The sequence below is a fragment of the Notolepis coatsorum genome (assembly GCF_963971535.1).
Source record: "Notolepis coatsorum genome assembly, chromosome: 6".
In the NCBI taxonomy this organism is placed as follows: Eukaryota; Metazoa; Chordata; class Actinopteri; order Aulopiformes; family Paralepididae; genus Notolepis; species Notolepis coatsorum.
Genome location: NC_140170.1, coordinates 114,353,890 through 114,425,978, shown reverse-complemented (window position 1 = coordinate 114,425,978; position 72,089 = coordinate 114,353,890). Strand labels below are relative to the sequence as shown.

Below are 72,089 nucleotides of genomic sequence, written 5' to 3'. Positions count from 1 at the left end.
GTTGCCTCCATGTGGAAGCAGCTTGAAGTGCATCCAACCAAACTAACACATCCAACTGTGTATTATTGGAATGATTGAGAGAAGTTGCCTCATGTGGAAGCAGCTTGAAGTGCATCCAACCAACTAACACATCCAACTGTGTATTATTGGAATGATTGATTGAAAATTGTATTACCAGATGCAGAATGGGTACAATACAGTACGGCTCAATACACACAATTGTTAAGGGAATGCAGACCTACTTTCCATAGAACTTCATTCTTAGATGCTTCTATATAAAGTAGGTAAAACAAATTAAAACGTTTTCTTTGCCCTATAGGAAAAAAACGTTTTCTTCGCCCTATTTTTTTATTTATTTCTTTTAGCCTAAACTTAACCAGTTGGAAACCAGGGGTACAGTAATAAAATTAGCAATCAACCAATCAATCAATTCAATAGACCATGCTCACTTAAAACAGCGCTGCTTCTCTCTCAGTCTGACTCCCCCGCTGTTGCAGACAGGAGTGTGTGTTTGTGTGTGTGTGTGTGTGTGTGCGTGTGTGTGTGTGTGTGTGTGTGTGTGTGTGTCACAGTGTGTGTGTGTGTGTGCGTGCGTGTGTGTGTGTATGTGTGTGTGTGTGTGTGTGTGTGTGTGTGTGTGTGTATGTGTGTGTTTGTGGGTACGCCAGCGTCGGACAGTGTGAGAGAGAACGCTGCAGTCAGTAGAAAGTAGGAAGGAAGAAATTTAAATCAATCAATTAATCAATCAATCAATCCGCGATTTTTCTTTTGTTCTAGATTGACTCAAGACCCATCAATTACATCATCCAACATTGTTTAAAGGACTAACACATTCCCCTTGACAGAATCGCTTCATATTTAGTCGTTATGGTGCTTTCAACATAACCATTTGTTGTCCGCGATCTTGTTTTCTCCCGGAGTGAGCCGGGGAGTGATATGTGATTCGGTTGTGGGCGGGTCCTGAGCCCAGGACCGTGGATTGTTGCCAATAAAGACGTGTAAATGGCCAATCAGAATCGAGAAATTTGCATGCCGTTGTATAATTTGCAAGAAGGCCCCACTAAGATACTTTTACATCTACTGTACATGTGACAATGATTGACACACTTCAAGTTTCAAGTTTTGTACTGCAGGTTTTGTACACATATAAGATACATGTACATTACAGTGAAATGCTTGGTTCTGTATGAGCCTCCTGAGATTGTGCTTCATACTGTAAAATAGAGTAAAAAGAATAAAGACCAAACACTATACAAAATATACAATATACAAAAAACCTATATATATAACAAAATGCTAAAATGCAAAAAACCAGACCATGTATGTACAGATATACCTATGTATTATGGATGTTTCTGCTGTGAAACTATAGGAAAAGTGGATACAGTCCTGTGATGCTGCCTAGAAAGCCTGTCTCAAACAAGTTTATTTTTTTTATCCACTTTTTTTTCCTTTTTGTATTTTTCTCCCATCCCAATTTAGCCGTGCCAATTCTCCCCTCCCCTGTCTTGAACGTTGCTCGCATGTGCCCCCCACTGGCCCGTTGTAGGGAGGATAGAAGCCCATCGCATGTCCCCTCCGATACATGTGTAGGCAGCCAGTCGCATGTTTTCACCTGCCAGCGCGGACTCTCATTTGGCGAGGAGTAACGTGTAGGAGGCTCACACTGCCCCAGCCATTTTCCTGTCTCTGCTGTGCAGGCGCCCCAACCGACCTGTAGGAGTCGCTGTTTACAACATCCAGATTACCACCCATCGACTTCCCACCCGCTAACCTGCGGCACGGTGGTGTAGTGGTTAACACTGTCGCCTCACAGCAAGAAGGTCCAGGGTTCGATTCCCGCTTGGGGACCAGGTTTCCATGATGCCAGGTACTCAGGTGGGGTATCTCCCAGGCCTTTCTGTGTGGAGTTTGCATGTTCTCCCTGTGCTCGCAAGGGTTTCCCCCCGATAAGATAAACCCATTGGAAAAACATTCACAACAGATCGCTAACGCTGTGGCGTCCTTGACGAAGACGGACAGGAGCACTTGGATTGGTCCCCGGGGTGCGGCTCACGTTGACGCCCTATCTGCTCCCGGCTGCCCATGGGGGGAAGGACAACGGGATGGGAAAAGTGCAGAGAGACATTTCATCGGCGACTCAGTGCATGTGTGTGTGTGTTCCTGTGGGTCGCCCATCTCGCGTGTGTGTTAAAACTGCATGACAAATAAAGATAAGCTAAGATATTCCTTTATTGATCCCCTTGGGGAAATTCAGGCATCATAGCAGCATGGGGGAAGGGGCGGGGGGGGGTACAGGTAGTAACAACAACACAAGCAGTGTAAACAAATAGGTCAATATAATTTACTATCTAACTAGCTGAAAAATATATTCACAGTGTCACATAAGGTGCAGTATGCCTAAGGTAGTGTTGTAATTTACTATCTACTGAAATATACATTATTCACAGTATCACAGTATCCACTGAAATATACATTATTCACAGTATCACAGTATCCACATAGGGTGCAGTATGCCTAAGGTAGTGTAAATTGTCCTCCTTGGGTTCCTATTAGTCCCAGGTCAATGTCTGGCAGCAGTCGCTGCCCTCTGTTGTGGAGCCTGGAGGCCGCTAGTCGCTGCCCACTGTTGTGGAGCCTGATGGCCGCTGGTATGAAGGACTGTCCGAGGCGGTTTGTTGAGTGTCGGGGGGGTATGAGTCTGTGGCTGAACGAGCTTCTCATCTTGACTAGCTCGTCGTAGAGGGGGTGGTAGGGGTTCTCCATGATGGCAGCCAGCTTCCTTCTCATCCCCCTCTCTGCCATCACCTCTAGTCTAGGTAGCTCGACTCCCACCACGGAGCTAGCCTTCCTCACCAGCTTGTTGAGCTTGTTGGTGTCCCTTGAGTTGACTTCTAGTCTAACAATTATTAACTCTGCCAATTGAGTTAGTATGACGGCCGGCCCAAGCCGGAGGCAACGCCGACAGCCGGATTCGATACCGGTGTCTCTTCCGTTGGTGACGAGCGCAATGTTCGCTGCGCCACCCAGCCGCCTCAAACTAGTTATTTTTGTATATTTTATATTTATGTTTCTATGTATCAATTTGAATCCAAGTACCGGTAGCACAGTAGTACTGTTGTCAGTCTAATGTGATGACACTGACATCATGGCAGTGGTGACAGTGCCCTGTACGGCTACCTACAATATTATATATCAGTGTTATTTGGGGGCCTAGAAATATCAAAATATGTCAATCAAACTTTGTGCATGTTTAGCAATCAGCCCATGATTGAAAATGTTTTGACATTTAATGCTATTTGACCCAACTTATTCAAATAACATTTTCAGAATAATAGACATGCCCTGATAATTAGATGATGTGGACCCTATGATGGTACATTTACATGTCAATTAAAAAAATATTCTGTATGTCAAGCCTGCAGCATGCAACTAATATGTTAGATACAAATACAATACAAGTTTTCCTCCACTCCAAGCCTTCTCATTTGATTACTAAAGACATGTAACATGTACAATATACCGTACTTTTCGCACTATAAGCCGCACCTGAATATAAGCTGCAGCAGCTAAATTGAATGATGTGTACATATATAAGCCGCACTGGACTATAAGCCGCAGGTGTTTTAATGTTTAATTACCATATGTAATTAGCATTGGGATACAATACTGTCGGACAAATAACAAGAATTAACTCATTTACAAGTTGTATTAAGTTTAGCAAATAAGGGAACAGATAAATAACATTTCAATGCAGTCAAAAAAGCAATATTTCGATTTTTACATTTTCGAGTTTGGTCACGTCGAGTCGCATAATACACCGCACCGTTATATAAGCCGCAGGGTCGAAAAATGGGGGGGAAAGGTGCGGCTTATAGTCCGAAAATTACGGTAGTTGCTTGTGGCAATGTTTAATATTGAGTCAATGTAAGCCTTGACTACAAATACATTTTCGGGCACTGTACCAAATATGTGCAGTGTTAAAAAACCAAGTACAGGAAAGAAAAATACTTATTATAAAATAATTCTGTGATTTGTTGTGCAGTGACTACCCCTGAGCAGGTGATACACATGTACAGGTATGTCCTGAGAATCAGTGTCCGAGGCCTTAAAACACCACCATGTGGACAAAACAATGATGGCTCTGAGGAACATCATCGCAGGAACAGTATGTGAGAGAGACAGAAAGAGGGAGAGAGAGACAGAGAGAGAGCGAGAGAGAGACAGAGGGAGAGAGAGACAGAGGGAGAGAGACAGAGAGAGAGACAGAGAGACACAGAGAGACAGAGGGAGAGAGACAGAGAGAAAGACAGAGCAAGAGAGGGAGAGAGACAGAGAGAAAAAGAGAGAGACACAGAGAGAGAGAGAGAGGAACGGGAGCTCCGCACCACACCCGCTGCCCTCCACTTCACCATGCATCATGTGATCACAGCACCAGGAATCCCCCCGGCATGACAAGACACCAATACATCACAATGACTTTGTTGACAACCATTTCCGCTGGGGAGCCTTTTTTTTTTTATTTCTCAATGTGCAGCTTTCAGACCCTATAGATAGAGCTATCATGAGTAGTTCCATGGGTCTGACGTGTCAGGCTAACCTCCAAAAAGTTATCTTCAGGAACAGAGAAAAACCTGCTAACACTGTATTTCTGATATTTTACAATGCATCATCAATGGCTTGGTTAAAGCCAAAAGATTTATAATAATAATAATAATAATAATAATAATAATAATAATAATAATAATAATAATAATAATAATAATAATAATAATAATAATAACATTTAAAGATTCCTCTTTTCAGGCATTGTAACCACCTCTTGCTCTAATTATAAAGCCCCGACCGCCACCACAGATCCTTAAACAGCTTTCATTTCAATGTTTTAAAATTTACGGTGCACATTTCTGACCCCTATGTTGAACCCTGAACCCTATTGATTTTGGTGACCTCATGACCTTTCCTCTAGCGCCACCATCAGTCCAAACTTTCAATTTTAGAATTAATGTATCTCAGGGGCGGCTGGGTGGCGCAGCGGAGATTGCGCTCATCACCAATGCAAGAGACTCCGGTCTCGAATCCGGGTGTCAGCATTGCCTCCGGCTTGGGCCGGCCGTCATACTGGCTCAATTGGCAGAGGCAGCGGGTGGAAGTCGATGGGTGGTAATCTGGACGTTGTGGACAGCGACTCCTACAGGTCGGTTGGGGGACGCCTGCACAGCAGAGACAGGAAATAGCGGGGGTAGTGTGAGCCTCCCATACATTACACCTCACCAATGAGAGGCCACGCTGGCAGGTGAAAAGATGTGACAGGCTGCCTCCTCGTGTACCGGAGGGGACACGTGATGCAAGGCTTCTATCCTCCCTACAACCGACCAGTGGGGGGCATATGCGAGCAACGTTCAAGACAGGGGAGGGGAGAATTGGGAACACGAAATTGGAATGGGAGAAAAATTTAAAAATAAGGAGAAAAAGTGGATACAAAAAGAATTAATGTATCTCGAATACCTTTCGTTAGAATCTTTGCAAATCTGCGGTGCAAAAATCGGGCTAACTATTGGCCAGACAGGTCTAACAAAAAGAGGCTGGCTATGTAATTCCTACTATTGCTTTACAGTTGAATGGAAACACAGTTACTGCAGAGTGCAGACCACAAGAGACTAATGAATGTACACATTCGTTACACTGTTAATAGACTACAAGAGACTATGAATGTACAAATTAATTACATTGTGTTAATAGGTCACATGAGGCTACTGAATGGTGGCTATAATCCTGTTTCTTGTGCTAATGTCACAGGTCGAGGACATTTTATCTGGCCTAGACAATAACAGGTTCCTACACAGTAACACAACAGCACAGTCGATGAAGGTATAACGGAGGTAAATCTTTATTTGGAATGCATTTCTAATACAAAAGGTGAAAAAAGGAAGGATTTGGGAAATCTATTGGATAGCAATAGTCCACTTAGGCGGCCTATAGGGGCTGAGGGCGGTACCCTGACCTACTAACACTGAGCGAGTTACTGATGCCAAAATGGCGGAACGTATACACACAATTATAAATGCTAAATGGCAAAACGTACAATATGGGTGGAGAGCATCATCCATAAAAGTGGATTCTATATCTACAATCATACTCACTTTTTATGCTCACTATGAGCCATACAATATATGAAACAGGTTTTACACACTGTATTACTTTGAGCAATAGGCTAAAAATGCACTCCAATAAATGCCCATGCTTACACAATGACATGCAAAATGGAGCACTGCTTGGTGACTGATTAGTGAGTACAGGGTACAGCTGCTACAGTCAGGAGGTGTCCCTCCACCCTACAGACCACCATGTGGACCGTGCTGCTACAGTCAGGAGGTGTCCCTCCACCCTACAGACCACCATGTGGACCGTGCTGCTACAGTCAGGAGGTGTCCCTCCACCCTACAGACCACCATGTGGACCGTGCTGCTACAGTCACGTAGGTGACCCTCCACCCTACAGACCACCATGTGGACCGTGCTGCTACAGTCAGGAGGTGTCCCTCCACCCTACAGACCACCATGTGGACCGTGCTGCTACAGTCAGGAGGTGTCCCTCCACCCTACAGACCACCATGTGGACCGTGCTGCTACAGTCACGTAGGTGACCCTCCACCCTACAGACCACCATGTGGACTGTGCTGCTACAGTCACGTAGGTGTCCCTCCACCCTACAGACCACCATGTGGACCGTGCTGCTACAGTCACGTAGGTGTCCCTCCACCCTACAGACCACCATGTGGACCGTGCTGCTACAGTCAGGAGGTGTCCCTCCACCCTACAGACCACCATGTGGACCGTGCTGTAGGGGGTGTCCCTCCACCCTACAGATCACCATGTGGACCGTGCTGCTACAGTCAGATTACATCATCACGCACATATGGGAGGCTGGGGGAGGTGTCTAGAGATTGTCTTTCGGTCAATCTCCAGGTTATCTCCCAATGAGGTTAAATGCCCACAGCCGTACCTAATCATGTACCAATAGTCAATAATGTCCAGCTTTCTAGGGCACGGCTGTGAGGAACAGTCTTTCATACCATTCATATACAGTATAACCACACCTTTCATGCTGTGTTCAGTATACACAAGTAATCCACAGTTTATATTCACTGGTTATATTCCACACAGTATATTCAAGGCACACAGGTACAACTTTATTATTATGCAAGTATTCGTCTGGGGAGTACTTGATGGAATATACGTTTATTGAAACAATTTAAAGACAACACGGTATACAGTACAACATGTGTATATATGGAGTATATGTGAAATATGACAAAAAAATCTTCTTTGATTTCTGTTCTTTTTGCTTGATTAATTGTTAAGTGTTACGAATTTTGAGCATCATCTGCAAAAGCATAATCTGCTAAACTTCCAAGGACCTTCACATTTATACTTTATACCTTACTACTCATTCATGCCTTACTACTCATTCATACCTTACTACTCATTCATACATTACTACTCATTCATGCCTTACTACTCATTCATGCCTTACTACTCATTCATAACTTACTACTCATTCATAACTTACTACTCATTCATAACTTATTATTCATTCATACCTTACTACTCATTCTTACCTTACTACTCATTCATAACTTACTACTCATTCATAACTTATTATTCATTCATACCTTACTACTCATTCTTACCTTACTACTCATTCATAACTTACTACTCATTCATAACTTACTACTCATTCATAACTTATTATTCATTCATACCTTACTACTCATTCTTACCTTACTACTCATTAATAACTTACTACTCATTCATAACTTATTATTCATTCATACCTTACTACTCATTCTTACCTTACTACTCATTCTTACCTTACTACTCAATTGGTATTTCCAGGAAATGTGCTTCTTTTGTTGCCCCTCCCCTTTTATGTCAGATAGTGCAAAGTTTAGTTTTATGTCATCTTGACTATTGCTCTGCGATGTGGTCATCTGCTGCCAGTGGTGACCTGAGGAAGCTCCAGGTGGTCCAGAACAGGGCAGCACGGTTGGTACTGGGCTGCTCACTAAGGTCTAATGTGAGCCGTATGCATGCCCGCCTCTCTTGGCTTAACGTTGAAAATAGATTGTCTTTTAATATACTTGTGCTGTTCAAATTGGTCATGAGCAGTAAGACTCCTGTTTTTATACATAATCAGATTGTTTTTAGTAATACTGTGCACGAGCATTACACTAGAGGTTCCAGTAGTGGGCAGCTTGAATTGCCAGGTCCTAGAACCAGCGCTCTGAGGAGATCTTTTATTTTTAGAGCATTAACTCTGTGGAATGGCCTGCCTCGGAACCTCTGCTGCATTTACAGTAGATTCACTTTTAAAAAGAATCTTAAATTGTTTTTAAATTGTTTTTAACACTGTAAAGTAATTTTTTGTTTTTGTTTTACACTAATGTAATTTTAGCTATATTAATTGTTACAGTAGGTTCATTATGCATTGTGTGTACTGACTTTTAATAATTTAGTTTTTTGCAATAGTGATTGTTTTTGTGTGTTTTTTTGTGTGTGGACCCCAGGAAGACTAGCTGGTTGCTATCGCACCAGCTAATGGGGATCCCTAATAAAATCAAATCAAATCAAATACTCATTCATAACTTACTACTTGTAACTGAGGGGTACAATTCCCTGACTGTATTAATCAAGTATTAGTATCATTAAACTACTACCGTCTTGTACATTACTGGCCAATACCGTACAAAGGTATATTAGATTAGAACACTTCCACAATAACACGGTTTCCACACAAATACTCGTTTAGAATATTTATTACATAAAAGAATATGATATTACATTACTTTGGTCACTTTAGATGCGCTTATAAGGCAAATAATGTGCAGGCAAATCAATAATGAATATTAAGTAATTAGATCTAGGGATATTCTGGGAAGGGGTGTACTACCGGTTGTAAGCCAGCAGGGGGGGGGCAATGCTCTATGAAAGTCAATGGTCCACGGAGGCGATCTTACTCCCTGGAGCAGCGGGGAGAGGCAGCCTGGTCCCAGGGTGCGCGCCGCGTAGGTGAAAGCCGTGGAGCCTCTGGTACGACAGAGACGGGCTCGAGTGATGGTCTCACGGGCAGGTGTAGATCCCACAGTAGCAGCGGGGTAAGCGGTTCTCTGCTCCAGCAGCTTGGTGAAGAATGAAGAATAATAATCCTGCCGAAAAGGCTCTGCTGGCGGGGTAAATCCTCCGGTTGGTCCGGTGTAGGTATCCTCCGGTGCGTGGTAGTGCACGGTTGAACTTGACGTTACTATCCTATTAGTACGCGGCAATAAATGCTCTATGTAGACGCACAATTACCCACTTCACGTGGTCTTTGACTCGTAATGAAGGTTTACTAATAAATAGCGAACGATACGTTAAACAAACGTATTAGGATAACACGAGACTCTATCTTGGGGCGATGCGAGCCCTACTCTGCCCACGTTGCGTAGTGGGGAGAGACGTCACTTGGATAACTGGAACTGAACGAGACTGAACGGGACAAGGGACTAAGAGGAGTTCTACATTTCTTGCGCCCTATTTATGTGCACGGTGAACAAATAGTACCATTCGTATTTCGGTAGCCGTATTCCTACGCGGAACCGGGGCTAGTTGGGGCATGTTCGTCGGCACCTTTCAAGTCGGGTCTAGGGGGTAAGTCATTGGCGCCAGGGGATCGCTTCCAATAGGAGAACGAATATTATGGTCTGTCCTGTAGACTAAAGGGATATTCAGTGTATATGTACAAAGAATACACAAGGGATATCAAACGATATACAAATATTATACATGGGATCTCAGGCAATAAATATATATATTCGGTTTAATCTGACCCTTTGTAACAGCCGCCCCCTAATTAGTCCCACCTAATTAGCTAAGCAGAGACAGATTAAGCCGCACTGTCCACTACTCAATGTCTGTGAGGGGTCGGGCAGTTCACAAAGTCAGGGGTCATGGTCGTCATTAGGCGAGTCGGGGAGCCTTGGCGACTCTATCAGCCTCGCCACGGGTCGGTTGTAGATCCGCCCTTGGCCGAGCACTTCTGCCACTCTGACCTTTCCGTCGGCACCAGTGGTCACTTTGCTTACGCGGCCGGCCGGCCACGCAGCTCGGGGTGGTGACTGGTCTATGGTCATGACGACTGGACGGGATGAAGGGGGGCTTAGGAGGAAGCGGGCCTGAGACTGCTTTGATCTGTGCTTGGCTGTGCTTTCTCCTCCTCCGTCTGTTTCTCTTGTTCGCTCTGTACCCCGTGTGAGGAGGGGCCGGTCCCGGCCGCCCCGTCAAGGAGTCGCTTGGGGTGCTGGGTTCGAGGTCAGCTACGTCTGAAGCGCAGCTGAGGGGGGTGGAGTTCCGAACTCCCTCTGGTACCCACGGTTCTCTCACGGGCCTCTCGCTTAATGTCAATAGCCTCTGCTGTACGGGGGAGAGGCCGGTGTCGCTCGCCTCTGTGTGTAGGCAGCTTGTAGACGTGGGTTGACTGTCAAGTCCGTAGAGGGGGCCTTGGAGCGTCCATCCCAGTTGGGTCTGAACCGCGGCCGGGCATCCTTTGGGTCCGACGTGGGCCGCCTCAATTGGGAGAATGAGGTCCGCGTGGTCGGAGCCGATGAGCAGGGTCGGTGTGGCGCCGTCGATAAGCGGTATAGGTAGTTGACGTAGGTGCCCATACTTAGCCATCAGCTGTGGGATGGGGTAGGTGTACTGCGACAGGCCTATGTCGTGGCTGGTGAAGACGTTACTTATACTATACTGCTTCTCGGGCTTGTCCACCGCTGCTATCTCGAAGGAGACCTTTTCACCCTTTATGGTCTTCTGGTCCCTTCTGATGGTGCGTATGGTCATCGTATCTTTGACACCTCGCAGGCCCAACTGGGCTGCTGCGGAAGCGAGGAGGAGAGTCTTTTCGGACCCATCGTCCAGGACGGCGTAAGTGTCCAGGACCTTGTCCTCGTGGCTCAGGAGCACTCTGAGCACTTTGAGGAGCACACGGGGGGTCCCGCTGTGCTGGTCAATGTGGAGCACTCCTGTGGGTGGTGACGTAGACTCTATATGGTGCGAGTCGCACCGTGACTCCCAGTGTCTGCCGTGGCAGTCGGGACACCAGGGAGCGGTCTGGTGGAACTTTGGTTCTGGTGCCACCGCCTCGGCATGGTACATTACCGCGACGGGCCCACTCTGTTGTCCTGGCTGACGCCTGTTGATGTCATGCAGGACCTCCAAGTGGGTGCCACCGCACCTGCTGCACTTCTTTTTCAAGCGGCACTCAGCTGCTAGGTGGCTGCGCGCGCAGCGGAAGCAGCGGCGGTGGTCCTTGACCCACTGGCTCACATCATCCGTGGTCAGCTTCTTGAAATCTTCGCACTGATACAGCCGATGTTCTCCCTCACAGTACTGGCACTCAATCTTCCACTGGTCCTCTTTCGTCGAGGGGGTGTTGTGGTTCTGGTGCTGCGGTACTGATTCGGCTTGGTGCATAACAGTCACCGATCTTCGGCCATCGTTTACTCTCCTAGGTCCCTCTCTGGAGCTTGGTGTGCTCCGCACGAACGTATCCAATCGTAGGCTGCTGACTTCTCTCGCCAGGAAGTCGGCCAAGTCTAGGAGGGATGGTTCTGGACCGTTAGGATCACGGTGGTCTCTTTGCCGCCTGAAGCGCTCCTGTCTGGCGGGCGGCAGCTTCTCTAAAATCCTCTCGACGTTAGAGTTGGCGTATAGCTCGTGCATACCCTTTTCTCGTTGCGCTCCCAGCATCCCTACCAGGGACTGTACTTTTATAGACAGGTCGTCTAGTGAGCGATTGTCTGTTGCTGGGGGTAAGCGGTCAATATGCCTTATCTCTTCTATTACGTAATCCCATATACGTCCATATCTCTGGTCCAGCGCTGCTAGAGCCGCGGTGTATGGGGTCGTAGAGGTGGCATAGGCTAGCGCTATGTTGTGCGCTCGGGGCACTTTCAGGTGCTGCAGTAATATTGCATACTTGTGGCGTTCATCAGCGACATCCACCATCATTGTCTCTAAGCACATCCGGAGCTCCGTATACTGTGCTCGATTCTCATGGGTGAAGTCTTGAAACGTCGGTGTGCCAATGTATGATGTCATGGATGACTGGCACATCGGTGAGTGTTGGGGGAGAGGCCTCCTAGGCGAGTCTCCTCTTGCGTGTCGTCTTGGGCTGGTACTTGGTGGGTACCGAAGGTCGGGTACCCAGGTGCTGTTCCTCGGGGCTGACGGTGCGTCAAACTCACCCGTGAGTTGAGTCGGGGGTTTGTAGCGCAGGGCCTCGGGGCTGACTTCTGGGCTGTACTGGACCTCCTGGTCCTGAGTACGTTGCTGCTGGTCGGGGCTGTACTGGGCCTCCTGGGCCAGAGCACGTTGCTGCTGGTCGGCTTGACACTCCTCCTCCTCCTCCTCCTCTCCCTCTGCTAGGACCTGGAGTCTTCTGTTCAGTCTCTCGGCGTGGTCCGATTCTTCCCGGTTGCTGGGTCTCGTATGGACCGGCTGGGGAGGGGGTTCGGAGACGTGGACAGGATCCTCCTGTTGGCGGGGTCCCGGGTCGCTTCGTCGGGTAGGGGAATGTGTCCTAGACCCATGTCTTGACGATCTCTGAGAGCTCCGTGTGGAGTGAGGGGGTGTCGCCATGGCAACCAGTTTGTCCATCAGCTCCGCCTGCAGCCGGTCGCGCTCTGCCTCGCGCCGGGCATGGGCTGCGTCGCGCGCTGCTTCGCGCTGGGCATTGGCGATGTCGCGCTGCGCATTGGCGCTGGCCTGGGCAGCGTCGCGCTGTGCGTTGGCGACGTCGCGCTGGGCATTGGCGCTGGCATGGGCAGCGTGGAGCTGTGCATTTGCGACGTCGGCGCGGCTTCTCTCAATGTTCTCTTCTGTCTGGAGGCGTCTGGTCTCCAGTCTTATTCGGTCGTCTTCACTCCTTTGTTGCGCCTGGAAGCGCTCTCGCTCGCCTGCAAAATGTTCGCGCTCGCACGTCTGTTGCGCTTGAAGTCGATCGCGTTCGGTGGAGGCTGCCAGGGTGGCGATGAGTGCCTGCGCCAGCATCTTGTCCGCCTCGCTGGGGGAAGACGCCGTTCGGGGCGATCGGCTCCCGGCAGTACTTGTTGGAGATCCGTTCTCCTGTTGCGTACCGAGGAGATCTCCTGGGTGCGCGTCTCTTTAGGGTTGTCTTCCTCCCGGAGCTGATCGGGGACTATTTCTTCGGTATTGTCTGGGGGTAAAGTCGTGTCAGTTCCCTCCTGGTCCCCACCGTGAGCTTGGTCAGTTACATTAGAACCCACTAGGGCCTCTGTTGGCGGGGTAGCCTGGTTGTTAGGGTCGGACATAATTTTACTTTCTACTTTTTCCGCGTTTAACTTCCCTTTAAAGCTAGGTATTGGACTGACAGAGTATGCCTCTAGATAGGGAGGTGGCTGCCGTCTGCGCTGCGGGCGATCTAGCTTAGGAGAACCGTTTGTGGAGTGTTCGTCATCGGCCAAGTCAATATTAATATTATATTAATATTACGCTAATTATTATCTCCGGCTCGAAGGACCAATTGTAACTGAGGGGTACAATTCCCTGACTGTATTAATCAAGTATTAGTATCATTAAACTACTACCGTCTTGTACATTACTGGCCAATACCGTACAAAGGTATATTAGATTAGAACACTTCCACAATAACACGGTTTCCACACAAATACTTGTTTAGAATATTTATTACATAAAAGAATATGATATTACATTACTTTGGTCACTTTAGATGCGCTTATAAGGCAAAGAATGTGCAGGCAAATCAATAATGAATATTAAGTAATTAGATCTAGGGATATTCTGGGAAGGGGTGTACTACCGGTTGTAAGCCAGCAGGGGGGGGCAATGCTCTATGAAAGTCAATGGTCCACGGAGGCGATCTTACTCCCTGGAGCAGCGGGGAGAGGCAGCCTGGTCCCAGGGTGCGCGCCGCGTAGGTGAAAGCCGTGGAGCCTCTGGTACGACAGAGACAGGCTCGAGTGATGGTCTCACGGGCAGGTGTAGATCCCACAGTAGCAGCGGGGTAAGCGGTTCTCTGCTCCAGCAGCTTGGTGAAGAATGAAGAATAATAATCCTGCCGAAAAGGCTCTGCTGGCGGGGTAAATCCTCCGGTTGGTCCGGTGTAGGTATCCTCCGGTGCGTGGTAGTGCACGGTTGAACTTGACGTTACTATCCTATTAGTACGCGGCAATAAATGCTCTATGTAGACGCACAATTACCCACTTCACGTGGTCTTTGACTCGTAATGAAGGTTTACTAATAAATAGCGAACGATACGTTAAACAAACGTATTAGGATAACACGAGACTCTATCTTGGGGCGATGCGAGCCCTACTCTGCCCACGTTGCGTAGTGGGGAGAGACGTCACTTGGATAACTGGAACTGAACGAGACTGAACAGGACAAGGGACTAAGAGGAGTTCTACATTTCTTGCGCCCTATTTATGTGCACGGTGAACAAATAGTACCATTCGTATTTCGGTAGCCGTATTCCTACGCGGAACCGGGGCTAGTTGGGGCATGTTCGTTGGCACCTTTCAAGTCGGGTCTAGGGGGTAAGTCATTGGCGCCAGGGGATCGCTTCCAATAGGAGAACGAATATTATGGTCTGTCCTGTAGACTAAAGGGATATTCAGTGTATATGTACAAAGAATACACAAGGGATATCAAACGATATACAAATATTATACATGGGATCTCAGGCAATAAATATATATATTCGGTTTAATCTGACCCTTTGTAACACTACTCATTCATAACTTATTATTCATTCATACCTTACTACTCATTCATATCTTCATGGTATAATGAAAGTATGTATGAGTACAGTGTAAGAGAGATGTAGGCAGTAGATTTGAGTATAGACAACAGATCTGGAGTAGGTTGATTAGGGGATGGGGTTGGTGCAGAGTTCTTCAAAGTGACAGCTGAGGGGAAGAAGCCTGCAGACGACACAACAGTGAATTCCTGTAGTGCCTCCAACAGTCTGTGGTTGGGGTGAGAGGTATCCTTGATGATACTGCGTGCCTCTCTCAGACATACCAGTGTTAATTTCATCCACAAAACGACCTTTTTTCCATACAATGCGAGACCTAAAAATTACCATTTGGTAACAAAATCGGACTAAATGTATTATCAATTTCATTAACAAATTAAATGAAATGAGAATGACAAAGACTTAACGAACAAATTATTTGGGTGATATATCTTTTATCCAATGATCTGCCTTCACTCAAAATCTGCACATCCATAAACATGCTTATGATTGGGTGAACCAGGTTGATCTAATGAGCTGTCATTCAAGCTGTGTGAGCATGAGGAAACGAGAGGAGAGTTCCAGCTCTGTGATGCATAGTGCACACATGGTTTTGCGTCAGGACTTGTCAATTGGGTTAAGGTGATCTATACAGATCCAGTCCTCACCAATGGACAAATGTCCCCCTTTTTTCAGCTTTCAAGCCAATTGAAATCGAAGCAAGATCCACGTTCGCCTTTATTGTTCTCTTTATACTGTATATAGAGCAGAAGAGGGAATTAAAGCGTGAATGTAGGGGACAGAGAACATAAATAGATTTTGTATGTGGATGATTACAGTATTTGGCTAGCCTCAGACCCAATTCTAGTCCTCAGCTCCTATTTTTCCGGAAACAAATGAAAAAGATCTCACGGATATCTGCCCATGAAAGTACTTTACGATTAATGAATTAATGAAGTGTGATGCTGCTGGTATCCAAGGTGTGTCATCCAGCAGCATTGCATTCCAATTCAAAAGGATACCATCAGGGATGAAGTACAGTAGCTTGGGATAAGACTGTGTGTTGCTGACAATATGAACAATATAATACAATTGAATGTGTCTCCACTGCTTCAGAAAACAAAGAATAACATGGAAATCAATCAATCTCACTCTTTGGGGGAAAATGTATACCATTAAAATGGTAGTTTCCCCTCAGTTTAACTAAATATCAATGATGATATCAGTGACAATTTCAACACTCAATAGATATTTTCAAGCAGAAACTCTGATAATTAAGGACTATTTATGGAATGGGAAGACACCTAGAATCAGTATGCAACAGCTTTATGACCCAAGAAGTAAAGGAGGCCTAGCCTTGCCCAGCGTAGAACTTTATAACATTGCATTTGAAATGGCAAAGCTAGCCAAACATGGGCCCAGCTATGGTTTACACCTTGGATGGACACAAAATAGAAAAATAAATCGCAGCCCCATTCAATCCAATTGAGATTTTGTCACAAAATCCTGGGGGTGGTATGATTGGTGAGAAGAGTCATCCAATCTTGCAGCATTCCAGAGAAGTGTGGGTGGAGTTACATAAGCTACCCAATACACACAAGAGTACTCCTCTATTTGGAATAATCCATCTATTAAAACAGGAAAGAAACCTTGTTCAGACAATGCAGAGATATGGTTTAGGATTCCCAAAGCATACACTGTAATTAAATACTGTTTTGCTCTTACTGTACATGTTGTGGGCTCATTATGATGCCCACATCTGCCTAATCATCAAATGACAATGTTCAGTGTGCTTCAATGGAAATCCATTGAACAGCATATGGATTACCTTTCTGCCAGGGTACATACAATAGAACGGTTAATGCGATACAGGAGGGCAGAGGAGCTCTTGACAATGTTCAAGATTAACACCTCCTGTAAATAAACCAGCAGCACATTCAGCTCTTTATTGTGCCAACAAGTTTGTCTGTAGTATGCATGTTTATGAGCTAGTATTACAGAGGCAAATTTACAAAGCTATTTCATAGCATGAATTATACAGTATATATATCCAATGCTAACACTGAGACCATTCTCAAAGCATTCCACATAATACAATGGATAATTGGCATTGGAGTAAGACCCATAAAAGAATAGCCCACAACTGACATCATGACCCAAAGAGATCTTCTTAACGCAGAGAACAATGTCTATACAACGTCACTATGTATAGTGCTAAAGATATACAGTGACTTTCAGTCATTCCTTCCTTCTTTCTGTCCATTTATCATTCTTGCTCCAAAGCACTGGGCTTGAATCTTGAGTGTAAAGTAAAAGACACCATCTGAGGTTCAGTCCGTCACGACCTCGTAGCTCCCTCCCTCCACACGTCCTCCATCCCCTTCAGTCCCTGATCCAGGGAGGGAGAAGTGCAGTTCCAGGATCGTGGCGTCACCAGCTCCCAGAAGTCATTCTGTCAGGAGACATCACACAACACCTCTAAATATGAGTGCACTTCTCCCCATGCTGTTGGCACCATTTCATCCAACTTATTTCATACTTTTTTTTATCTTCACAATCTTAACTGTGTCAGTGTGTGTGTGTGTGTGTGTGTGTGTGTGTGTGTGTGTGTGTGTGTGTGTGTGTGTGTGTGTGTGTGTGTGTGTGTGTGTGTGTGTGTGTGTGTGTGTGTGTGTGTGTGTGTGTGTGTGTGTGTGTGTGTGTGTGTGTGTGTGTGTGTGTGTGTGTGTGTGTGTGTGTGTGTGTGTGTGTGTGTGTGTGTGTGTGTGTGTTAAAGCTCCCGTGTCAGTGACACCAGTGGCTTTGGGGGACGCCTTAGCCAGGTCGAGGTTCAGCTGGATGAAGTGGAGTAAGTACTACAGTACAACCCGGCTCCATCTGTCATGTCATCCAAGGTCTCTACATCTGGGGCTTTATCAGATGCTTGGGGGAGGGGGACGTGTGTGTGGGGGAGTCGACATCACCAGGATGTAGCCTAATCCTGGCCAGATCTTCACACACTGACAGCATTCAACCTGTGACTGGTGTGTGTGTGTCTGTTTGTCTGTCTGCGTGCAGACATCTGGATGTGTTCGGTGTGCATGTGTACAAGGCTTATTGGTGTTGACTGTGTATGACTGAGGCCAAACATAGCGGAAGGTGGAATAATGAAAGACCACTGGTATTTGCTAGACAGTCAGATTAATGACGTCACGAGTGTCTGAATGACGTGGGGACACGGCGCACGCAGTGAGTGGGTAGGGAAGCGTCCTGTGGTGTAATCAAGGGTTTATACTGCAGGGTTGGGCTCGGTTCAGTGTTAATCCCACCAGTTCAGGAAAGGTTGAAAGTCTTTATTAAACGTCATATCGAGCCTATTCATAATAATGACCAAAGAAAACCTTCATATTTGAAAACCAAAAAACAATTGGAAGTGTTGGCTTCCTTTAATACACAAAATATATTATAGTATATAGGATGCTGTGGTCTAAATATAGCCTACCTAGTTCCCCTCGGCAGAGCACACACACAAACACACACCAGTGGGAGGTACTTACCCCTGTCCGAGGACAGTGTATCTGGGCGTACCACTCCAGGCAGTACAGGCACACCTGGACGCCCTGGCCAAGGATCAGACTGGTCCAAATGACGATGTTGCAGAGAGCACTCTGGCGCTTGTCGTTCAAGGCAAAGTTGAACCCCACTGAGATGGGGAGACAAGTATGGCAGAGAGAGTTGTTGTGAGTTAAGGATAAGGCCAGTGTAATTTATTTTTGTATTCTATTTTTATTTGCCTATGAAAAGACCAAAACCTACAATGCACTCTTTTATTAAAAGTATGGTCCTTCGAGCCAACACCAGAACTCAATTGCTTCACAAAAGAAGGGTTCAAATAAGTCAGAGCCGCAGTTTGTTTGGTTGCTTGGGGACTATGTTGTTCTTATATTGTACTGCAATTGTACTGCAATAGATCAATAGATCAATATAACTTGATGCTTTTTGAAGTACATTTAGTAATAACTGCAATGCCCATGTTTTTCAGGATAATACATTACAGTATTTAGAACTGGAAATAATGTGTTTGTAATGATTTTAGCATACAATGGTATGCTATGTCTTCCTGGTTGAGGGGACAGTAGGAAGAGTATTGAGAGTAGAAGTGTCATGTCCCCTGTGTCCTAGTGCCGTTGTCTCTGTGTGGGTGTGGGTATGTGGGAAGTGATTGGAACCTGGTGTAGAGGCAGTCCCAGAGGCATGTTGTAGCCTGTTTATTCCTGTATCTGTCCTGCCGTGTCTAACCTGGCTGTCCTCCCTTGTCTCTAGTCCACTACGTGGCTCCCCTCCCACCGTGCATCTTGTATCCCATGTATGACCCTCGCTCGTCTGACTACCCTGCTCCTGGATCTCCCCGTGAACTGTCTGTGTTGCCCGCCTTGTCTACGAACCTCCGCCTGTCCGACTACGATTCTCCCGGATCATCCCACGCACCGTCTGAGAACCCGGCCTCGTCTTTGGACCTCACGCTTGTCCAACTACTCTCCCTTTTAATTTTTAATTAAAAAAAAAAATTAAACGCCCCTGGAACCTGTCCAGTTGTCTGCTCTCTCTCTCTGCGCTAGAGTCTCACGGTCAAACCATAACAAGAAGAAATCCATTGTTTTGGTCTTTTCATAGACTATATTGACTTATCCTTAAGCTTACTTAAGTTTAGGGTTTGTTTAATATAGTTTAGTGGACACATTTTCAAACTTGAAAACATCTTATTTATATTGTAGTTTCTGGTCTTAAAACAGACAATGAGACATAGATAATACCAATAATTATAATGAATTATTCAGTAACACTTTACTTAATGGGGCAGTTCACCCAAAAACATTTTCCTCCTTACTGGAGCGCTATCTATCCATCCAGAACGTTTTGGTGTGATTTGATTTGCCTAGTTTTGGAGATATCTGCCATTCATTATCATGGGGGGTGTAGTTCGGTAGAAAATAGTTCCTACATGAAACTGCTCACAACAAAGTCTGTGGATTATCAAGCCGACTTGACTACTGTAATGCACTCCTCACCGGCCTCCCAAAAAAATACTCATTCAAAATGCGGCAGCTAGGCTACTAACTAGAACCAAGAGGAGAGACCACATCAGTCCAGTATTAGCTAACCTACACTGGCTTCCGGTAACATTTAGAATTGATTATATACAAAGCACTAAATGGAACAGGATTAAGCTACATTGCAAATTCTCTAGTCAACTATGTGCCTCCTAGAACATTGCGATCATCTACTCTGGTCTATTGAAGGTTCCAAGCCACAGTCTAAGGAAAATCGGCGATGCAGCCTTTGCAAACTATGCACCAAAGTTATGGAACACACTACCTATGGACATTAGGGAAGCTAGATCTCTTAATATTTTCTAAAATAAGCTAAAAACGTACCTCTTCACCATAGCCTTCTAATACACTCCGCTGTTGATTGTACTGTAGCACTATTTTACTCTGTCCATTCTATTGCACAATTTTACTATCTATTCTATTCTACTAATATTTTACTCTGTCTATAACTTTTTATTACAGGTTCAAAACTGTCAGGTATTAAACTGTGTGGGTATCAAACAAGAGACTGTCAGACTTTAAAACTGTGTAGGACCAGTGGCGGCTGGCCACTAGGGGCGCTCGGGCGCCGCCCCCCCCCCCCCTGGTTAACCCTGGTTAAAAGAGAGCAGAACAAGAAATATTTTTTGTTTTGTTTTTTGTTTTATAGCCCTATAAATAATATAAACATGTTTAAAATGAATAATATTTACTCATTTTAAGTATGTTTGTGTTTCCAATGCACAATATAACGTTAATATATCAAATATAAATAATCGTTTTCCTGAACAGGAAGTGACTCACTGTCTGATAGAGAATACGTTCCGTTACCGTAGCCGCATTCTCCTCGCCGCATTTCTCTCGGGCTAGACGCAATAGCCCTCTGAGTGCGCGTGCACGCCGTGCACTGTTTCATCGCTGTATCCATCGCAGCCAATCAGTGCGTAACGCGCTGTGCGTTGAAATATGATGTATTATGATGGAAGCCGGGCGCGATTTGAAGCGGTCTAAGCAGCAGCGTCTATAATTTCCGTAGCCGCATTTCTCGGAGACGCTCTCTGATTGGCCGACGTCAGTTTTTTCCGTAGCCGCATTTCGCGGAGACGCTCTCTCTGATTGGCCAACGCCTGTTTCTGGTTAGGAAGTTAGTAAGTTAGTTACTCGATGCTGTGTTGTGTTGTGATGCAGTCACTCTGGACAGTGGGGATATACATCGACAACAACAGTCTGGGAGACTGGGACTTTGGGACAGTGGACATTATACACTTTATCAAGCCCTCCGGACCACGTTTCAACTAACTACAGTGAGTTAATGAGTTAATGCGGTCTGTCTCTCTGTCTCTCTCTCGCTCTCTCTCTCTCTCTCTCTCTCTCTCTCTCTCTCTCTCTCTCTCTCTCTCTCTCTCTCGCTCTCTCAACACAGCGTGTTAATTTCGCTGTGGCCGGGTATTGCATAATGGCTGAATGAATGAATGTTAACTTGTTTAAAATAGACCTATATATATGTGTTCATTATTGATTTGATGATCATACGTGTACTAATGTAGTATGAATCAATTAACTCGACTTAATGTTGGTAACGTTATGAGTCAGAATACGCTTGGCCAGCTTGGTCAGATGATTGCGACCACCCAAGTGTAGTTCATACCGGCCGCCACTGTGTAGGACCCAGGCCGCATGTATGCCTTCTACGACGGAACTGCGTTTCCGCGTTCGAGTTTTGCGCTCTGATTGGCCAGGTCATGTGACATGTGCGCCAATCGTGGGACAGCAAGTTCTGCGCCTATTTCCGGGTCTAACAGCCTGCAAACTACCTGGCGTTCTATCGCCATGCTCTAAGACAAACTCTCACCTTAACCAACTTCGAAAGAGTGCCTAAGCTTAACCGTCGGAATCAGGGCAGGCGTTCTATCGCCATGCTCTAAGACAAACTCTAACCTTAACCAACTTCGAACGAGCGCCTAAGCTTAACCAGTGTAGAAACTTGCGGTCCCACGATTGGGCGTACATGTCACATGACCAGAAATGACCTGGCCAATCAGAGACGCGGAAACGCAGTTCTGTTGTAGAAGGCATTCAGGCACCCAGGCCTAGAACTGCACCCTGAGAGAGGGAACTGTGCCCTGAGAGGGAGGTCTGCCCTGAGTGGGAGGTTCATTGGGTCAAAGTGGGTATAAAACAGGAGGGAAGACCATCAAGTTTTAAACTGTGGATACCAAACAGAGAAGGTAAAGACAACTTTGAACTGTTGAACAGTAATCCAGAACTGTTTTATTGCACTGTAAAAATAATATATTTTTTTTTATCCACTTTTTCTCCTTATTTTTCTATTTTTCTCCCATCCCAATTTCGTATCACCAATTCTCCCCTTCAATTCTCCCCTCCCCTGTCTTGAACGTTGCTAGACTATGCCTCCCACTGGTCGGCTGTAGTGAGGATATAGAAGCCTTGCATCACGTGTCCCCTCCGGTACACGAGGAGGCAGCCTGTCGCATCTTTTCACCAGACAGCGCGGACTCTCAGTGGCGAGGAGTAACGAGTGGGAGGCTCACGATGCCCCTGATACTTCCTGTCTCTGCTGTACAGGCGTCACCCAACCGACCTGTAGGAGTCGCTGTCCACACGTCCAATCCCCACCCATCGACTTTCCACCCGCTACCTCTGCCAATTGAGATAGTATGACGACTGGCCCAAGCCGCAAGCAACGCTGACTCAGGGAGTCGAGACCGGAGTCTCTTGCATTGGTGACGAGCGCAATCTCCGCTACGCCACCCAGCCGCCCTTGTAAAAATAATATTTGATCTATTCTATTCTACTATTTTATTGCACTGCACTATTGCACTATTTTACTCTGTCTATTTTATCTTACTCTTTTTATTATTGTCTATTTAAAACTGAATCAAACCATAAACAAGGTGGCCTGTTGGGATGTTAAAAAACCATAATGTGAAAAACTGTGATTTTATATCTGCACTTTATGTGCTAATTTTATGCCTGTCTCTTTTCTGTTGTGAAGCACTTTGAGCTGCAGTTTCTGTATGAAAGGTGCTATACAAATAAAGTTTATTATTATTATTATTATTATTATTATTATTATTATTATTATTATTATTATTATTATTATTATTATTATTATTATTATTATTATTATTATCTTGAGTAACCGGGTAATGATTCCCGAATTGTTTCAAATGTATATTTTTGCTGCACACACTGAGTGCCATTCAGCTCCATTGTATTGAAGTGGCGGCATATATCTCTATGGCAGATACCTCTACAGCCAATATCTCTACAGCAGATATCTCCTAAACTAGACAAAATCACAACAAAACTATCTGGACAGATCGATAGCAAAAGAAATAAGAGAGAGAGAGAGAGAGAGAGAGAGAGAGAGAGAGAGAGAGAGAGAGAGAGAGAGAGAGAGAGAGAGAGAGAGAGAGAGAGAGAGAGAGAGAGAGAGAGAGAGAGAGAGAGAGGAGAGGGAAAAGTAAAGATTGTATGTGTCAGAATCAGATGACTACAGACTGAGACACCAGAGGGGGAAAGAAAACAGGAGAGTATTGTACTTCCTGTAAATACCCTCAAAACAACCACTGACTGTTACAGTGAGGAATAACAGGTTCCTATCTCGAGAGCTCGACAGCAGCCCAGAGCGATCATTCGTTTTAGCTTAACAACAAGCTACAGATAAACAAAACAACCCTCACCAACAACAATCTATACAACAGCTAGTCAGTGGATGGTTTGCTGAATGGGACAGTAGAGTAGTCCACATTTCCATGAGGTTTATATTCCAGCATCGCTGGAAGGCCTGAGCCAGAACAAACATTTGATAGAAATTCACAGTCTCATTCATTGTCTATGGAGCAGCCCCAGATTTTACATCCCAGTGACATCACTGATTGGAGGGTGTATGTTCACAAATACTGACTGAACTGTCCTACTGGGGTTACAGGAAAAACATGTGCACAATTAAAATGGGTAGCATTCCCATTTAACAAACATGTTCCACAGATTATGAACCCTTTCACTACTACACTACAGATGGTTAACTGTGACATCCTGAGACACCATGGAACTATGAGATCCCTCACCTCCAAAGACAGAGAAGAGGCAGAACAAGACTGGATAGAAGAAGCCGAACCCCATGGTGAAGGCGTACTCATGGACCAAGGCGGACACCATGAACACAGAGAGCATGCCAACTGTCCGGAACTTCTGCTTGGACAGCTGCAGGGATCAGAGAGAGAGAGAGAGAGAGAGAGAGAGAGAGAGAGAGAGAGAGAGAGAGAGAGAGAGAGAGAGAGAGATAGAATAATATATGTCACAGGGGGAGAAGGGAGTTCACTACTAGGTTCAAAGGTCAGTGTGTTCTAGTGTGGTGGATATGTTTCAACTACTGCATGTTAAAAATGTATCATGTATTTGCATGAAAGCACACTATTGTGTGTTGATTATTGTTATGGTGCCTGGCTGTCTTGCCTTTGCATTTTTAGAGAGACAAAGCCAAATATGGACCAGCCTTGAACAGTGAGTGCTATTCAGCGAGTTGACGCTATGAGTAAAATGCATGGTGGAAGGACCCGTGGTGGCATACCAGTGGGGACCACACCTGAGCACCGGACTATAGTTAGGGTTATCTCAGAGCTCATCAACCTCATTATGTCAGCAGACCCCAGATTGAGGTCAGAAAACTCCTGTGACCTCAGCGTTTGAAATTGAAATGGCGCATTCACCTTGGACAGATGACATACTATAAAGATTGCATAAATAATTAATTCTTCAGGTGCACAGGGATTTATCTGCTTGGCAACAGCATTTGAATTTGAATTGATAGGAATAGGAATCGTATTATAAAATCGTGAGCTGAACTCAAATGCCCAATTCTCTACAACAAACACACACACACACACACACACACACACACACACACACACACACACACACACACACACACACACACACACAACAACAACAACAACAACACAAAAAACAATGTCAAACAAGAAAACAAAAAAGAAAGGGGGGGGGGGGTGCAAGGGTGACACTCAAAACACGCAAAAACAGCAAACGACAACCTCATCACAGGCAAATAGTCGATACCGCTTACATCTTGTTATTAACAGTACATCATGGCCTCTCAAGGAGCTTGTAGACAGTGTCCCAGTGGACATCCTGGCCCTTAGCAACATATTTTAATAGGCAGGCTGCCCATTCTATGTTCAGAAAATCCATGTATTGCTCCAGCTACAAACTGTATGAGAAGCAGCCTGGTTTACGCTCCTTCCAGTTTAAAATAATTAGTCTTTTGGTCCAGAGCCGGTTAACAGTGACTCCTACAATATTGTCTGGTTTTTGACCCAACAGACCCAATGCTATGGAACATACAGGAAAGTTGACACCAAAAAACTCTGACATTAGGGATATTACTTCTTACCAGAATGTTTTAACAGCCGGACACTCTCAAAGCAGTTGAAGTAATGAGCCCCGATTGCCACATTTGTACCAGCATAAATCTTGGTGTTTATTGTCCATCTTGGATAACCTAATAGGTGTGATATACGCTCTAGTCTACTCTAATCTTTATTGTATAATCCTACATCTCAAAAGCCAACCTCCAAATTATACTCCACTGAGAAGCAGTCAAATATATGTTAAGGTCATGCTCCCAAGCCAGCTGGACAGGAACATGGGGCAGCTCTAAACATTAAACTATAAATATTTGAGACCAAACCTCTTAGGAGCTGACCCCACTCCGAGCATGAGGAAGGCACAGCCCCTTCATAACATATTTTATTTATAACAGACGATAATTGTCCATAATGTTAAAATGAGTCCAAAAGGCTAAATTAATTCATAAATTGTTGGACTGGTTATGATTTTATCGCCATGCCTCTGCCGAATTGTATTACTTAAAGTGCTTCCTCCCACTGAAAGGATGGGGTTACACCAGATGGGACAAGATGGAAGAGAAGCCCCTTTATATTAAATCCTCTGTGCAGCTGTTTCGCAATAGAGCATGAAAACCTCCAGAGTCGGGTCTATAGAGGCTCAAGTCATTGTATGAAAGATAATAACTGGAATACATCTGGGACTCCTAGACTCCCCCCGGACCTGGGTGTGATTAATCTCTTGAATGTGATTCTGGGATTTTTCTTATTCCTAAGGAATTGAATAAAAAGGGATTTAATGTCTCTGAATGCCTGTGTTAGCTGATCACTCAGATGGTTCAGCTGGATTCTTTTTTAAATGTCAATTTCAATGTTTTTAAACTTGTTTTTAGATTGTCAGTATCTTGTTTTTTAGTTTTTTTTTACGAGGACTAGAATCTTTATCTGTTTGTTTTTGTTGTTTGTTTATTTACACATATAATACCAATTACATATAATACAATACAATCCACAAAGGGATGTGTAGGAGAATTGCATAAAAACCCTCTAGGGGCTTGCATGTGGCATTCATCAGGAAGCAAAATTACACTGATATTATATCAACATACAATATACCCCCCCCCCAAACAAACACACACAAGGAACATTAATTCACAATACACACAAGCAGGTCTACATATAGACACCGAAGCAGGCACCCATGCCATACGATTTCGGGTATAGAGAAAACAAATAATGACAGGAAGAATATATAATAAAACGAAAATACAATCACAAAATACAACAAGCCATCAGACCACAGTTTGTAAAGGGAGCCCATATGGGAAATATTGGTGATCTAGGAGATGAGATTCAGTGCTCTTTTAAACTTCAGAAAAGAAAATTCCAAAATATGTGGAGGCAAAGAGTTCCACAACTTTGACCCTCAGTAGAGTAAACAAAACTGAGATTGGGAAGTGCGGAAAAGGGGTGGTCTAAGCAAACAGGAACTACGTGTGGGGTAAATATGGTGATTATTTTTACGAGGACTAGAATCTTTATCTGTTAATGCACTGTGCTTACCCAGAGGAAGTCTCTGTATCCATAGTAATAGAGCCAGTCATGAACCACTACGTTCCAGGTACGGTAATAGCTGGGAAAGGATGTGGCGTTCCACCAGTCCTGGAAAATCAATAGACATGAGGGTGACATTTGTGAGATGTTCAATTATTCCAAAAATATTATCTCTATCAACACTCCTGTACACATGTTTCATCTCAGGGACCAGCTGAAGTGGAATAATACATTTATAATAATATGATTTTATTAGTTCAAGTTTCAAGTTTTGTTTTATTTGTCACATATAAGGTACATGTACATTATAGTTAAATGTTTGGTTCTGTATGACGCTCCTGAGATTGTGTTTCATACAGTAAAAAAGTAAAACAATAAAGACCAAACATTATACAAAATATACAATAGCTAAAATGTACAAAAAAAAAAAAAAAAAAACGAAATGCAAAAATTAGGTAGAAGAGGTAGTGCACATTTGTACGAATAAATAGATAAAATATGGTGTATGTTTAAAGTGATTGTTAAAGGTGAATGTTTAAAGTGTTTTTTTGTGAATACATTTTGTGAAATTAATGTAGAATGGATGAGTTATAGAGTCCACATTGAGCTGCCTGATGACCTGGGGAAAGAAGCTCCTTCTGAGTCTCTCTGTGCTGACCATGAGACACCGGTAGCCTGACCGCAGCAGTGCAAAGAGGCAGTTGTTTGGGTGGCTAGATAGTCTTTGGCTATTCTCTTAGCCTTAGCTCTGTTACGCCTGGTGAAAATATCCTGGAGAGTGGTAAGCCCACCTCTGATGGTGCAATTGGCTGATCAAGCCACTCTCTGCAGTCTGCTGCGGTCGTGTGCAGTGCTATTCCCAAACCAGGAGGTGATGTTACCAGTCATCGATGCTTTCTATTGTGCATGAGTAGAAGTTCTTTAAGATCTATTGATTCAGAAGATCTATTATACACCCACGTGTGAAGCGCATGGGAGTATTGTGTGTGTATGTCTGTCCACATTTATTGGCTCAGAATTGATGGACAGATTGACAGGCAGTCAAACTGCTGCACTATTTAATTAAATGGTAAATGGACTGCATCCCGCCAGCGTGTCAAAGTGTCCTTGAGTAAGATACTTAACCCTGATGAGCAGATTGGCATCTTGCCGTCGGTGTGTGAATGTTTGAGGGCATGAGTGAAGGTGAGGCATACGTTATAAAGCACTTTGGATAAAATCACTATATAAATGCAGTCCATTTCGCATTTATTACATTTAGTCTCAAATTTGTCAGAGATCGACGGCACAGATCCAGGTCAAGGTTTTAGCCACTGGGGAATATGCTGCTAAGTGCAAAGATGGTAACTGCCAACATTTACTGTATCCTACTATAGAGGAATCTCTGTCTGTACTGTATATGTCTGCCCTTGCATATCTCCATAACCATTCACCTGATTGACTTCACACTTGGGTGTATTCCTGAGGACCCAATGGAGTGCAGTGTATGTCGAGTATGAAGTCGATTGAATGAGTGGTTCTTGAGAATACTGCAAGCAGCACTTCCGAGGGACAAGCAATCGTCCCGCTCTGAACGGGCACGTACTCTGAACGGTCATTCAAATACTGTACAAATACTACTGTAATACAGCAATACAGTAATATACAATAGCACTATTGAATGATGAGAGTGACTTTGAAAACAAAAGTCCAATGTTGGTAGGTTTCCCAAAATCATCTCGGTGATCATCTATTTTCACCGCAGGCCAATGGACAACTATTCTTAATTCTAAAGTACTTGTTTCCCTTTTTTTTGGATTTGTGACAGGGTGCATCAGTAACTGAAGTTCACAGCCAGATACTTTGTTTTCAGTTCTTGCTCTTGGTCTGGGATTGGAATGCAACCCCCCACTCACCAGGAACTTCTAGAAGAGACAATATGGTATTAACCATTTCACAAACCTTATAGAACATCCTGTCAGCGAAGCGCATCAACTCTCCAAAGAGATTCAGCCAGCAGTGGAGGAATGCAAAGAAACATAGCAGGAATATCAATGTACCTGAGGGAAAGAAATATGTATATATAAATGTATATATATATATATATATATATATATATATATATATATATATATATATATATATATATATATATATATATATATATATATATATATATATATATATATATATATATATATATATAGAGAGAGAGAGAGAGAGAGAGAGAGAGAGAGAGAGAGAGAGAGAGAGAGAGAGAGAGAGAGAGAGAGAGAGAGAGAGAGAGAGAGAGAGAGAGAGAGAGAGAGAGAGAGAGAGAGAGAGAGAGAGAGAGAGAGATAGATAGATAGATAGATAGATAGATAGATAGATAGATAGATAGATAGATAGATAGATAGATAGATAGATAGATAGATAGATAGATAGATAGATAGATAGATAGATAGATAGATAGATAGATAGATAGATAGATAGATAGATAGATAGATAGATAGATAGATAGATAGATAGATAGATAGATAGATAGATAGATAGATAGATAGAGAGGGTGACAGATATATAGATAGAAAGAGAGAGAGGGTGACATATATACAGTATGGAGAGACACACACAGACGGATATAGAGAGAGAGACAGATAGAGAAAGATAGACAGACAGATAGAGATATATACAGATAGATAGAGAGAGACACACAGACAGATAGAGAGAGAGACAGATAGAGAGATAGTCAGAAAGAGAGAGATAGCAAGAGAGAGCAATAGAGATATGGACAGACATATGGAGAGAGAGAGAGAGACAATACTGTATAGGTCATGAGGGACATTCACCTCCTCCTAGGCTCTCTTCAAAATATGGTAACATGAGACTAATCTCCAGCAGCTAATCATCATGACTAACAACACTGATGAGTTCACCAGTGTAGCACACTATTCCAACAACCCTCGTCTCATTATCTCATGTCATAGTAAGACACCTGAGGGAATATTATTCTCCACTGACTCATACATGAAAATGATCTTCCAAAGTCTGCTAGTTAATAGTTATATGACAACAGGCATAGCTATCATAAAGGTCCCACTTTTTATTGTCGTGCTACACTGCCGCAGAGTCTGAGCAATCCTTCAGTGATAATGGAAAATACAGCAGATAACACAGTATGTGAGCAATTCATGTGTGTGTGTGTGTGTGTGTGTGTGTGTGTGTGTGTGTGTGTGTGTGTGCGTGTGTGTGTGTGTGTGTGTGCGTGCGTGCGTGTGTGCGTGTGTGTGTGTGTGTGTGTGTGTGTGTGTGTGTGTGTGTGTGTGTGTGTGTGTGCAGTAGGTACAGTACCTGGTAATACTGCATTGAACATAGATAGGACTAGTGTCTTTTTACTGAGAGGCAGGCTCATGTCACTCCTGAAGAGAGGCACACAGAGACGCTCCAGGATGAAGTGGCCATAGAACAGGCAGGCCAAGATCTGCACAGAGTGAGGAGCATGCAGAGGAAAATGAAAGGCCCAATCAGTGATCCAAATGTAAACAAATGGGTAGCCGCATCACAAAAATAAGTAGTGTTTCATTGTATTTGCTGTATTTTGCAGCTGTGAAAGGATTTTCCATCCACAATCACAGATTGGGCCTTTAATGTTGACAAGAAGTGGCATAATAGAAAATGATTAATCCTTCAGATTTGTTTAGGCCATATTCCCCAGGGTCCGATGAGAAGATTGATATCAATTTCATCTCTATGCATTAGTTTTGGAGTTAGAAGTTGTTGGAAGTCTAAACTAAGCTAGGCTAGCATGCACCTGGACCTCTCTGGGGCCGCTGGACATACAGATGTTTGAGTGTTCCTTCATCTCATCTTCATCTTCAATATTACTTTTTTTTATCCACTTTTTTCCTCCTATTTTTCTGTATTTTCCTCCCATCCCAATTTAGTCGTTATGCCAATTCCCCCCTCCCCTTCCTGGTCGTTGCGCGCATGTGCCCCCCACTGGTCGTCTAGGGAGCCCTGAAGTCTATCACATGCTTCCTCCGATACATAGGAGACAGCCAGCAGCCTCTTTTCACCTGGCAGCGAGGACTCTCATTGGTGAAGTGTAACGCATGGGAGGTCACACTACCTTCACCATTTCCCTCCCTCGCTGTGCAGGCGCCCTGACCGACCTGTAGGAGTCGCTGTTTACAATGACCAGATTACCACCCACCGGCTTCCCTCCCGCTGACACTGCCAATTGTGTCAGTATGACGACCGGCCAAGCCGGAGGCACCGCTGACAGCCGGATTCGATACCAGTGTATCTGCGGTGGTAGAAAGACGCTTAGTCCGCTGTGCTACCCGGCCGCGCTTTCATCTTCAATATTCAAAGATTGTTCAACGTGCAAGATGGGGGTTACAATTTAAGGGGAACATTTCATTTCAAAAGATACAGTTTTCAAACGACCATGAAGAGTCTTTGTATTTCAATTTGCGGAGTAAAATTATGGAACAGTCTGATTGTGGAATTAAAGCAATGTCAAAACATAAAACAGTTTAAAATAAAATACAGTCAAATGGTTTTCCAGAGGTACAGAGATGAAGAAGGGGTTTGATAACTGGCAGTATGTATGTGCATATGTAGGTATATAGTTGTATGTATAAAAAATGGCTAGAGGAACTATACAGGGTAACATACAGTTTTGGCAAATATTAATAAGGTATTATTAAAAGATTTATTGTTAACTAACTAATTTCTTTTTCAATATAAGTCTAGTAATGTATGAATTAGTAAATATAATATAGTATGTTCTGATGAGTAAATAGGGGTGGGATTAAATAAGTGTATGCTTCTTCCCACTCCTTTTCAAATATGTAAATGATAAAAATAAATTAAAAAAATATATTATTTAGACGGCTTAAGGCTATATCTGTACTTGATGTTTGTTTGTTATGTTGCATATTAGAAATAAACTTCAATCAATCAATCTCTATAATGTCATTATCTAATAAAAACGGTATACCTCATGTTGAGAACCACTTCTGTAGAACATTTACAGCCTGGTGAACTCCAGGGACATGGCTTAATAAATAAATGTTGAATTAAGATTTGGTAGATTGCATGCCACTTTTACAGTAAAAGCTTCTCTGACTGTGGACCTTTTTCAGAGTGTTGCATGACCGAATGCAAAAACTGTACAATTCTAAACATATGACTTTCAGAGCCATGTCATGGGAGGTTACTGCAGGCTATAGCAGTACAATACACTTTCTAGAGGATCAAAGCAGCCCTTATCAAAGCAGGTCAATAACCTCACATAGACGTACTGTAGGCTACTTAGTCAGCGGATACATTTCCACATTTAAATCAAGACACCAATCACGTCAACAACCCATGTGTTTGTGATCATGAATAGAATGCAGTAAATCACAGCTTTCAGATGAAAACCAAATGGCCAAAGTTTCAGGAACAGTTTCCAGAACACATTTTTGAGAGTGTACAATGGGTTTTCGAACAAGTTTATTGTGGATCTTCCACGTAAAGTTTCAATGAAAGAAAAAATTACATGATGGCAGGAAAAGAGTAAATGAGGATGAATCTCACCATGCCGGCGGTAACACAGACATAATTCCATCTTATGTGGGGATTCCTGTGGGGAGAAAACAGTGCCATTACCCGAGGGATATTCATTGCTGTGGCTGACAAAATCTTTCAGCAGATGTGTGTGTTGTGTTGTTCTGTGTCAAATGGATCCGAACGGAATACATACTCATATGCAAACGGAATATGACTCTGATGTTTTGAGCTCGGAGCCTTGACATTTAGCCTTTATCCCATTTCTAGCGCTCGTTTCCCTATACTTTCTATTTTGTTGTTGTTGTTGTTGTTGTTGTTGTTGTTGTTGTTGTTGTTGTTGTTGTTGTTGTTGTTGTTGTTGTTGTTGTTGTTGTTGTTGTTGTTCTTAGCTCTATTCTATTAAATCTTTCAAAAATGTTCTCATGTACCCCAGTTGCTATCGCATGTACATATTTGTGTTTTATTATGCGTATATGTGCATACATACTGTACCAACTATTTCGCCTGTTTTATTCTCCACCCATCGATCATCCATATATCACATATATAGCCCTTCTAAGGTTTCTATCATCCACATTGCCTCTGGTGCTTTTTTCCTATTGCTAGGTTTTTAGTGAGTTTTTCCTTACCTTCACTGGGGTATTGTTTTGGGAGTGTTGTTTTGGATTTCATGATGTTTTTTTTCTTTTCTTGATTTATTGTGATGTTTCTTCTTGACTTGTTAAAGAAGACTTGTCCAGCCCATGGGGACATTAACTTGTGATTGCAGGCTTTACAAATACATTTGATTTGATTTGATTTGTGTCATATTATATTGAGAAGCCAGGGAGCAAGCACTACATGTTTTGTACAGAGGGACAGGCTGTGCTTCTGTGAAGATGATACCTTTCACCAGCACTTGAGTGACATGGTCAAGTGTGTCATAAGATTGTTCCCTTTATCATTTTAATGCTAATATTCCTTGGACTTAAAAAGCGGCAATACAAATTTAAAAAAAGAGGCCACGGGTCACCACTATATACATGTACTACATTTTCCCCTAACAAAAGCCTCTTCAAGTATCAACATGAAAAGGTGTTACCTTTTTTATAACAATCTTGTTATAAACTAACATTTGTTGGAGAGAAAGAAAATTGTGCATGGATTAGAAGATTTCAACTAAAATATATACAACTTCTCTTGGGTATTTCCTGGTTGTTAAACAAGGTAGGTAAATACATGTACTTCACCTACAAACACAATACTGCTCAGACAGCACAATATTGATGTAATTAAGACATTTGCTTAAATAATTTTTTTTTTTTTTTTTTTTTTTACTTTGACCAGTCAGCTGGTTCTTTTAGCGTTTATCGCTTTTTCATCGCATTTATACTTGGTCAAGTTCGACCGACAGAAGCAGGCTGAAAGGGTTCAGATGGGGGGGAAGACACTCTGGGAAAGGCACGGCTGCCGTCCGGGATTCGAACGCGCTCAGCCCCAGATCCGTGACGAGCACGGTTGTCCACGGCGCTGAAATAGCACTCGCGGTACGTGGTGAGCTACTGGAGCTCCCCAAATAAAAACTTTTTATATGCATAGGTTTATAAAATAGGTGGAACTAAAGCGTGGGCCAGGTTTTGTCAACAAAGAAAATAAAGGATAGAATAACAACAGACTGGCCGCTGGTGGTGCAGGTTGTTTGAGTAGGACATCATGACTCGATGAGACCTTCTGAGGCCAGGTGGTCATAAGAAGTTTTGAAGAAATGCTGTATTCTGAGTTGCTAGAACTTCCACGGTCTCTCTGTTAATATGGAACATTCTGTTCTTTGATGCTTTGGTGAAGATTCACACAAATGTTTTATTTGAGACTGTTCCTTCCTTTTGAGACTGTTGCCTCCTCCCGTGAGAATGTACTACCACTCTCCTTGCAGCTGCAACACATATGTGACATGTTGATTTTAGCACTATAGCATGTGAGCCTTTAGACGTTTGTTCATGCAACTTTGATAGGACCCCCGCAGTGTCTTATGTAAGATGTGACATGAGTGCTAGTTGTTACAGTATGTTATGTCCCTTTTAGGGCATCCTTCCTATTCTTCCTAACATCCTTCCTATGCTTCCTAACAAGCTTTCCCATGCTTCCTTTAAGCCTTCCTTGACTTAATCCTCTTTAACCCATTGGGGGGCATAGGGCATCCACCAGAGCTCTCCATCTCACTCTCTTCTGGGCCAGGGCCTTTGCTTCTTGCCAGCTCACTCCGATGTTCTTTAGGTCTTGGAGTGTGGAACGTCTTCATGTGTTTCTCGGCCTACCGGCTTTCCTCTTCCCCTGCGGGTTGTAGTCCAAGGCCTGTCTAGTGATGTTCTTTGAGTCCTTCCTATGGGTATGCCCTATCCAGTTCCACTTTCTCCTTATGATGGTGGTAGCTATGCTGTCCTGGTTGGTTATCCTCCACAGCTGTTACGTTCCAAGGCCCGGTCCTGGCTTAACCTTATGGTCTTGGTTTTTCCGGTGTTGATCTTGAGTCCAAGCTGGTCACTGTTAGTCTGTCTTCTGTTGCATGTGTGTGTGGTTTTCAGAGACTAGTGCAAGGTCGTCTGCGAAATCCAGGTCCTTGAGCTGGGTAAACAAGGTCCACTGCATTCCTGTCCGTTGATTTTCAGTTGTTCTTCTCATGATCCAGTCAATGAGGAAAATCAAAGGAGAAAGAAGACAACTCTGCCACACCCCTGTTGTGATGGCAATAATGTTATGTTGTGGCAGCAGCAGGGACGACGACTTCGTAACCTAGTTACTTTATCAAGTAATCAGTAAAGTAACTCGATTACTTTTTAAAGGAGTAATCAGTAATCAGATAATTTTTACAAGTAATCTGTGGCATCACTGGTGGTGAGTATCCTCGCCTGTCACACAGGGGACAGTGACAGCCAATGAAATTGGAGCATTTCTCACGCTGTCCAAGGTGCTGAACTGCTCTAGACCGCGGTTCAATTCCCGACAGGGAGACAATGAAACTTTTTTCAAACTCCTGCAGTGGGTGGAAATGAGCTTTTGATGTGTATGCTTGTTAAGCCCACAGATAGACAACATTTCCCAGCCTCTGGTGCAACTGGTTAGTGTGTTTAGCTGTTAACTGAAAGGTTGTTGATTTGAGCTGTCTTTTGCAGAAGGGCAATACTGTGCCCTTAAACTTTGAAATTGGCCCAAAACTCCTGCCGTAAAACTAATATTAAATAGGATGGTTATTGTAATGTGTTACTGAAAACAGGATATTTCAATCACTGATAAAAAATGTATTGCTACTCTGTTACTATGTCAATCATCGTCCATTAGAATCTAACCAATGTGTAGTATTATGTGAAAAAACACAACAGAAGGACAGATTGGGTAGGAATGGAGGCCATGGTGAAGGCAGATGAGAAAGTATGTGTGTGTTGGCAACCTTCTATGAATACGAATGGCTTGCCCCTCCCAGTCGTCTGTCACATGAGATGTGCATTCCTCAAGAGTTGCTTTTAAGGTCAACAGAGTTCACAGCTCCCTGGTGGTCTAGTGGTTAGGATTCGGCGCTCTCACCGCCGCGGCCCGGGTTCGATTCCCGGTCAGGGAACACCTTTTATGTGTGCTTCCTAACATCCTTCCTATACTTTCTATACTTCTTATATAACCCTTCCTATGCTTCCTAACATGCTTCCTATAACCCTTCTTGTGCTTTCTAACATCCTTCCTATGCTTCCTAACATCTTTCCTATGCTTCTTAACATGCTTACCATGCTTCCTATAACCCTTCTGGTTCTTTCTAACATCCTACCTATGCTTCCTATGCTTCCTATCACCCTTCCTATGTTTCATAACATGCTTCTTATTGCCCTTCCTATGCGTCCTATCACCCTTCCTATGCTTCTTACCATGCTATCGATGCTTCCTAACACCCTTCCTATGCTGGATGCAATCCTACCTTGAGGGGAGGGAACAGATGGTGGAGGTAAACGGTACCCTATCCCCCCCCCCTCACAGTGAGCTGTGGTGTTCCACAAGGAAGCATACTAGGACCGCTACTGTTCCTAATTTATGCAAATGACATGTCGTCAGCTTGTGACTGCAACTTGTTCCTGTTTGCGGACGACTCAGCCCTGCTGGTCTCTGACAAGAACAAGTTACAGGTTGAAAAAACCCTCAGCTCGGAACTAGGCAGAATCTGCATATGGCTCGCTGATAACAAACTATCATTACACATGGGCAAAACAGAGTCCATTCTCTTCGGTTCAAATAACAAACTCAGCAAGACCGACGGCTTCTCAGTTACAGTGGGTGACAATATTGTCACAAGGAAAGATGAAATTACCTACCTGGGTTCCATCCTAGAGGCTAATCTCTCCTGTGACAAAATGGCATCCAATGTAATAAAAAAAGTCAACCAACGAACTCGATTCTTGTACCGGATCTCCTCTCTGGTAAACAAGAATACCCTGAAGACTCTGGCAGGAGCACTCATTCAGGGGTACTACGACTATGCTTGCACCTCATGGTACCAAAGCACCTCAAAGGCGCTAAAAACAAAATTACAAACATCTCAAAACAAACTGGTCAGACTACTGCTTGACCTTACTCCTAGAACCCACCTCACCCCTGCCCACTTTGACAACCTAGGATGGCTTAGAGTAGACGACAGAGTACAGCAACTTGCAATGGGCCTGGTCTACAAGATACACTACACGACCAAGGTACCCATGTACATGTCAAAATACTTCCCAAAGGTCAGTGAATACCACGATCACAACACCAGAGGGAGCTCCACAAATCATGTTAAACCCAGATTCGGCTCAAATAAGGGACTAAACACGTTTCGCAATTATGCCACATCAATGTGGAACGCCCTACCCAAAGCTGTAAAGGAATGTGGATCACTACCCACTTTCAAAACCTCTCTCAAGGGACACCTACGGGAGACTGCAATTCAACACTGGCCCCTGTAAATATCCTAACCCAACCCCCTCCAATGTACAGTCATTTACCTAGTATGGTTTTGTCAATAGTCCAATGTACAATTTTGTTTGTTTGTACAGTGTCTCCCCCCCCCCCCCCCCCCTCAATGTACAGTTTTGCTTGTTTATACAGTGTGCCCCCCCCCCCCCCAACCACCTCCAATGTAGATTACCCAGTATGGTTGTCAATATCCCAGTGTACCCAACCCCCCCCACCCAACCTCCTCCAATGTACAGTTTCTACGTCAAATGTATATACTCCCTTTTCCTGACTCCTTCTGTATCACAAACAGTACTGTATTTGCAAATCTGGTATGTCATAAATGTATAGATGTAGCAGTACTGACTATCTGTATGTCATGTATGTCATATATGTCCTGATGAATTGAAAATGGGGGACCCTGATGTAAACAAGACGAAAGTCTTTCTCTGGTCTGCATCCCCTTAACAATTGTGTGTATTGAGCTGTACTGTATTGTACCCATTCTGCAATCTGTTAATAAAGTTTTCAATCAATCAATCAATCAATGCTTCTTAACATGCTATCGATGCTTGCTATCACCCTTCCTATTACCGTCTAGCGTTAGCTTGCTAATTCTGATGCCAATAACTATAATTGGAGAGCGGTCAGTGTGTTTGTCAGTCAGCGTGTCTGTCCGGTGTACTGCCTGGTGGAGATTTGTGTTCTACTGAGCACACCTTTCTAGTTTGTTATGATTTTATTTATAGACTTTGTACACTTTGTCCAGCACTCCCAGAGTCCACTCTAGTTGTTTTTAAACATGCATTTTGTAGATATATTTGACTTTACTTGATGCCATTTCATGTTATAGCCTATCACGTCATGTTATGGCACACGTGATGTGATGTCTCTTACCTGGGGTATGACTCTCTGTAGATGAGAGTTGGGCAGAAGAGGAAGTACAGATAGCTAGAGAGCGTGGGGAATGCGACCACCTCTCCTGGAAGCCACATAAAACAACATTCAGTTGTCATATTACCATCATAATGTAGCATTACTATCATGAAGTACATCTATGCTCCGGTTAACCTTACAATGAGGTTGTCTATTGAAGTCACATGTCATAATACGTAGCTGTGTTGGGAGTCGGTATTAGCTTTTACATTAATGATAGGTCTGTGGAGAGTTTTATGTAACCTCTATAAATCTTAAGTCAGTTCAACTCACAATAAGATTATGTTTACAATAAAACCGTGATCGGCTGTGTTTCTCTGACATGCAGTTAGCACACTCAGTAATATCTCTGATATACAATACATTACACAGATATCATCTGTAGGAGGCTACATACATAATTTATCGTATACACAGTCGGTACATGGATTGCATAGCTTATTGTTGTACCCTGATTCTGTTTCAGCCCCTTGTGTAAATGGATAGCTACTGTCACTGTGACAAATTCTATTATCTGAGGAGTAACTATACAGTACCTTCCTTTGGCTTGGTCTTCATAATAACTGGAGCTGTTTCTCTTATGAAGGAGTAGCTCTTCATCAGGAAACGAATCTGATAAAGGTGACAATGTACAGTTATTGTCAAGACTAGGGCATAATACGAACATATATCACACATCTTTGTTTTCCATATTTGAATTGGTGTGGTTTCCAAAGTGTGTATGTACTGTAGGTCCCTAAAAGGCTTAAATCAGTAATGGCCACAATGCTGGCTCTATAAATCGCCGCCATAATCTCTTGGGTTTTTGGAATCTGGCAGTTTTCCGTGTGGTCGCTGTAGATTAGGAATTATTAGTATTATGTTTATTACAGATGTAATAGACTAGTTGAAATGCACAGTCCAGACATAAATGGGACATGTTGCAGAACTGGTTGGACATCAGGAATATTGTGCTATCCACATCATGGATATAATTCCCCTGGATTCAACCAACACAGGTTAGATAGGATACAAGTACATTATTTGACAAATGAAAAATCAACAGATCAGGGCTGTTAGCACTGAGGTAATCTTCCCCTTCTGAATGGAACTAAGATTATTCTACAACTACAACAGCCTAACACCTTTCAACCACTGGCATGGTTGTGATCAGCTGCCTGTTTGGTGAGTATCCAGTTGGCATGGCTGTGATCTGCTACCTGTTTGGAGAGTATCCAGTTGGATGCCTCTCATCTCTGCCCTAGTGAGCTAGCTCTCCTTATCTCAATGTCCTCCTAGAAAGCTAGCTCTCCTTATCTCAATGCCCTGGCAAGCTAGCTCTCCTTATCTCAATGCCCTGGCAAGCTAGCTCTCCTTATCTCAATGCCCTGGCAAGCTAGCTCTCCGTATCTCAATGCAAAGACAATGTCAATGAATCTGCATTTCTAATGGAAGCGTACGACCAGCAGGGGAAACAGGGCTCTTAGGGAGATTCATCTGGCCATTGCGTTTTGATTGATTGATTAAAAACTTTATTAACAGATTGCAGAATGGGTACAATACAGTACGGCTCAATACAAAACAAACTGCTAAGAGGATGCAGACCAGAAAAAGACTTTCTTCTTGTTTACATCGGGGTCCCCCATTTTCAATTCATCATGACATTTATGACATACATAACACGACAAACAGATATATAAAGAGTAAAAAGATATCATAAAAAATATATACATCCGAAGGGGAAGAAACTGTACATTGGTGGGGGAGGGAGGATTTGGACATTTACAGGGGCCAGTTTCTAATTGTAGCCACCCATAGGTGCTCTTTGAGAGCGGTTTTGAAGGAGGATAGGGATTCACATTCCTTCATGGTTTTGGGTAGGGCATTCCACATTATTGTTGCATAATTGCGAAACGTGTTTAGTCCCTTGTTTGAGCCGAATCTGTGCGTGGAAATCACTGACCTTTGGGAAGTATTTCGACATGTACATGGGTATCCCAGTGGTGTAGTGTATCTTGTAGACCAGGCCCATTGCAAGTTGCTGTACTCTGTCGTCTACTCTAAGCCATCCTAAGTTGTCAAAATGTGCAGGGGTAAGGTGGGTTTTGTGAGTAAGGCCAAGCAGTAGTTTGGCCAGTTTGTTTTGTGATGTTTGTAGCCTTGTTTTTAGTGCCTTTGAGGTGCTTTGGTACCATGAGGTGCATGCATAGTCGTAGTACCCTTGAATGAGTGCTCCTGCCAGAGTCTTCAGGGTATTCTTGTTTACCAGAGAGGAGATCTGGTACAAGAATCTTGTTCGTTGGTTGACTATTTTGATTACATTGGTTGCCATTTTGTCACATGAAAGACTTGCCTCTAGGATGGAACCCAGGTATGTAATTTCATCTTTCCTTGTGACAATAATGTCACCCACTGTAACAGAGAATCCCTTGGCCTTGCTGAGTTTGCTATTTGATCCAAAGAGAATGGATTCTGTTTTACCCAGGTGTAATGATTGTGCAGGTGCAGATTCTACCGAGTTCAGAGCTGAGGGCTTTTTCAACCTGCAACTTGTCCCTGTCAGAGACCAGCAGGGCTGAGTCGTCTGCGAACAGGAACAAGTTGCAGTCACAAGCTGATGACATGTCATTTGCATAAATTAGGAACAGTAAATGTCCTAGTATGCTTCCTTGTGGAACACCACAGCTCACTGGGAGGGGGGGGGGGGGGGGGGGCAGTGTACCGTTCAAATAGAGAAGGCATGTGTCAGTGGAATTGGATGTTCTGAAGCCAGATTGGAATTCGTAGATGAGCTTTTTTTCGCGTGTCATCAGAATAGGCAGTTTGACGTGGTGTGACCTTCTCAAGGTAATTTCAGGAATAGCTTTTATTCTAATGATAATTTAGGAAATGTAATGTTTGGCTGGCCTAGCATCTATTTTTATCAACAACAAAAAAAGTATTAATTATTTCACAAGGACAGTTTCTCAAGCAGAACGTCACTGGGTTGATCCCCCGGGGACAGTATGTCTGCCAAAGTGTCCTTGAGCGACTGAACCCTTGTCCTGCTTCAGGGGGCAAAATGTCTCTTTGATGCCTCTGGTGAATATGTGTATCAGATGGATATGTGAAGGAGTACATTCTTAATTACACTCTGGCTGCTCTATAAATCCTGTAGTGTCTTCTATATTCTGTTGTATACAGTATGTACTGTTAATCATACAATTTATTCAATTGTATTCTGGTCTCGCTCATTTAGTTTGCCCTACCTTTCTGTGTCCAGTGTAGTAGCATAACACATCTTTTGACACTGATCCCTAATGTACCTGAGTCAGTTACCAACTCCTTTCACAGCCCATACGGTACCTGTTCCAGTATGACGATGAAGCGTGATGCGGGTGGCAGCTGGTTTTCAATGACCACATAGATGGGGAATACCCCCAGCACACAGGCCTGCAGGGCAGCCAGCACCAGGCCTGTCCCCAGGGACAGTCCTATCTTAGAGGAGACGTTGTGGTAGGATGACCCCCAGATGACTATGGTGTAGTAGGGAACGAGCAGCGTGTAGCCGAACATCAGCAGCCAAGCCAAGGTGACCGTGCCCAGGTTCCCAAAGGCATAGATCAGCAGGTCAAACTTCACGACCAGCCTGGGAAAAAGAACACAATAGAATTAATAAATATACTGTAGATATTATGAATGATTGGTTTGTTCGGATTTAACGTGGGGATTATTGAATAATCTCATCACACTCTGTATCTGAGTGTATTTGACTCTGTGCATTGCCACAGAGTTTAGACTGAGTAGACTGTTTTAATCCAACCACTCTTTGTCTGAGTGTTGTTTTTCATAAAACTACCCTTAGTGTACAAAACAGCTCTTTCATTGTGTTTGTACACTGTTTTAATCCAACCACTCTTTGTCTGACTGTTGTTTTTCATAAAACTATCCTTAGTGTACAAAACAGTTCTTTCATTGTGTTTGTACACTGTTTTAATCCAACCACTATTTGTCTGAGTGTTGTTTTTCATAAAACTACCCTTAGTGTACAAAACAGCTCTTTCATTGTGTTTGTACACTGTTTTAATCCAACCACTATTTGTCTGACTGTTGTTTTTCATAAAACTACCCTTAGTGTACAAAACAGCTCTTTCATTGTGTTTGTACACTGGCCTGCTGGGGGCAGCATCAAGCAAACAAGGGGAGGCTAGATTAAAATAAATGTTTTACTAATCTGTTAGACAACCATGCGTCCGTGACCTACACAGTCTAAGCTCTGTGGAAATGCATTTATCTTTGACCTCCGTTGCGGTAGAGGTGAGTTTTGAAACGTTTTATCTCCAAAAGCCATGTTAGCTTAATGAGTATAATGAGAGTTCTGCTTGGAGTTCTGGTATGCCGTGCTCTACCCATAGAGCTACACAGGCTGGCAACTAGTTTTATTAACTCGCTTATTATATAAAATCAATAGTAAACAAGCAAGGATGCATGTCTTATTTATGCCAACAAGAGAGACACCATTTTTCTCCACCCAAACAAAGCACATCCTAAAAGCCAGCTTGGGAATGGAAACTGTCAGGATTGGGGGGGTGTAGGACACACACGCAGACACACACAAAAAGGGGAATCTTAAAGTTACCCCAGAGGGGTAATAACCACTGGAATCGCTGAGCGATGAGAGAGGGTGGGGGAAAACACAAGAATAAAATAAATAAAAATAAAAGCTGTAGGAAACACAAAACACCAGTGTAAAATAACTGGGTAAAAAACCCAAAGTAACCAGTCTACCACTGCCTAGCAGTTAAAAATAAAATAAAAAATCAATAGCACTAGACATAGAAAACCCTAGAATCATGAGACAAGCATCCTAACACAGTCAACCAAGCCTACTTAAAGGCACTGCACACCTGACACCAATCAGGTGGCAATCAAGCCCACACACCTACCATGCCACATGGCAATTAACGTAAGGTTATGTATATAACCTAGTTATATGAGTACTGGCTAAGCGTCCCGCTCTTAAGCCTATCGAGATATACCTCATCTCATGTACCTATTGTACTCCATCAACGAAAAAAACAAGTACACCTACACCTGCCGAGTCCCGCCCCTATGGAGGCGTAGCCTATAAGACAGTAGGCATGGTCACCAAACACTCTTCCTCGCCAAAAATCCCGTTTCCAGTAAAAGATCCCTCAAAAGGGAACTCAGGGCCGCTTAAGAGCGGGACGCTTAGCCAGTACTCATATAACTAGGTTATATACATAACCTTACGTTATATTATCGTACTTGGCCATCGCGTCCCGCTCTTAAGCCTATCGAGATATGGGTTAGAGCGGACGCGAGGCCCGACAGATGCACCCCCTGAGGACCCATAAGCCCACATCAAGGGGTTTGGGGAGCCCCGTCACCCCATCCTTCCTAATGAAGGGGGGGGCGCAGTCAACTCCACCTGAGTGCGAGCAAGAGGGAACTAGAACCCCTTGAACACACAGCACAGGCGGAACCACGTGTGACCTAACACACTGTGGCCCATACCCACACACTCCTGCTACCCTACCAAAGGACGGGAAGCAGGAAAGGCCACAGACCCCAGAACCACCTGGGAGACAGAACCCCCGGTCATGTCCATGAGGTAAAACCTTACAAAGGGGCCCGGGGAGGACCATGAAGCTGCAGCACAGATGTCCTCCACCGAGGCCCCACCCAGGAGAGCGGCAGAGGCAGCCACCCCACGAGTGGAGTGCGCCCTGACGCCCCCAGGGGGATCCTGCCCAGCCAACGTGTAGCAGAGGGCAATGCCCTCGCACAACCAATGGGACAGGCGCTGTTTCGACAGTGCCTTACCGGCACGAGAACCACCGTGACAGACAAAAAGCTGATCGGTGACCCTGAGGTCCTGAGTACGGCTGAGGTAAATTCCCAAAGCACGGACCGGACATGACAGGTGAAGGCCCGCATCTAACTCACTAGCGTGAGGAGGCGGATGAAAACGCCTGAACCACAATATCCCTGGAGCGGAAGAACTCCGGATATTTTTAGGCATGCAGGCAGGATTAGGCCGCAGAGTGACACCGCAATCGGAACGAAAGACAGGCACTCTGGTCGTACCGAGAGAGCACTAAGCACACCCACGCGTTCAGCGGAGGTGACGGCCAGCAAGAACGCGGTCTTGAACGACAGCTGTTCCAACGGCGCTTGCTCAAGAGGCTCAAACGGGGCCAAGGACAACCGACCGAGGACCAATTGAAGATCCCAACTCGGAGCCAAAGAGCGTAGCACCGGCTTAACGCGTTGAGCGCCAAGCAGGAAACGCTTCACAAGAGGGTGGCTGAACAAGACATCCCCCTCAAATCCCTCATGATAGGAGGATATAGCTGCTGCATATACCCTCACCGTCGAAGCTGACAGTCTATCAAGGAGAGACTGGAGGTAACTAAGGACAGCATCCAGGGGGCAGGAGACTGGGTCCCGGCCCCCCGCCTTACACCACACTTGGAACATACGCCATCTGCCCGCGTAAAGCGCGACAGCGGAGGGAGCATGCGCATTCCGGATGGTATCACCATCAGGATCAAGAACCTGCGCCCCTCAACGTACCCGTCCCAACAACTGACCTAACAGATGTATGGGGAAGAATCCCAGGCGGCACGGCATCGGTCCCAGACCTGCCTGGCTATGTCCGGACGCAATCCCCACCCGTCAGGATGAGGACCGCCCCGCGACAGTACACCTGTACCCACATTCACCCTGCTGGGGATGTGGGGAGCCCTCAGGCCGTGCAGATGGAGGACGCCCATAGCCAGCCGCCCGCCGCCTGGTGCAGACGGGGGGAGCGTACTCCTCCCTGTCTGTCGATATACGACACTGACGTCGTATTGTCCGTCCTGATCAACACCGTTTGAGGACCAGAAGGACCGCTTTCAATACCAACACATTGAACGTAGCGCAGACCGGGCAGCATGGTTTGCCAGCTGCCCCCTACTGCGTTGGCCCGACGCGTCACCAGCGAGGGAGGCGTCGGTGAAAAACGTGACGTGAGACAGCGCCGTAACCGTCCTAGGACGGAACCTCCCGAGCGTGTCGACAACACGCTCAGAGAGGGATGCCCATAGCACTCCAACTGTTGACTGGGAAGAGGAGTACTCTACTTCCAGTCTACAGCAAACCCCAGGCTGGTAGGGACCTGCCTGGTACGAGACCCGACGATCCACCTTGACCGCGAAGGACCAGAACGTCGTCAGGGCAGAATACACTTCGTAACCCCTGACGACGCAGAGGCCCCAGTGCGGCCTCCACCCACTTGGTGAAGATGCGGGGAGCCAGAGAAAACCGAACGGCAGCCTCTGGTACTCATACGCTAACCCTGCAAAGGAAGCGTAGGTAAGCCCTAGGATGGAAGATCGGAGATGCGAAAACGCATCCTACAGGTCTATGGAGGAGAACCAGACCCCCACCTGACAGTGTTCAACAGGTAGGAGACGATCCAAAAAATGCTGAACCTTCCCATGGGACAGGTCCAGCATGGGTCTGACACCCCCCCCCCCCCCTCCCGATTTCTCAGGCGCCAGAGAACACCGGGAGGAGAACGCCACAACGATGGCTTGCTTCGTCCACAGAGATTGGATCTCGTTGACCAGAGCTGTCACTGCTGGTGACCCTGACAATAGGGTCTGTACCAAACCCGAAAACGGGTGGGGTTGTGTAAACACAAGTCCCCGCCTCAGCGTTCTCTCCATCCACCTCGACATATGGTACTGCTGTAGTCATATGTGATGACACTCCCAACGCACCCGCCGCCATGTGGCGCAGGTCCGCCAGGAACTGTAGATAGTTGGCCCGGTCCCACCCGCTGTGCGTAGCCAACCCTGGACCCTTGCGAGCAGAGCGTTCCGTGGAGTCGGGTCGGAACCTGACACTACCCACAAGGCAATCGCACCCAAGGGGGGACCCCGACAGAAAGGGCCGGTTTGATACGGGGGAAGCTGACATCAATCTAGGTGACAAAAGCCCCCCCACTGAACACCCCTCCAGAACATGCTGAGGAGTTGTTCTGCAGCCGGACATGCAAGGCGTGAGGACCCCATGGGTTCCTACACACCGAAGCCCTGCAGTGATATTACTACCACCTAAATCACACGCACCTCTTCATTTCAGACCACTGCCGATCTCGCGGGAGTGGGAGGTACCAACATGATACCTGGCCTGGCAAAGGCGAGGCCGGGGAAGCCCGCACTGTGTGCCTCAAAAGGTTTCGAGCCCCCCTGCTGACAACACTTATAGTTGACAGACGTAACACCAGGCTCAACCAACACAGCTTATGGTGTGGGAGCCGCTTGACAGCACAACATTCTCACGGACAGACCCAGGCTCAGCCATCAACTGGGTGTCAGCCCCTGTCCCCATGAGAAGCGAAAAGTGGGGCCGCCCGCGCTTCAACGAAGGCACGTGGCCCGCAGCCAAAGGAAACAATCAGAGCCCCCTTTTTCAGCTGGTGTTGGGGGAGGGAGTGATCGGAGAGCGGGCTGCTCGCGGCAGGACGGCGACGGCTTGTTGTTCAAGCCGAGCCCATCCAACATGGCCGATCCCTCGGCCGCCAAGGCTGTCGGCCTTGTGGACACCTGTCGATTCAACGCCCAGGATACCTCTGGCGGGGGAAACATGGCCGCCTGTCGAGGGCCTCGTCATCGCCGCTGACGAGGCCGAGCTCTCTCTTCTTCTGGCTGCGCGGTGTGAGGCGGTGTGGGGCCTAGGACAATACCGACCGCGCTCCAGCAGAAGACCAAAATCCCCTGCGGAGAGGGGAACCCTGAGCGGTTATAGCTTGCGGCTAGGTCAAAGCTAATAACGTCAACAACCTCCGATGTGTCGACGTCGGCTGGCCCTCAAGGCCCCGTCACCAGACACCATTTTTTTTTTATAGAAAAAACAGCAATTCGAACACAGTTACTAATCGCTGCCAATTCCATACGATGGCCGTACAGGCTTTAGCAGCCCACCAGCCACTCGCCAGGCCGACCCACCTCATGGCGTCGGCCGGGCGGGGCACTGTTTCAATATGTCAAAAGCAAAGGACTGATGTTAACACGGAGCACCATTGGTGGTTGCAAACAGCAACCTCCACTGTGGTGTGCACCATGAAGGGGTTAAATGAATAAAAGAACTAACACCACAAATACTGTAGAATGAGCAAGCCCATGTACACAACGTTTTTTTTTTTGATCAAATTTTTTTTATTGTTATTCACACGAAACAAGACAACACATTAACCACAATCACAATACATAGAACTTCACAAGAAAATAACAAAAACAATAATAATAATAATACAGACTAACAATTATACAGACAAGAGAAAAGAAAACAGAGTTCAACCTTCTAAATTAATTCCAAGGGGTACTATCTAGTAAATGGTCTTTCCCAGTGTTCAGCCCCGATTCCCGGCCGTGTGACCCTATATTAATAAAACGTACATCTCCAATCCACCACAAGGACAATTTTTGGGAACACAACCTGAAAACAGAGCAATGAACCTTCATGAAAAAACAAAAACCTGTAGAGGTGTTCCATAGACTCACAGAGACCGTGTAAAAGTGGCCAAACAGTGAAGAAATAGTTAAATAGCTGCCCCCCCATAATATCCCCAGCTAAACTCAAGATGACAAGACAAAGGACAAGACAGACAAAAACATTTCCTCCTCCCCCTCCCAAGAGACCGCCGGACTCACCCGAACACGCACCCCCAACCCCGCTCAGCCGCACACTGCGGTCTTTACCTTCTCAGCTGCTGCGAACCACAGGTCAATTCCAGCCTGCCCCACCCCAATCACCCGGGCTGTGGATATCTCAAGATAAATCACATCCAATAGAGTTAGGGACCAGTTAATCATTGTAAGCTTCTCAGGCTCCTTCCATCTCATTGCTATTAGCTTCTTCGCTGCTGTGACGCCCGCTAGGACAACCCTTTTCAGTTGTACGGACGCGGGAAGTGTCGTTATATCGTTCAGGAGTAGCGTAACAGCTGTGAATGGGATAGTTAAGCCACACAGATCTGAAAGTTTGTCCGTTATTGACCTCCAGAAGCGGGCCACTGGTGGGCAATCCCAATACATATGCATATAAGTGCCGGTGGCCTTTTGAGAGCACAAAGTGCACCGAGAGTCGGTTATCAGTCCCATAGCATATAGCTTCCTAGGTGTAAGATAGGTCCTATGAATATAATTAAAATTAATTTGCTGGTGATTGGGGTTGCGGGAAGATAATGCCACATTTGCCCAAACATCATCCCAGTCAAACTCGGGGTCCAACTCCGGGATATCCACACGCCAGATTGTATCCAATGATAAATTTTTATACGTGGATTGAATTAAGAGTGTATAAAAGTCGGAGACAAACCCTCTGGATGTCGTCCTGTCCACTATGAGCCTGAGGAAGGGGTGTGGGTGCAAGGCTTGAGCCCACGGTACGCCATGCGCCCTCAGTGCTGACCTTAGTTGAAGGTAAAGAAAGAAGGACTCGCCGGGAAGATCATAAAATTCTCTTAAGTCCTGAAACGCACGGAGGCCGTTCTTATCATAAATATCCTCCAGAGTATGCACTCCCCTCCTTTGCCATTGAGGAATATTAACCGGCTTGTGTCCAACAAGTAATTGCTGGTTATTAAAAATTGGAGAGTCCAGGTGCCAAGGGCATTTAACCCCACACGACCTCTGTACATTACGCCACGTTTGGATCACGTGAGTTATGATCGGTCCATACCTCAGCCGGCATTTCGAAATAGAGACAGTGGAGTACACTACATCCTGCAATCTTAGCGGAGATACCGCCGCCGCTTCTAAGGAGCGCCACGATACAGCCTCTACAGGGTCCAGCCAGCACATCAGAGGTCTCAGTGAAAAGGACCAGAAATAAAGTTTAAAATCAGGGATTGCGAGGCCCCCATCTTGTTTTCTACGTTGAGTAGTAGCCCTTTTGATTCTCGGGCGTTTGTTATTCCAGACAAACTTAGATACCATCGATTGTACCTTGCGCCAGTGGTCTATTGGAGGGGGCAGGGGGAGCATTGAGCTAATAAAATTTATCCTAGGCAGGATGTTCATTTTGATTATGGAAGCCCGGGCTTGTAAGGAGTTAGGAAGGGACGACCACCTGTCTAGATCCTGGCGTATTTTATCATAAGTACCCGTGAAGTTGTACTTAGTAGTTTGGTTCAGCGTGGGGAATATCTCTATGCCCAAGTATTTAAAATGTTCTACTATGGGGATATCAGCTGGTAGTCGTACCGCCTTGGCCAGTTCATTAAGAGGTAGGCAGGCTGATTTGTTCCAGTTAATCTTAAAACCTGACAATTTACCAAAGTCGTCGATTATCCTCAATAATTTTGTGGCCGACCGGGAGGGGTCGTCCATGAAAATCAGCAGGTCATCCGCATAGAGAGCAATTTTGTGTGGAGTATTGTTGACCATTATGGGGACGATGTCCTCCGATTGCCTAATAAATTGGGCCAAAGGTTCGAGGGAAAGCGCGAACAGTCCCGGGCTCAGAGGGCAACCCTGTCTAGAAGATCTGGAGACTGGAAAGAGTGTGGAACAGTTTTTGCCTGTCAGTATCATCGCAGACGGCGAGGCATACAGGACTTTAATCATATGAATAAAACTCTTTCCAAGACCCATGACCTCAAGTACCTTCCACAGGTATGACCACTCAAGTCTGTCAAACGCCTTCATGGCATCCAAAGACAGAACTGTGGATGGAGTTGTATTGTCTTTACTGTTATCGATTACATGCAACAGCCTCCTAAGATTATCTGCAGCCAGACGCCCCGGGATAAAACCAGTTTGATCGCAGTGTACCAATACAGACATAAATCTCTGCAGGCGACGGGCCAGCACCTTGGCAAACACCTTTAAATCGGCCCCGAGAAGACTCAAGGGTCTATAGCTACCACAATCATTGGGATCTTTGTCCTTCTTGAGAAGTAAAGAAATCAACGCCATATTGACATCTCTTGAGAACTCCCCTTGTTCGATAGCGTAATTGATCATATCGAGCATCAATGGACCCAGTTGGTCCCAGAAAGCTAAATACACTTCGGGTGGAATACCATCCCAGCCTGGTGCCTTACCCCTCTGCATTTCAACAATAGTCTCCCTCAATTCTACGAGAGTAATCGGTCTCCCCAGTTCCTTGGCCTCTTCCTCAGAAATGTGGGGTATCTCAAGCCCGCCAATGAACGATTCAAATTTAGAGTCATCCAGATTACCCTCTGAGCTATATAACTGTGAGTAAAACTCTTTAAAAGTGTCATTGATCTTTTTCGAATCAGTAGTGACTGCACCCTGGCTCGTCCTAATCGAGGGGATATCCGAGAAATGATCATTTGAGCGTATTTTCATTGCCAATAGATGGCTAGGTCTGGAGCCGTGAAAATAGTAATTTTGTCTTGTCCTATGTATCAAGAACTCAGACTGTTGTTTAAGTATGGAGTTTATTTCTTTTTTGACTATCTTACGTTGTGTGTTTAGTCGTTCATTATAGTCAGTTTGCAAGGATGCGTATAGGTCCGCATATAATGATTCCAGTCCTTCTAGCTTTTTTGACCGGGATTTTCGCAAATTGGAGGCAAATAGTGTGACATGACCCCTGATGAATCCTTTCAATGCGTTCCACAGGACCCTAGGGTCTTCTACTGTGCCAACGTTGATCTGCAAAAATTCAGCTAGTTTACTCCTGAACTCAGAACAGAAGTCATCGTTCTTTAGCAGGGTCGAATTAAAACGCCATCTGGGAGCTCTTGCGGAGAGCCTGCCAAAGGTTGCCGTAAGGAAAATCCCCTTGTGGTCTGAGAGAGCCAAGGGAACCAATGAGACATCGAAACTATCAAACATATTAGGGGACGCGAATGCATAGTCAATTCGAGAGAAGCTTTTGTGTCTGGCTGACAGGTGAGAGTAATCTTTGAGGGTGGGGTTGCATAAACGCCAAAGGTCTGTGAGCCCTGTGTCTTTAGCCCACATCCTAAGGGCCTTAGAGGCCCGTTTTTGGTCGCTCGTTTCAGAGGGCCCGGACCTATCCATCTCAGCATCCCAGCACGCATTAAAATCGCCACCCACCATGAGAGCGTATCCATTAAGTTCCAACATATTCTTCGTGATTGTATTATAGAACGCTGAATCAAATGTGTTAGGAGCATACAATGCTATTATAGCCATCTTCCTATGCAAGAATTCAACTTTTGCTATAGTAATCCTTCCCTCCGTGTCCGACCATACATCCAAGATTTTGATATCAAGGTTACGTCTTGTAACTATGACTACTCCTTTCGTCTTATCATCGGCTGAGGATGAGGAGATAACGTGATATTGCCGATTTGCCAGTCTTGACACGTCACCTACCAATAAATGCGTTTCACTAAGGAGAGCAAGGTCAATATTTCTCCTCTTCAATAGCCAAAGGACACTGGCACGCTTGTGTGGGGCGTTAAGCCCTCCTGCGTTCCAAATTAAAATATTCAATTTAGCCATGGTCGAGCTTGTATAAATGCGTAGAGAACATACCAGTGCAGCCAGGCTGAGTACAGAGGTGCCGATCCCGGCGGGCCCGGACGGTCAATCCCAGGAGTTCAGAGGAGGAACAATTACACACACATAAAACAGTACATAAAACACATAAAAATACCACCCCAGCTACAACCCCTCCCCCTTCTACTCTAAACCCTAACCCACCCGTCCTAATATAAGGTCCCCTATACCCACTCTCCAATCCCCACCCTATGCCCCATCCCCTGAGGATGGTCATCCTCCTATCACTTCCCACTAGAGACATGGATTAATAAGACGCTCCCCACTCCAACCCCCCTCTAGATAAACCCCTGAGTGAACCCCCACTAGTCCAATAAACACAAATAATAATTAAATAAAATTCAATAAAGATATCGGTCGAAACCCACCTGAGCCCTGGCCCCAACATGAGACAACCATAATGGTAAAAATAGCCATTATTAAATAATAACTCCACATCAACCTGCAGCCCTCTATTTCCGAATCTGCGCTTCAACATCACATTGTTACAGCCCAAAAGGGTATAGGAAAATTCAAAACAAAATTAAATTAAAGCATCCCAGCCGATAGTCTAAGGCAGGTTCGGGTCACAGGTTAATTGTGCAAAATTGTGTGAACAGTGTCAATTAAACCATGACAAAAAAAAAGAAGGGAAAAAAGGGTTATGGTCAAAATGCACCCCTTTAGCTGTCCCTCTGATCAGGCACAACGGCTGAAATGACATAACCTATGTAAGAATAGAATTAAACACATTCATTAATTAATCCGGGGATGGTAATAGGCAACACCTGACACCACCTGTTATCATACATTGTTTCAATAAAGATATCGGTCGGAGCAGTTAGTCCAAGGTAGGATCGAATCACAGTTAAATTGCTCATTCAAATGCCATTAAAACAGCGACAATAATTATTATATAATTACTCAGCATCAGCCCTGTAACCATCTACCTTGGAGTCTGCATATTAATGTCGCAACGTTATAGCATAAGTGGCTCACGGAAAATTCAAAACAAAATTAAGGCGAATCAGCAGTTAGTCTAAGGTAGAATCGGATCACATTTAAATCGCGCATACAGATGACATAAAAACAGCGACAATAGGAAAGAAAAAAGAAAGGAAAAGAGGGGCATGGCTAAAGTGCAGGCCATATAACCATATAGCCATGAAGTGCAAGCCATACCCGACCCAACCTGTTATCATATATTGTATATGCATATTCAACCGACCTTGGCATCTACTTGGATCCCACCGCTCAAAAAAAAAAAAAAAAACCTGGATATAAAAATAAAAGCATACCAGAAGTTAGTTAGGGACTCGGTCACTCTTGAACTGTGCAAACCAATGTCCCTTTGAACAGCAACAGCAACCAAAATACGTAACCATTAACGGGTCTCGAATGTCTCAGCGCAGACTATAGGCGAAGCCCGCTGGCCAGCCCGAGGCTAGCGCGTAAGCTAGTGATGAATCCGGATAGCACGTTAGCTTATTATATACATTGTTCAGCTAGCTCGTTAGCTTCCAAAGAGGCGATACACAAGTATGACCATGAGGTCAGCTTTAGCAAGTAACAGAAGTCATTGGGAAGCCCCGCTAGTTGGATGGGCAGAGGACAGTTAGCATGTCTGGGCATGACAGCAAGTGTTTGTGAATAGTCTACCTAATCAATGTATATAGGCCCAAACCGCCAAGTCACTCACCCTCCATTGATATCAAGCAACAGACTCGGGTGTCTCCGCGAGATATTCCTTCGCTTTAGCCAACGACCAAAACAAACGCTGACCACCGACCTTCTCCAACACAGATAATTTCGCGGGAGCGAATAACGTGGGCCTCAGGCCTAGTTTCCATAGCTTAGTCAGGACCACCTTGTACTCGGCTCTCTGTGCTTGAACCTCCGGTGTAAAGTCCTCGAAAATGGCCACTTTGTGATCGCCAAGCCTCAGATTACCCCTCCTGGTACGAGCCGACCGCATGATGATTTCTCTCTGCTGGAGTCTGTTCAGCTTGACTATGATGGGCCTCGGCTCTTTGTTCACGCCGGGAGAAAACCTGCCCGCTCTGTAGGCCGATTCACAGATAGGAGGCATAGGGAGGACATCCGTCCCTAGTATCTTCTGCAGCAGTTCGGGCACGGTCTCAGAGAGACGGCCTTCACCGCTGGTCTCCGGTACTCCAACAATCCTGACGTTGTGGCGTCTATCCCGGGACTGCATCTCCTCCATTGCCGACTGTAGTTTGTTGACTTCAGCCTGCCTAGCCAGCAGGGCGGATTCAAGACCCGCCATCTTCTCACACTGTGATGATACCTCCGTTGTTAGCATGGCTAGTTCGTTAGCATTAGCCGAAGAGGCAGCGTGTATCGCCTCCATCTTGTCTGTCAGCGGTACTACCGCCAGCCGAATTTCTTCTGATATCTCACGACGGAGGCTGATACAGAAATCCGCCAACACTTTCTTCTGTGCTTCAGCGATGCGTGTCTCAGAGTCTGCATGTAGCTTGGTCATGACCAAGAGCACAGCTTCGCTTAACTCCCCGACAGCGGGAGACGGTGCGGCCATGCTCGGCGGTGCCGGTGTCGTGCCTAATTCTTTCATGGCTCTGGTTTCCACCCCCGCCATCGTAGAAAGTCGAAAAAAGTTGATGAATGTATACTAAACACGACGACCTAGCAAACAGATAAAAAACAAATAAAAATAAAATAAAGACTAATGGGGAGAAACGTATATTCAGCACGGTAGAAGGGAGCTCATGTGAAACACGTCTACTCCATGATCGCTCAGCTCCGCCCCCCCCCCCATGTACACAACGTTAAGGGGAGGTGGACCAGAGAGAACCAGTCCCGCATTCATTCATAATATTCACAACAGCACACCAGCCCTAGCTTAGCCCATTTACCCAAAAGGTAAACAAAACCCCCCCCGCACTACTCCCCCAATAGACACCGATTGACCGTCAGCAGGAATGGTTGAGAGGAGAGAAAGCTGTAGCATAGACAGACATTCTCGTAGCGGAGAGACAGAACAAAACTGTAGCCCCCTACACTACTATAGCGTAGCGTTCAACGCTACTATGGACAGAAAACAGTCAGCTGAGCCACAACACGGGCCGCCGCTAAGTCCCGTCCTGCAGTAGTATAGATCTACTGCCACCTGCCGAGCCTCAAGCATCGGCTTCCGGGTGGAAACCCCGTTCAAAGCCCCGCCGGGGCACAAGTTTAACGCTACCTGGCTAGGCCTACCTAGTCATGGCACACCCTGTTGACAACCCATTTACCCGTAAAAAGGGTAAAATAGGACTCAGCAAAACCCCCACATTAGCTACCGACTGACCTTCATTGATGAACCGGGCAAGAGGAGGGAAAAGCAGCAAAATCCCACGGCGGAGACATTAGAACAGCGTAGCAGTAGTGTTAGCATATAGCATTAGCATTAGCATGTAGCATTAGCATTAGCTGTTTAGCAGCACGCTTCCAGGATCGTTTGGAACCCGTCCACTGCAGTGAACCGTTCACCAAACCATCCCGCCCCTGGCGCCGACACACAACATGGTTGTGTAACAAAACAAACCAGCATTACTAACACTAACAGCAATGCCTCTGATGACACAGGGCCTACCTGTGTACAAGCTGGCCCGATAGCCAAACCTTGCACGCTGATCCTTGGTCTGCTGCCATCAGACGAGGAAACATCAACATAGGCCCGACGTGTCGCTGAAACATGCCCCGAAGATTCCAGGGGTAAGCAAACCTCCGGTAACTTTCAACATTACGCAATTTCTCATAATCTTTTCATAACAACTAGTTTACATAAGGTGCACTGCGACCGTTATGATGGAAACGAAAATAGAGGAAGAGTGTTTGGTGACCATGCCTACTGTCTTATAGGCTACGCCTCCATAGGGGCGGGACCCGGCAGGTGTAGGTGTACTTGTTTTTTTTCGTTGATGGAGTACAATAGGTACATGAGATGAGGTATATCTCGATAGGCTTAAGAGCGGGACGCGATGGCCAAGTACGATAATATAACTGGTGTCTGGTGATTGACAGCTCACCAGAGAAAACCCCAAATACATCCAAAGCACACTAGAATAAACTAAAATAAAACCCACATATGATCCATCACAGAAACGCAACAGGACTAAGGATAGTGATCATTAGTTTGTGATTTTTAACAAGTAAAATGGCAAGCAGGGAAAGGGGATGCATTAACTATGACGCAAGAAGGATGATGTCATTATAGTGACGGCATAATGCACAACTAATTACAACTAATAACAAATAACAACAGTTTACTAAACAATCCACTCCTGAGCATATTAATCTTATATGGAGATTACATAGGCCTATTGTTTCCAAGATTCAAGATTCAAGAGGTTTATTCGTCACATACAAGACATATAGTGAAATGAAGGTGGCCATGCCCGCTTCGATTGTGCAAATCGATGATGTGATATTATATTCAAACTTGTAACATCATTTTCTACACATACATCCAGAGTGAGCAAGGGGGATACATATCTGTTTATGTTAACTTGTTTTAAATGGAGGCTCTTCAAACCCACAACACTGACTTTGCAACCAACTGCATCATTACCCTGCTGCCCACATGAAGTGAGAGAATACTTTTTGGAAAGATGAAGGTGAGTTCATGAGAGACAATGTTAGTGTGTCCTAAACACTGGCGTGTGCATGCAAAAACACACACACACACACACACACACACACACACACACACACACACACACACATACATACACACACACACACACACACACACACACACACACACACACACACACACACACACACACACACATACAGCTATGCACATGCACACTCACAGTGATTGATGGTCTACTACACGTCCATAGCAATAATGCACACACAAACATAAAGAGATTGATGATATACTGTATATCTGTTTTCATATATCTGCATATATTCCTGTTTACATACCCACTCTGTGCACTGTACACACTGTATATATATATATATGTGTCTATATCCAATACCTACTCTTATTATAGTTATACCACTGGCCAGTATGGCTCACTACCAGTGTATTTATACTTGTATCACTGTATATAATAATACTGTACATACATTAGATTAGCATATTTACTCAGTAGCTTCGTTATATATTATTACATATAATCACTTACACTGTATATTGTTATGTACTTTACTGTTTCCTTGCACAATGACAATATATTTGAATCTAATCAAATCTAATATAAAATAGGCTGCATATACACTTATCAACAAAATAAGTATCCGTTATGCAGAGATACTACTCACACTCATGCACACAACATGCATACAACATGCACACAACATGCACACAACATGCACACAACATGCACACAACATGCACACACGCTGACCTACCTGCCCTGGTCGAAGTAGTCCACAGCTAGTGTGCTCATGCAGAAAATCAGCAGTATAGCAATAAACGCGTGATAGATGGACCTGATGTGGCTAATCTCAAACAGGTCGCTGATGAGGAGAACACAGGAGACAGGATTAGTCAACAATAACACAAACACATAACTTTCATTCATTACTAATATTTAAAATCACATCAAATTACCAATGTTTGACACTGTTCTTTGGAAGACGGGATTAGACTGCAATAAAACAAGCATTTATCTACTCTGTATTTATTATTTAAAACATTTGTTTTAATTATTCATCTGGAGGTATTACTAGATGTTGCACGATGACTCGAGACAAAGGGTACTGTAAATAATATGTTTTTAATTGTATTCAATATATTCTATGGCTGTAAAGGTGTTGTTTACTGTATGTTGGTAATGTAAAACACTGGAGTAAAACAGATGGGTTAAGAAAGTTCCAATTAGTGTCGTTTCCATCTATGTATGCCCCCCCCGCCCCCCCCCCCCCCCCCCCCCCCCCCTCCCTGGTTCAGCAGATGTTCCCCTTGCTCCCTGTTCGTCATCAGCCGGTCCCGCCATCGCTCATTACCCCCAGCTGTTTTCTATGTGTAATGACCACCTTGTGTATTTAGCTTGTCTATCCCAGTTAGTCATGGTCAGAACATTTGTTTTCCTGTCCTGTCCCTTAAGTGTTTGTCATTTGTTTGTTACCAGTTTAAGTTACACAGCTAGGCTGACAACCTTCTCTGACAATCCTTATTCAAAGCCTGTTTGATTTTCACAACTTCAACCTGCCTCTGCCTCCGTCTCTCTGCACTCCATAAGAAAAGTTCATTAGTCTCACCTAGAACTGAAGAATTCTTCTCCTAACTTGTGACAACCTCACACTGTGGAGATACAAGGTTTCCATCTAAAAGCAGTGTCATACAGGACTTACTCTAGCAGGGATGGCCTGGCCATGAACACTTTTCCATCTCCCGTTCTGTGGATTCTGAAAAGAAACGTGCGCGCACACACACACACGCACACGCACATGCACACACGCACACACACACACACACACACACACACACACAGCTGAATGAGATGATAAAAAAGACACCCACAGTATTGGCAGCCATAATCCCCCTGGCACTGGATGAGGAGATTAGTGCTGTATTGGCATTCTTAATCCACATCTGATGTGGCCACACTGATATTTTGGGTTACAGTATCAGACCTGGCCAGTGCTGGGTAGGTTTGCATGCTCCAAAGCACTTAGTGACCTCTTTTGGAAATTGTTTCAATCCTTGCTGTGCAAATGAAAAAGAAAGTGCTGAAGCCATTAACTAGCAACTGCAGCAATTTGTGTTAATGGGTGGATTTGGCTGCTAGCCTTCTGTGTCTATTCTGGTTAGTTTTTTTTGCACGAGGCATGAAAGTTTTAGTTTTGTCTGCCATCTCTGCACTTATCAGGAATGGGTTCAGTTCAGTCAATTCAGTGAAGCGCATTCCCTTCAAAATGTGAGTGTCTGAAATTGTTTGCTATGTATAAAAATGTTCTTGTATCTATAAAGAAAATATATAGAACGAAAGCTCTGTCGCTCAATGAAAAGTAGTTGCGGTTTATATTTTGAATCAATTGAACTCGAACCACATTGACACCAACCCCCTTCTGCACTGTTCATTAGGCCCCATTCACATTTGGGCCCACGAGAACAGATGTGTTCTATCAGAATGTGACTGAAGAATAAACACAGGCTTGTGGAACAGTATGTCCTCCTCACCTGGGTGTGGGACTTGTGGACGTGTGGTTTGTTGTTGTTTTCCCATCATGATGTTTGCTCCTCTGGGTGAATGGCTGGACAGACTCAAACAGGGCTTCATCTAAGAGGTCACCGAGCTGACACTGGACCTGCTGCAGGAGTTTCACCTTCACTTTCTACAGAAAAGCCCCACTGATAACATTAGTTTGTCATAATACAAAAAAGAATGAACATGAAAAATATTAAAAGGGCTTTATTTGGAAGACTTAATGTGTTTCTGTCTACACGCCACCATCATAGTTGTTTTTTCTTCCTCAATTTTCTATGCTCGGAATGTATTACTTCCAGCTGTGGGCATTTCCCCCCCTATACCTGCTCTTTCACTAAATGTGTGATCTGCAATGTGTTTAATTTTTTTAAATGCAATTCTAAAATATCTGTTTCTCTTAGCAGATAAGATCTGTTAGAAAGACTATGCTACCTGTGTATGGTTCTCTTTGAAAGACTATGTTACCTGTGTATGGTTCTGTTAGAAAGACTATGCTACCTGTGTATGGTTCTGTTAGAAAGACTATGTCACCTGTGTATGGTTCTCTTAGAAAGACTATGCTACCTGTGTATGGTTCTGTTAGAAAGACTATGTCACCTGTGCATGGTTCTCTTAGAAAGACTATGTCACCTGTGCATGGTTCTGTTAGAAAGACTATGCTACCTGTGCATGGTTCTGTTAGAAAGACTATGCTACCTGTGCATGGTTCTGTTAGAAAGACTATGCTACCTGTGCATGGTTCTGTTAGAAAGACTATGCTACCTGTGCATGGTTCTGTTAGAAAGACTATGCTACCTGTGCATGGTTCTGTTAGAAAGACTATGCTACCTGTGCATGGTTCTGTTAGAAAGACTATGCTACCTGTGCATGGTTCTGTTAGAAAGACTATGCTACCTGTGCATGGTTCTGTTAGAAAGACTATGCTACCTGTGCATGGTTCTGTTAGAAAGACTATGTTACCTGTGCATGGTTCCGCCACTGTCTCAAATGTTCTGCCTGTGCATCATCATGTTTATCACCTGCAGATATAAACACACACACTATTCATATTGATCACACTTGATACTGTACATTCTAGACCACAAATACTGCATTCCCCACCAGTAGACAGATATCCTGTGTGACAGGCCTACATCACGGTGTGATCAGTATATTGAACCAAAGCTATCATTGACCTGAGCTGAAAACATTGACCATAGTTACCATCACTGGTGACGTCATTTGTCTGAAGGCTCTTAATGGTGTTTCTGTGTAACAAGCCATTAGGTGGGTCTGAAGTTGCCATGGCTTTCCCTGCTCCAAGGGACAGCAGTTAGGATAGATGTTCAGGAGCCTGCTGGGAGAACCCATAACATATAGAGCCCACAGGTTAGAGTCCCATACTGCACTGGTGTTACTTCATCCTATAACATATAGAGCCCACAGGTTAGAGTCCCATACTGCACTGGTGTTACTTCATCCTATAACATATAGAGCCCACAGCTTAGATTCCCATACTGCACTGGTGTTACTTCATCCTATAACATATAGAGCCCACAGGTTAGAGTCCCATACTGCACTGGTGTTACTTCATCCTATAACATATAGAGCCCACAGGTTAGAGTCCCATACTGCACTGGTGTTACTTCATCCTATAACATATAGAGCCCACAGGTTAGAGTCCCATACTGCACTGGTGTTACTTCATCCTATAACTTATAGAGCCCACAGGTTAGAGTCCCATACTGCACTGGTGTTACTTCATCCTATAACTTATAGAGCCCACAGGTTAGAGTCCCATACTGCACTGGTGTTACTTCATCCTATAACATATAGAGCCCACAGGTTAGAGTCCCATACTGCACTGGTGTTACTTCATCCTATAACTTATAGAGCCCACAGGTTAGAGTCCCATACTGCACTGGTGTTACTTCATCCTATAACGTATAGAGCCCACAGGTTAGAGTCCCATACTGCACTGGTGTTACTTCATCCTGTTTCCTTATTGAGAGGCCTGACCAGCAGAAGCTGGTGAAGTTGCATCATCCACTGGAGAACATCTGTTCAGTGCATAAATTACGTTCCCTCTATACCTTTTCACACTTGACAACATAAACATTTTAAATGGGCCAAAGTTTACTTCCTGTTGCAGTGTTTGCTAATATCAATAACTGACAGGAAATAAACCCGGGTCCAAGCTGTTCCCTAGCAACGCTGAACTCTTCTATTTAACACAGACCACAGGCTTTCTGAAGTGGTGTGTGTGTGTGTGTGTGTGTGTGTGTGTGTGTGTGTGTGTGTGTGTGTGTGTGTGTGTGTGTGTGTGTGTGTGTGTGTGTGTGTGTGTGTGTGTGTGTGTGTGTGTGTGTGTGTGTGCGTGCGTGCGTGTGTGTGTGTGAGTGAAGATGGAACGATCTCCTAGCTGGAGTATAATCCATGGGTGAAATGTAGAATTTTTAACTGTGAATGAATGAATGAATGAATGAATGAATGAATGAATGAATGAATGAATGAATGAATGAATGAATGAATGAATGAATGAATGGATGAATGAAAACTTTATTTAACAGATTGCAGAATGGGTACAATACAGTACAGTTAAATACACACAATTGTTAAGGGGATGCAGACCAGAGAAAGACGTTTAGTCTTGTATACATCAGGGTCCCCCATTTTCAATTCATAATGACATTTATGACATACACAACATACATGACATCATGAAAATTATGACATAGGGACATACATGACATAGGCCTACAGGTATATAGTACTGTTACATTTGTGACATATACGATATGCAAATATACAGTACTGTTACCCAGAGATCCTAACAGAAAATATATACATATGATGGTGAGGAGACTGTCCATTAGGAGGGGGTGGATGGGAGGGGGGGTTTGGACATTTACGGTGGCCAGTTTCGAATTGCAGCCTCCCGTAGGTGGTCTTTGAGAGCGGTTTTGAATGTGGATAGGGATTCACATTTTTTTACTACGGCTGTGGGTAGGGCATTCCACATTGTTGTGGCATAATTGCAAAACGTGTTTAGTCCCTTGTTTGTGCCGAATCTGGGTTGCACATGATTTGTGGAACTCCCTCTGGTGTTGTGGGCGTGGTATTCACTGACCTTTGGGAAGTATTTCGACATGTAAATGCGTACCTGAGTGGTGTAGTGTATCTTGTAGACCAGGCCCATTGCAAGTTGCTGTACTCTGTCCTCTACTCTAAGCCATCCTAGGTTGTCAAAGTGGGCAGGGGAGAGGTGGGTTTTAGGAGTAAGGTCAATCAGTAGTCTGACCAGTTTGTTTTGAGATGTTTGTAATTTTGTTTTTAGCGCCTTTGAGGTGCTTTGGTACCATGAGGTGCAAGCATAGTCGTAGTACCCTTGAATGAGTGTTCCTGCCAGAGTCTTCAGGGTATTCTTGTTTACCAGAGAGAAGATCCGGTACAAGAATCTAGTTCATTGGTTGACTTTTTTGATTACATTGGATGCCATTTTGTCACAGGAAAGATTTGCCTCTAGGATGGAACCCAGGTATGTAATTTCATCTTTCCTTGCGACAATATTGTCACCCACTGTAACTGAGAAGCCATTGGTCTTGCTGAGTTTGTTATTTCATCCGAAGAGAATGGACTCTGTTTTACCCAGGTGTAATGATAGTTTGTTATCAGCAGTGGTAACCTGCAGTGCTTTTCCCGGGCGAGAATGCCACGAGTCACTTTAGGTTATGCTACACAATGTAAACAAATGATAAGCCTTGTCTGCTCGGGCAGCGCTGGAGTTGACACTCAATAGATAAGGTAAAGATGAGGCCTGTATAGGAACGAGAGGTTAGAGGGTTACTTCAGTGCAGAGAGCAGGGAGAGAGGTACTATCAGTATAGACCTACAGGGAGAGATAAAGGGGCTTTGTGTGACCGAGAATGACCGTGTTTTCTTATACATGCCGCTTATTTATTCCTCTGGAGTTTCTTGTGTGTTTCGTTGATGTTGGTTGATGAGCTCTGAAGGGATATGCTGATTATACAGTGGTGGAATAAGTACACAGTTCCTTTACTTAAGTAAAAGTAGAAATACCCAGATACAATAGTACTCTGGTAAAAGTAAAAGTCCTCCATTCAAAATTGAAAAAGTAAAAGTACAGTATTAGCTATTATTAAAGTATTTGCTATTGAGTGTACTTAAGTGAAATTAATTTGAATATGTCCTCCAGTGACACTAAATCATTGTGTTGTTCACCCCAGCCTTAGTAAGATAAGATAAGATAAGATATTCCTTTATCGATCCCCTTGGGGAAATTCAGGCATCATAGCAGCATGGGGGAGGGGGGAGGGGAGGTACAGGTAGTAGAAGACATTAGTCAGGTTGATTGAACCCTGGAGCATCTACCCCCTTGGTGCAGTTTGTTTGGATTGGTGTGATCACCTGCCTTTGTTTATAAAGTAATGTGAAACATAACTGAACCATTCAAAACTGCAACAAAATTTATTTTGACCATTTCAAACAGGTTTTAGGTGTGAAAGTGCCCTTCAATTACAGCTCAATGAAATGTAGATGTGATGTAGATGAAAGAATAGATGAAATTGATGAAAGAATAGATGAAATTGATGAAAGAAGTATTTTTTTCGTATATATCATTTAATTGAGCTGTAATTAACACCACACAAATATTCAGTGTTGTGACCTCACCGGAGGGCATGTTCAAACTCATTAACTCAATAACTTTCAAACTAAATAAATGTAGTTTCGGGATATGTGTGAAATTATGTGCAAAATAAATCAGCATTGTGTCTCGGTGAAATGCCCCTGCTGATTAAGAACACTTGCATTTTAGAACCAACACTTGGAAAATGATAATATAATGTTGTAGAATTGAGCCTAGACTTCTGTTTCATCATATTGTACATTATTGTGTGACTGTAAAAAAAAAAATCAAAAAATACCATGAGCGAAAAGAGATATATCGTATCAAGCACAGAATGTTATATTAGAATAGAATAGAATAGAATAGACTTTTAATTGTCATTGCACAGTATACAACGAAATTTCAGGGGAGCTCCCATAGACCGTAGTACAATATACAATATATACATACATGAACACATAACACATATAACACTGTACATAACAGAATATTTTAAATAATAAAGTGCATGATGGGTGGTAATCAGTGATTATCCGGTCCACGTAAGTGCATGGTGCACGTGAGGGGACAGTCAATGAGCATTTAACAGTCTGACTGCTTGGGGGAAAAAGCTGTTCTTAAATCTAGACTACATGTTACATAAACACACAGTGTTATATCGTGTGTCTCTGTCACATTGTACTCACTCAGTCTTTCAGCCTCAGGCTCTTGTTTCACAGGACATCAGAGGTGCAGGCGGAGGCTGGACAGTGGTCCACTGGGTGAGAGGCTCTGTGTAAATGGATGAGTTTGGGTGAACGTGTCACGCGTGCCACTGGGGTGTTTATGTGTGTGTGACCGTGTGTGAGACAGTGTGTGACAGACTTACCTCAGTTGATCAGGTTGATCTTTGATCCTTTGGGCTCCGGGGCCCCTGCCTTCACTCCAGGCACCACCCCCTCCCTCCTCCACCTCCGCTCTCCAGGCACCACCCCCTCCCCCCTCCACCTCCGCTCTCCAGGCACCACCCCCTCCCCCCTCCACCTCCGCTCTCCAGGCACCACCCCCTCCCTCCTCCACCTCCGCTCTCCAGGCACCACCCCCTCCCTCCTCCACCTCCGCTCTCCAGGCACCACCCCCTCCACCTCCACAGCTGGATGCATGGTGCCTTTATGGAGAATGCGACTCAGGAACTGACGTTTTATTTAGATATTGAACAATTATCAGACATGGACAGTGTTGTTACCAGAGTATAATTATTTAGTTAACTCGGTTAACAGTGGCAGTGGCTCAGAAGGTAGAGCGGTAGTCTGGTAGGCTAATAGGACGGTTCTCGGTTTGATTCCACCTCCTCCCGGGCAGCGTGTCGAAGTGTCCTTGAGCAAGACACTTAATGAGCAGGTTGACACCTTGCAGGGTTGCCTCTACCATTGGTGTGTGAGTGAATGGGTGAATGTGAGGCATAAGTTGTAAATCGCTTTGAATAAAAGCACTATATAAATGCAGTCCATTAACTGTGATTGTGACTTGTCGTACAGAACTTGTAAGTCGCTTTGGATAAAAGCGTCAGCTAAATGACTAAATGTAAATGTAAATTGTACCGTAATTATTATTCAATTTAATTATCATCATCAACCTTTATTTAATTATCTGAGATACAATTGAGGCAATGATAAAACTCAAAACAAATACAAGCAAAAAACATCACAGCCCTAAACTGTTCATAGGTCAGCAGATAACAGCTTGTTCTTTCAAAGAATTTGGTGCTTGAAAATAAAAGGCTGACTTTCCAAGTTGAGCCAGTCATTTGAGTGGGCTAGAACGGGTCCAAAGTTCCAATCAGGCATCATTGCAATAAGGTGGTAGCCTTTCTTATAGATAAACAAATATCAATGTTTATTACGCCTCCACCAACCAACCTTATCATAGAGGACACAGTGGTGAGTACCATAGCTATCATCAGTAATACATCTGAGGGAAGAACTTCATAATAATAATAATAATAATAATAATAATAATAATAATAATAATAATAACAATAATATTAATAACAATAATAACAATAATAGCTTTGACTTTTAAAGGGCCTTTCATGAAACCCAAGGAAGCTTTACAAAGCAACACAAACACAAATAAAACAGAATCAGAAAACAGGAGGACAACTAGAGGCCATAGGCCTTCATAAAAGAGTCCAAGGATGTGGAGGAGAGAGATGTGGAGGAGTGGATCTCAGCTGGGAGAGAGTTCCAGAGGGTGGGGGTTTCATTCAAGGAAACTATAAAAGGAAGGGTCATCACGTCACCATGTAGCGGATTAACGCACTTTGAGTTGAATGGGATCACCATCTACTCGTTTATGACCTAATTTAAACAGATTATTATTACCTGTCAGAATCATCTGCAGTTTTTTAGCATTTCTTAGCTAACGTTTGTTACATTGGCTGATTTTCTCAGATAGCTTCTATACTTAGAATTTTAATACAGACCAAGCAGAGCATAGAACGCTGGTATTCTGACGTGATGACCCTTCCTTCTTTTTTATTTAATTTTTTTTTATTTTTTAGCGTTTATCGCTTTTCCTGGTCAGACATGACCGACAGATGCAGTGAGGGTGAAACGGGAGAGAGAGCAGGGGAAGACATTCGGCAAATAACGGCGGTTCCGGGAATCGAATTCGCGTCGGCCGATCCGCGACTCAGCGCGGTACAAGGTGTGCTACTGGAGCGTCCGACCCTTCCTTCTTTTATAGTTTCCTTGGTTTCATTCATTCAAGCCTTTATTTATACTTGAAGAAGGCAGTTGAGGTTTCCCTCATTTACAACACCGTTGGGATTACAGACATATACAAAAAACACAAAATAAAGACAAGGAAAAGATAAGAATGATAGACTGTGTTAAGAGTGGAAAGACAAACATTTTCTTTTTTTTGTATGTATTAGCAGCTAATCATAATTTACAATGTGATTAGACATTGTAAATGATATGCATGTTTTTTGCATCTTTTTTACTATTATAATATTTAGATAAGCGCATAGTGGGTTTCTACCTTACCTGCACATGTATTTAAAACATTTCTGTTAAAATATGCAAATAAACATAAACATAAAAAGGAGCTGCATTTCTATAAATCACAACCCCATAATCCAACGCTGAAAACTGCCTTCAAACAAAGTACTGATACAACTCAATGTATGTTGTTTTTCAAAGCCAGAATTTGCAGATCAGTACTGTTAATGGTGCTCAATTTGAGAGGGTCTCAATTTGTTCGGTCAAGTCTGTCTGTGCTCGATTCTATCTGTCCATGGCTCATCTCACAAACTGCAGGTCTGATTTGGATGACACAGCACACATAGGCTGATAGCAGGCCAAGGACCTGAACCTTCTCCATGCATCGCTCATAGGCTTCAATAGAACTGGCACCAAAGTCTGGCACCAAACAGAGCATAGAATGCTGGAATTACGACATAATTACCCTTCCATGGTTTATAGCTTCCTTGCTTTGTACAAGGACAGCAATGTTGCCAACAGAGGGCGCAGGAGGAGCACTGAATGTCAACAGGGTAACAAATAATGGTAGCTTTACAGAAAAGTTGTTAGTGTTTGTTTATGAATATAATGACAACCCAGTCTATTACATTACAGCTCATATTTACCTGAGGTACTGCTTCACCTTTATGCTTAGAAGTATGTCATTTGTATTATATGCTGTATTATATTTGGCTAAATAAGAGCCACCTCCTTTACTGTCACTATGCCTCGCAACAAATCTAATCACAATATTTGTATATTATATTTATGTAGCTCCTACATATTGTGGCAGATATCACCCCCCGTCCCATGGATATGTGAAGGATGGGAAATACTACTGCCACGGGAGGAGTGGAAGCAATTAGGCAGCTGATTAGTACTGATAGAACACACCTGTGCACCATTATATCACCCACATCCCCCACGCACACACACCAGACTGTGACATACACTAGGACAGATAGAGTTTGGTTGAGAGGAGGTGAGGTAGGAGCTAAGTATGGAGAGAGATTGTTGTTTGACGGCGTTGGTGAGGTGAGAGGTAGTGAGGGGAGAGGTGAAGGCGAGAATGTGTTCATTGTGTACTGGACCCTAGACTGGCTGAGAAACCCCTTGTGTACTGACCTTGGACCGGAAGACAACTCTGAGTATTGAACAATCCCTTCTTTTGTACGAGAGCCTGATACGTGTTTTTTTTTATCTACTTTTTCTCCTTATTTTCTATTTTTCTCCCATCCCAATTTCGTGTTTCCAATTCTCCCCTCCCCTGTCTTGAACGTTGCTCGCATATTCCCCCCACTGGTCGGTTGTAGGCAGGATAGAAGCCTTGCATCACGTGTCCCCTCCGGTACACGAGGAGGCAGCCTGTCACATCTTTTCACCTGCCAGCGCAGACTCTCATTGGCGAGGTGTAACATGTGGGAGGCTCACACTACCCCCACTATTTCCTGTCTCTGCTGTGCAGGCGTCCCCCAACCGACCTGTAGGAGTCGCTGTCCACAACGTCCAGATTACCACCCATCGACTTCCACCCGCTGACTCTGCCAATTGAGCCAGTATGACGGCCGGCCCAAGCCGGAGGCAATGCTGACACCCGGATTCGAGACCGGAGTCTCTTGCATTGGTGACGAGAGCAATCTCCGCTGCGCCACCCAGCCGCCAGCCTGATACGTGTTTTGACCCTGGACTGTTTTTGGATTACCCTATTGCCCATTGGACTTGTGCTGTTAAACAATAAATATCATTTATTTATTGGAATTGTGCTTGTGTGGACATTGATAGGGCCCAAGGGGGCTTGAGCCCCTGCCCTTTTGTCCCTTTTTTGGCTGGTGTTAATTGTATTTAATTTCTTCTTTATGTTTTTATCGAAATTCTATCAAATATAAAAGAGGGAAATGTATAGTAGTATCCACAAAAAATACACCATATCTATTTAGTACTCTGCTCTCCAAGCCTATGTGGGCAGAGTTGGGGGTGTATGGAGAGCGTGGCCTCATTATGAAGGAGATAAAGACCATTAGGACTGTTTGAAACACACCTGCTCCTAGCCAGGGGGGCATAACGCCTGCTTTGTTTAGCCTGTCGGAGGTGTGGCAACATCTGGGTGGGAATAGTGAGTGTCGGTGGGGTGAGTGCCCATGCTCTGCCATCCTGTCCAACTCCCTTACCTCTGCCACTCATATAAACTGCCTCAAGAAGGGTAGAATGTACCTGTGGAGAGAGTGAGAACTTTCACTCTTGCTGTGACCTTGACGTGGTGGGAAAGGTTGCATGCTCCAATGGTCCAGAGTACTGGACAGATGCCTAAGGGTTCAACCTTGCTGAACTAGTCTCAGGTGAGAGGCCTAAAAACAGCAAAAATACTCTTTTCATTACAAAATAATGTTCATGTGAAGGGCATGGTGCAAAGTTCTGGTTTAGGTAAGGGCCATTGAAATCATACAATGTCCACATTGTAAATAAAGGCTACTTGTGATAATGGTAATTGTAATTCTGGTAATTCAATCTTGATACAACTTGAACTGACTTGGTTGAATTGTTTTTGCAGAGCAATGGGGATGGAAACAGCCAGTGCTATGGTGAAAAAGCATCAATCTCAATGAAAGCCACTGCATCAAAGCGGTGGTGACTTAACACGCATCCTACACACTACTTTTGGATGTGTTCAACTCCATACAACTGTCTACCACCAGTTTTTTCAAACACAGCAAACAAAGCAATAAACACTATCTGCTTTATATGGACATTGTGCTCAAAGAGCTGTTTCCATATAGACTATTTACCCTGGTTGCACCTTGATAACGTAATCAGAATATTATGGCTTTAGGTAGAAGTTTAACTGAATACTATTATTATAGTTCATGCTGGCTGGTGGAGATTGCACTCTACTGAGTGCACCTTTCTAGATAGATACATGTTTTGATGATAAATTAACTTTTATGACCAACATTGATACTTAGACCAAAACATGAGAATGAAGCATAGATTTCAGTATAGAAACAAGACTAGTTTCCCCAAGATTGTGGAGGCGAAACTATGGTGATGCCGTCTACCACATGCCTCTTAGATTTGGAAATGGTACTCATCATAGTATTGTATATCAACAAGTCATAGATGTGAATGAAGAGTCATACTGTATGTTGTAGGGGTGAAGATATCGGAGAGGGAAGTCAGTAATATCCTTGCAAATCCACATAAGGTGGTAGGTCTTGTCAAGAGGAAGATGGGAGATGTTAAGTCAGTCACAAGAAGTGGACTGATAGTGACTGAGTGTTTCACGGCTGATCAAAGATAATCTTTGTTAAGATATAACGAGTAGTTGGGTCTTAGGACAGGTTTATTCTTTCTTCCAACAACAGCTCCTCTGAAGGAGGTTGTTGACAGGGTGCCCGCATCATTGGATATTGACAGATTCAGAGAAGTTCAGGGTGTCTGTGACGTGGGGAGTGTCGAGGATTGTCTCAGAGTTTGTGTTGTTGTGTTTTGATGGACAGTTACCAATGTCAGGTTAGACCTTTTGTGCGCTCTCCTCTCAGATGCTTCCTATGTTAGGGATATGGACATGCGGCCAGTAGGTGCAGCAGGTGTGGACAGAATTGAGTGCTCTGTTAGTCAGCTGCTAGACTTGGCTGCTTTCGGTGGAAAGGGGCCATCAGTTAGATATAAATGTGAGGGATTAGGTTTTGCAATTTTGTATTCTCAAAATTTAGTAATTACTAAATACACATGGGGTGCAGACAGACATTGATAGATAGATAGTGACCATAGCACTACCCCCTCCCCAACTGTATTTTGTTCGTTTTGATTTGCCCAAAGCACGACTTGGCGTGCAATAGTAGGAGCGTTTTGGTATTGGTCCCTTGAACTGTGTGTCCCCTGACCACCGCAACCAAGTCATTTTGGTTGCTGCCAATTCAGGAATCTGATCAACTTGATTCACTTTGAATGTGAATGTTTTAACGGATGATTGGTGAAAGCAGTAATGATGATTGTATATTAATATTTGGTTGTTGTCTCTATATACTGTACAGTATGTACGCTTGAAAAAGAGTGCCGTGTCCCTCAATGTGTTTTCCTGAGTACTAAATAAAGGTTAAATCAAATAAAATAAAGCTTATCCCAGTGATGCCGAAGTAAACAAACAAATAATAAACAATAATAACACTGATTACTGTAAATGTGAAAAAAAAAAAAAAAAAAATGAGGTCAGGGGACACAGGGATATTTCAAGGGATATTTATACTGTGATCAATACCAAAAACGTTCCTACAGTACAATTGCATGCCAAGTCATGCTTTGGGTGAATCAAAATGAACAAAATGCAGGTGAGGCAATGTCTGTCTGCACCACACATATTAAGCTCAAGGACAGCTCTGTTGCAGAAAAATTGGCTGATTGCCAGGTTGATTTATGAAGGTAAGGCTGTTTTGGAAGCTGAAGCCACCCAGAGTCTGTGAGTCCACTCCTGTCACATAGCTCAACTCAAAAACACATCTCCATCTACATCTCCTCAGGACATAGTGTCTGTTTGTCTCTGCTCATTGATCTGTTTTGGTTCAACGTAGTTCACTCAGTCTCCTGTGTCCCTCCGGGCACCTTGAGCCCAACAAGTGAAGGATAGCAGTGAAGGATGCAGAGCCAACGCATTCCTCTGCAGCACAGTGGGCTTTGGACACGTGTTTTCCATGTTGGATTTTCACATGTGAACCACAAGCTAGACAAATGATTTCACATGTGAATATGACTATGACTATGAGTATGGAAAGTATACAGTCCATGTACATGTTGTTGTCTGAGTATAGCGTTGGACATAACACAGGCAGTAAGCTCAGGTCTTCATACTATGTCATTCCCATAGGGGACCTTAGCTATGTTTCACCCGTTTCAAATTAAACGGGCCCCACTCATTAGCAGGGCCCTGGATTGACAAAGCAAACACACCCTGGATGGCACATCACTAGGGATGTCCGATATTATCGGCCTACCGATATCTTTTTTTTTTCTTCTTTTTTACATTTCTATAACCTTTATTTACCCAGGCAAGCAAGTAAGAACAAATTCTGACTTTATTTATTGTCATAAGTATGCATAATGTTGTGTTAATTCCACAACAAGAGATATGTAATGTTAATTACCTGAAATTATTCCGTTTTGGGGGGGGGGGGGGGGGGACCCTGCATATATCGGTATCGGTTGATATCGGTATCGGAAATTAAGAGTTGGACAATATCGGTATATCGGTATCGGTAGAAAAGCCAATATCGAGCATCCCACATCACGAACACTTTACTGACAGTAAGTATTTATCCTTGTAGAAGAAACCTTGCTCCTGACATCAAGTCATGTAAATATAAATGCATTGTTAATATAATATAAGGGCCCCATAGTTTATCTTGAAATGGGCCCCCTGAGCCTTAAGGCCCCCTATGGTCATTCCTGTCCATAGGTTATACTGCTGCTGTTATAGTGTCATTCACCTTGCTGTTATTGCTCTCTTATCTCTCTGTCTGTCTCCTGATACTA

General features: G+C 44.2%; 1 protein-coding gene across 1 annotated transcript; it reads right to left on the bottom strand.

Moving 5' to 3' along the window:
- Positions 1-17,152: 17,152 nt before the first annotated feature.
- On the bottom strand, positions 17,153-60,219 carry soat2 (sterol O-acyltransferase 2; the record flags this gene model as incomplete). Its single annotated transcript, XM_084315724.1, has 15 exons — positions 17,153-17,266; positions 18,351-18,496; positions 23,978-24,113; positions 26,837-26,935; positions 28,769-28,866; positions 30,137-30,266; positions 32,372-32,417; positions 38,189-38,273; positions 38,764-38,839; positions 41,552-41,834; positions 57,133-57,240; positions 58,078-58,131; positions 58,907-59,061; positions 59,895-59,953; positions 60,138-60,219. The coding sequence occupies 15 exons, from the start codon at positions 60,217-60,219 to the stop codon at positions 17,153-17,155; spliced, it is 1,671 nt and encodes a 556-aa protein (XP_084171850.1).
- Between the last annotated feature and the right edge of the window lie 11,870 nt (positions 60,220-72,089).